The sequence below is a fragment of the Chanos chanos genome, chromosome 14, assembly GCF_902362185.1.
Source record: "Chanos chanos chromosome 14, fChaCha1.1, whole genome shotgun sequence".
NCBI classification, from domain to species: domain Eukaryota; kingdom Metazoa; phylum Chordata; class Actinopteri; order Gonorynchiformes; family Chanidae; genus Chanos; species Chanos chanos.
The window spans coordinates 3,922,799-3,994,168 of NC_044508.1; the positions used below are offsets into that span (position 1 = coordinate 3,922,799).

Consider the following 71,370-nt stretch of genomic DNA (forward strand, 5'->3'; position numbering starts at 1 on the left):
TGTTTATTGGTCCCGTTATGACTGCATTGTGTCAACGCATTAAAAAAAAGGCTATGTATTAACCCCTTCTTAGACTTTTATTTTCCTGAATCAAACAGATGACATCTGTGTCATCTCAAGGCAATTTTACAAACACATCTCTGCATATAATTATGCTAATGTGGGAACAAACACTATCTGGTGTACACCAAGGACAGAGAAGACAAGGTACCTGAGGAACCATAAGTCACAGTACGTCTTTGGACCGTGATACTCTAGAATCTTTTGGCTGTTACTTTGTCTGCTCTCTCTCTCTCTCTCGCTCTCTCTCTCTCTCTGTCTCTTAAGTCTGTAAATATACCGTTAAAATTTGCCATGGGTTTCCGAGACAGTGAGTAAAAATGTCATAAGAGGCACTCAGTGAAGATTTTGGGCTGAACTTATTCATCGTGAGATGAAAGTAACAGGGATTTTACAACTTGTAATACGATGAAAGAAACCACACACTTACTCATCTAAATCAACTTAAAATCCCTTTGAAAAAAAAGGGCCCTGCTTTACTACTGCAATTTATCAGCGGCTGGAGGTTGGTCTGAATCACCGGGCAGACCAGAACCACCAGGAAAATGAAATGCTTTGCTCTCTGGCGCAAGTAACACAAAAGGACATTGATTTTCTTCACATTTCTTTAACAATAGTGACCGACTTGCCTATCCCGTAATTAGATTTCTTCGCGAGTGAATGCGTTCAGTACAGAACAGTCTGAACTTCCCACATGGAAATCAGTAAATCGGCAGTCAACCCTTAATCACCGGTTTGTGGCAGATGGTAGTGAAAGGGAGGGCAAAAAAAACCAACAACATCAACATCAATGACAACAAAATAAAAAACGCTTAGATATTCTTGAAGTTCATGTTATTGAAATGCAAAAAGACAAACACAGAGGAGTACACATAGTCATAAATGAGATTAATATTTGATCGAGCAGTTATAAAGTAATGATCATGGGCCCTTCTCCCATCTCTCTCTCTCTCTCTCTCTCTCTCTCTCTCTGTCTGTCTCTCTCTGTCTCTCTCTCGTGAGACATGGCAGGTATATGAGTGGCACTCTGAACATTCCATCACGTCAGAGAAGGCTCACAGGGACCCCTGGGAGACCTCAGAGCAATTTCATTTCTGACAGCTTAGACAAAGCTCCCTGCAATCATATAGCACCCCCCCCCCCCTCAAAAAAAAGAGAAAAAAACCCCACAAGGGTACAGAAGAAATCCTAATGCTGCTAGAGCAAATGTTAAGTGAGAGATTGCAGTTTAGAGGTTGAAAAATAAAAAAAAAATCAGAGCATTTGAATGCACTTCGGTACGGTAGGTGTAACACGGTCGGCTCTTCCAATTAAGATGGCATCGAGGAGAATGTTCTGCTCGAACGCGTCCTAACACCTTTTTTGGATGGCTGAGAGACCGGATTGGATATGAACGGACACGGGCGTTCCCAATAAACCCTTGCCGCGTCCCCGGAGTGATTTGACGGCTTGATCCTCTCTCAATTTCAGGAAAAATGGCTTCGTCTAACAGACTGGTTTTAACGAGTCAGCCCTGAAAAGCAGAGAGAGACAGAGTTTACTAAGAGTGTATTTACGCAAAGCCTCACCAATCTGTAACGTGACTCAGTCTGGTTTTCGAGAACATTGTCCTTCCCCTCCTCCACCCCCCTCCTGCCCTCCTCACTGTGCTACTTCACCTTTTATTTTTATTTCTTTATTTCTTTATTGTGTGAACATTGCAGAAAGACAGCGAATGGATGTTGAGATATAAATCTGCAGTGGTATAAACTGAATTGATAAAGACCGCAGCCATGCCGCACGTTCATAAGACATTTGGCTTCTCTGGATCTTTGGCTCAGAGATGCCTCTGTATTCCGTCAGTGTGCGCGAGGTGATGGGGCGAGCGAGAACGGATTCTCCACCCTGCGAGGTTGACCAAACCCTGCGGTTTAGCCTTGGGTACATTGAAGAGAAGTGGATGAAGAGCACTGGGAAGTTGGAGGACTGGACCTGCCTGTTAAACGGGGGGGGGGGGGGGGGGGGGGGGGGGGGGACAGGGGAGAGTCTGCGAGTCAGTAACAGAAAAGGTGATTTTACCCTCCCTGCAGTTCTCCTTTTTCTTTCTTTTATTTTATAGTGAGATATAATCCCAGAAATGTCTGACTCCTTCAGTCACGTGACCCTTGACCTTTTCTCATGTCTCAGCAAGCTAGCGCCCTCGGAATGACCGGACCGGGCTGTGCCGCAGTTTAACGACCGACGGGTCGGGCCACTGGGAAATATCATTCAGTTTGACCTGTTAGCCACCGTCAGATATCTCAGGTGATGACGCCCTGAAAGTTTAATTTCACCTGTCAAGAGGTATCGGCTCCACTCACCTACAACACCTGTCAAAGGGTTGCTTAGCGATGGAATTCAACATGTTTAAACATTCGTTACATAGAGGACCACAAAAGGAAGGAATAATGCTATTGAACTGGCTTGACTGAATGTTATTAAATCCTTTCAAAACTCTCGGCATCGTATTTCATCAAATAATATGCTCTTGTACATAAAATTTATGGAAATTCAAACATTGCTTTTGGGTTAAGCCCAGAAACTTTTGTGTAGAAGACTGATTATCCGCAATGCTACGGTGATTTTCTGTACGGGAGAAATATCAAATCATTATTTTTCATTCTTTATTTTCATACCGAAGTCACTCCAACACTCGACCACTTTTGTCACGTGTTTGTCATTTGTAATTTGTTTCCTTACGAGAGCATCACTTCCTGGTCACATGACAACATACTCCATACCTAGTTACAGTGACCTTTTGAACCGTATGACTTAGGTTCACTCCATTCCACAGCCAGATAAATACTGTATTAGTTGAGTCTGGGTTGTTTGGAGTTGGATGGGGAAGAAAACTTCAAACTTAATTTCTTGCAAAAGTTACTGAAATATGAAACAGCCTGTCAGCTTAACACATATAGCTGTTGTTTTGTGCCATGTTCTTTTTTTGTATACATATATATATATATATAAATTTGTTTAATGACATCATCCAAAATGCCACCGAGCTGAGTTGCGAGTGTTTGTGAATTATTGACGCGAGGTTTTTTTTTTTTTTTTTGTCTCATTAGTCTTCAATTATTTAAAGTGCCATGAATTTTTATGAAGACTCAGAGACACGGAGTGTCATGTTTCAGATGTCTGCTGTTATTCGGTGCCTCATTTTCATGCTGTGCACGGTTAAGGAGCCCAAGCCAAATTCAGCCAATCAATCTTGACGTGTCCAGCTCCTTCCTTTAATTGAATACAAACTGCACGAAACTCCAGGAGGTCTGCAGCCTTTCCCCTGTACGTTTGGGAATGCTAATTGGACAAAGTGGTGATAACGACCCACCATCATTTTATGGTTCAAATCAATGCCAATATGTGAAACTGCCGTATTAAAATGTATGTTTTTTTTTTTTTTTTTACGACCCTATAGTAATAATCTTTCAGAGTCAACTGAGAGAATATTTTCTCGACTTTGGAAGACTTCATGTTGTGAAATATTGATTGAAAATGTGCATGGTTACATAAATCTGTCAAACGCATACACGTGCGTGAACACGTATACGGACGGACAGACAGACACACACACGCACACACACACACACTACACGTCAACTGTACAATCTCATTTCATTAATATTAAAAAGCAGTTTGTTTAATCTTGGATCCCTGGAGCCAGTAGGGCAGAAATGCCAGATCAGTAGTTTGGAAGACATGTGTTTGTGCTGCATCAGAGATGGTTTATCTGCCTGACTAAACGGATTAGGTCATACGGAAGTGTCTCAACCTTGTGGACTCCCATGTCACCCAGCAGATGGTTTACAACAAGACAGTGTGCTTTTGCTTTCATTGACTCACATAACTTCATTTGAGGAATGTATGGATGGGAGAATGGATGGATGGATGGATGGATAGATGAATAGAGGAAGGCTAGATTAAAGGCTAGATGAATGCATGGATGGATGGATGAATGAATAATTGATGATGGATAGATGGAGAGATGACTGGAGGGATGAATGGATGGACGGATGGATGGATGGATGGATGAACAGCTTGACAGACAGAACCATGACTGAGAGGCGCATGCATTTCCTCAGCACTGGGATGTTGTAAGCAAGGCTGTATACACACTGGGACCAGTTACTGTGCATGGTGTGCTCATTTGTTTGTATATGACATTAGGACTGGAAGATTAAATGGGTATGTACGCACCAGGAGCGATAATTAGAGGTGGAATTACAAACTCCTACTTCGAATGAGCCATTCATTTCATATTGTTACAGCAGCTTACAGGGGTATGAACAAATGCCTTACCATGTATGAAAGATTTTGTCTGCACTGCAAATGGGTCATAAATATAACAGCTTATTCATCCACCTCAGATATGTTTTAATGACTCCGTTCTCAGATGCATTAATGTGGGAATATCTGATGTTCTGCTTCATTTTCTTACCAAGAGCTTTTTGGCATATTTTCAGCGTATTTTTAGCCCGTGCCCTATTTTCACCCAAAAAACCCCCCCAAAAAAACCTGACATTAAATGCAAAGATACTCGGCATAATTTCAGCGTCTCAGTAACGCAAACACAAACATGTCTCGGGGTAAGCGCAGGGAACATACTCACGCACTCGGGAAAACTTCTAACGCGTCGGCATCGGAAGGAAGTGTAAACACTCAAAGACAAAAAAAAAACAAAACACAAAAGAACCCCCCAAAAACACATCGCCGGTATCTAGCTTAAAGGGTGAATATATTTAAAGATGACGCACTGCCAGAGAGTCATCATACAGGGGTGGAATATTTGGTAAGGCAAAATCTCAGAGCTCAAAGATAACATGAAGGATTCACAACCCTCCTCTGTGAATGTTCGGCTTTTCCGATAAAAAAAAAATCAAACTCTGACTATCCGTATAACACAAAACGATCCAAATCGTTTTGTGTTACTGACACCACTTTAAGTTGATCTCTTTACAGTGAAACAAACGGACACACAATGGATAATGTATCTGTCTTAAAACATTACAAGGTTTCAAAGAACGGATAAAGGTTTCTGTACCGTCCTGTTCACGGATCATAGTTAATTATGTCTTTATCTGCTACTCTGGAGCAGCTGTGCACATGTACAACATATTCATAAGTTTCTAACCGAATATGACAGTATGTGATGAAAGGTCTTGGAAGCATAGCAACTTTGACCTTTAAACAGAGTGTTTCCGTATTATTCCGGGTGTTCTCTACTGACTGTCACTAGATAATACTACTTTCTCTTTGGAATATCATAGCACCCCCAAGACACACCTCCCGGCTCCCAAACTGACTTGCCCCTAATTTCATTAAACGAGTTTTATGAGCATGCTCCTCACAGTTTTATCCAAACCAAGTGCCACGTGTCAGCAGGAGAGTACTGCCTACCTCTGGCATTGGAGGCAAGTGTGGGCTATTACAGCCGCCGAATGATAAAGGGGCTCAAAGCCAAGATATTAACGGTGGCTCTTGCTCTCTAACAAGCTAAGCGTGTGCCTTATCGCTGCTGAGATTAATGGTTAAAGAGAGACCTCTGTGAAGCAATAGACGGTGAAATAAAGGGCGTGGATTTATGCCAGTGAGTCACAGCCAATGGCGCCATTTCGACGCTTCCTGGGCATAAATGATCTGACAAATTGAAAATGTGATTTTCACAATTGGGGGCCAGTCAGTCAAAACAAAAGCACAGGTGGAACTTTAAAAACTGAATTTAAATTCGCTCTCTCCCTTAACTGAATGAGCGCTGTTAGCTCGAGGGGGTGAGGATTCATTCACGTCCATTATACAGACAGAAGGGAAATATACCCCCATGTGCATTTGACAACGCATCATCCTTGTTTGATTGACAAGTCACTTACCAATATATTTTCCTCTGTATTTTTTTTTATGAAGCAGTCCCTGCAAAATGTTGATGATTCAACAGGAATGAACAACCTAAGGCTCGATTCAGTGGAAGTGCTATCGATTTGAAGGAGCCAAACAGAAGTACTTACATCTCTGTAAAATCAGCAATGTTTTCTCATCAAACAGCATTTTTTTTTTTTTTTGATGACAAAATTTAATGGGTTTTAATTCTCCTTAACGTATTTTGTTTGAGGCTGTGGCATGCTAAACACTCTGACTTTGCTATCTGAGGTTTTTTTTTTTTGTTTTTTGTTTTTATTGCTGCATGCTGGCATAGTTTTACACTTTGAACATTACAGTTTCTCTTTTTTTTCTCTCTTTTCACCATATTTTTGTACATCCAGTTCCGTGTATTATTGTAAATTCCCCTTTTAATATTGTAAATCTCTGCACCAATCCAGGGAGGTGAGGGCCAGGTCATGTGCCCTCTGATATGTACAAAGCTGTCTGGACGATACACGACCGTTATCCCGTACCATCACACCTCGTTCAACTCATCGCAGAACGCGATGATTCATGGACAAATCAGATTAGATTCATCAGTGCCACCAAGCAGATCTTTAAAAAGTCCAAAACTCAAACATACAGAGATATTTAGTATGTATCACCCAAACAGCCAGTGTCTCCAATCACCATGTACATCTTAGCAGAGACTTTAATCCAACAATAAGCGATGAACTTGAAACCCCAGACAGAGATGATCATTTTTTTTATCCCCTCAGCTGTTGATGAAGACTGTAGATGTCATCTTTCAGAATGCTTGGGATCAGGTCTCTAAGAGGAAAACCCATTTAAAAGGTGGGAACACGTAATGAAACCGTCCAGTCAAAACGCTGCCTATCAATCTCTTTCCCATTAACCTGGGATAGGTCTTATTTTACAAATACCATGTCAGAATGAAATGTGAAATCCGAATGCTTAGGTCAGCCCCCCTCTCCCAACTCTCCTCTGGCCCCCACAAAGAGCACAAAACTACTTCAATCCCCCATAGTCCTCTGCTCTCTCTCACATACAGACCCCTGATCTTTCATTTCATTTTCTCGCATCGTCTGTACAAGTGTTAATATGTTCGAAGAGAAAAGACCACGCTTTTTCACCATCATGATGGGCACAGGCTTCTGTGAAAGCCAAGCGCACGGCAGAGGCCAACATTAAGCCATAATGAACGTGGGCTGCCCGGAAGACAATGCTGGCTAATAAGAGTCCTTTTCCCTGTGTCACATTTGAGATTTAGTCCGCGGAGCATTAGGGTTTTTTTTTTGGCGTGCCTGTTAGGCTGAAGTGCTACATCAGTCTTGTTGTTGGAGAGCGTTTTTCGGAGAACACGGGGAAAGGGGGGGTAGGGGGTAGTGGTGATGTTGCTCTTGTTGGTGGTGTGGGGTGTGATGGAGAAAATTAGTTTTTTTTCTGTCATATGCTATGTAACTTTCAGATCAGAACGTTCTCTCTCTCTCTCTCTCGTTATCATCTCCGGCATTAGTGGCGTTCCGAGGACCGTATTCTTAGATTGCTTTAAAGGAGCACCAGAATTGTGATTAAAGACGATACATGTGCAGCTGAGCTCCACTCTTTGCAGTGTGTGTGTGTGCGCGCGTGCGCGTGTGTATGTGTGTGAGTGTGTGCGCGCGCGCGCGCATATTTCAGAAAAGAGGGAGGCAGAGGAACGAAGGAAACAATATGTTTGGCGAGATAGGACCGTTCTGTCCCTCGCTTCCGCAAAGCTATTATTCACTCTACTCCGTCGCTGAAAGGCAATTTGACGAAGCGGAACCTTAAGGACCAAATCTCTAACGTGCCCCAAATCTCTAGAGGGTATTTCTCTTTCTTTTTCCTTCCCTATTCTTCTCTTCCCTTTCGTACCATCTATCTCCCCTTTCCAGTGACGGAGTTCGAACGTATTAAAAGCTGTTTTTGAGAGGTCTCGAGGTATCCAGGCGATGTCTCATTCCATAATAAAGTAATGCACCCGAGACGCCTTCAGCCCCACCAGAGTCGAGACAAGTTAAGTGAATTTGAACACGATACTAGAATTGGATTTCTTCTTCTTCTTCTCCTTTTTTTTTATTTTGCAGGTGATGGTAACACATTTTATAGCAGATATTGGCAATAAGTGTTTAGTTACGTAATGTTTCTAACCCTTGCAGAAACAGTAGACTACGCGAGATTAAATGCTGCACCGTTGCGTTTCTGTGATGCTTTAAAAAAGTTGTGTTGTTAAGTGTTAGAACTCACACTAAGTAACGGTTAACATAGTTCACGTTCAGTATCAGTCCACCCACTGGCTATAGCGTATTGACGTAAATCGATTGTATTTCACTGTTTAGTTTTGCTCAGTCTGCCCTCTGATTGGTCAAGGCTGTTTCAGTTTCTGAAATAAATAAATAAATGAAATAATAATGATCACTGTTTTTAGTGTTTGCTACGGAACATTCGAGTTACATTACTCTTGAAGAACTTGTTTATGTCACGGAACTGTGATTATTAGCACACTAGTTACAACACTGGTTACATAACTGGTTACGCTGTTAAGTTTGACTTAATATGAGTATTCAGTGATAGTAAAAGGATATTTCCATGCCAAAGAAAACTATATTAAACAACAGCAGTCATTGCAATGGTCCATATTAAACCAATCTCGGGTTTTTAACCCAGTAACCAATCCTTTTCTGTTTCATATCTCACATTCACAAATGGTTTGACAGCATAAACCAAGTTTTCAAAGTTATTCAGTGTACTTAGAAGTTTTAAACATGAGCTACCAAAAAAAGAAAAAGAAAAAAAAAAGCTCAGTCTGGTATTGGTCGACACATTATCTCTCTCTCTCTCTCTCTCTCTCTCTCTCTTTTTCTCTCTCTCTCTCTCTCTGTCTGTCTCTCTCTCTCTCTCTCTCTTTCTTTCTTTCTTTCTCTATCTATCTATCTATCTATCTATCTATCTATCTATCTATCTATCTATCTATCTATCTGTCTGTTTGTTTGTTTGTTTATTATTTTACCTTTTCTGTTTGTACTATGTCATGCGATTTTGAGAATGCCGAGAACGCCTAAATGTCTTTTTCTGCACTTCTGTGGGCGAGAATCACTCCTAATGGCATGAAATGTCTTAATAGTGCCATAAAACTTTTGGAAACGACACAGAGTGATCATTAAGTGCTGTTCTGGTACCATAACCTGAGGCTTTTTGAGTTTCACTGCTGTGGATTGATTTCACGTTGTCCAGAAGAGGGAATTCTGTTCTTCTCCATTACTGCAAAAACCAGTTATCTCCTCAATTGGACAAATTACTAGCAAGTGGCAGAGTTTTACAACATAACAATGTTCATTGAAGGGCTGGCTACAGTGTTTCAACAGTTTTCTAGAGAAAAAAAAAGGTTCAGCACAAAGTTCCATCCATAAAACCAGTATGTGAACCAGAGTTTTTTGCAAGTGCCTTTTTTTTTTTGTTTTAATGCTAATTTATAATCTCAACGGGTAAAAAAAAAAATGGAAATGGACATGGAAATGGAAGCAAAAGAGCTTTCCACAGGGAATGAAATTCTGGTCCAGGCAGATCATTTCACTATTTTCTGGACATCAGCTGTCTTTAGAAGCGAGAAAAAAAAAACCCCAAAACAAGACTGAATCGGTAGAGAAGAGGTGCATGACTCCAGAAAAAAAAAAAAAAAGTGTGAGGTCAATTATCTGTCTCTCATTCTGAAACTTCTTGTGCTTCTTGAAATATTATACTTAATGCAAATGTAGTAGAGTAATTCTCTGGAGCTCCCTCCTCTCAGATCCTGTTCACTTTACTTGGCCGAAAAAGACAGCGTCGAAGGACCTATGTTAATGCGCAAACATCTACATTAAATTACCATAAAAAATATCCCTACTGAACACACCGTTGTGACTCTTCACTGCCAATAAAATGCCCAGGTCTGTTTGCAAAACAGGTGACGCAAACCCAAATAATAACCAGGTCGGCAAGAGACCTCAGTTCTAAACTAGATAAGAGACAAAACTTTACATTCTGTTCCTCATTTTATTGGAGAAAATGCAACCAACTTTTTTGGCACTCTGTCCAGAGTTTTCTTGTGTGTGTGTGTGTGTGTGTGTGTGTGTGTATCCTCTCTACTGTATATGTGATAGTTTCAAAAAGGGAAAGGAAGACTGTGAAATAGAAATTCTTTTTTTTTTAGGAGCAGATAAATTCCTATCAGACATGACAGTTTTCTCCAGCACACACAACTGTAGCAATCATTCCCTTTGTGCATATAGATCTCAGTGCATCCACAAATGGCTCAGTGCATTTTCCATTGACCTGCAACAAGCCGCTGATCTCAGGTCAGTGGCTCATCGCTTTGGAGTGTATCTGACTGCTGCATGAGGCTTAATACAGGCTGAGTCACTTCTGGAATCCTCTTCTGCAGCGTCCCGAGCTAAGCACTGCAATGGGCTTACAGCGCCACCTTGTGGGAGGGTGAGTAAGTTTGTCAACACTGGGAATCTCTGTCTTTTCCACCCTTTATATGTTACAATCTGTTGTTCTGCTATGTTTAATTAGAAGAAGATACTAATAGTACCACTAAAACATTCCTCAGTTTAGCCTGTACTAAACTTATAAACAGCTGCATTCATGCATTTGTATCTATCTGTATATATCTATCCACCTGCCTATTGATGTAGGGGAATTAGCTCAAATGGTAGAGCGCTCGCTTAGCATGTGAGAGGTAGCGGGATCGATGCCCGCATTCTCCAGAGGTGTTCCTTTTGGGATGTTAGGATGGGTTAAATGCAGAGGCTGCATTTCACTACTCAGCGCGTGCGTGAAAAATAAAGCACTTCTTCTATCCATCCGTCTGTCCGTCTGTACAGATTCAAATCTAGATAGACAGACAGGTGGAGAACCATCCTCTCAGACATCCAAGTCTTTGTCACTGATGCTGGATGTTCCTAGCTGGAGGCATGGGCAGAACGCTTCTCCCATACTGAAGTGCAAAGAGTGGGACGGGATCCCAGGCATGCAGGTTCTCCACCTCCCTGAACTGGCGGAGGTGAAACTGCAGGACCAGTTTGCGACTCATGGTGCGCAGAGCAGAGAAGGAGGCCAGCACTTCGCCCAGGAGAAAGACGAGATAAATGGAATGGACGGCACGCTCCAGAGGAAGGATGACAAGGCCCTCATCCGTGAGGAAGAACAGAATGATGGGCAGCTGGAAGAGGAAAGAGAGAAGCCAGAAGCCTGCGAGTTCTGGGACCTGATAAGGGCGCAGGAGAGGGGGGCGGGCAGAAGAGATGAAGTGTTTATTTATTTATTTATTTTTTCAGTGGCCAAAAAATCATCAAGACACATCACACACAAACAAAAGTGTCTGGAAGCACACACGGTTATATACAGACAGACAGAAAGACAGATAGACAGACAGACACACACACACACACACACACACACACAAATAGAAGCATCCATAAGCATCGATGCAGGCACTTACTATAATGCACACATACATACAGACATTAACAGTCAGAGTACATACCAGCTCACACACTCACAGGCAACCTTACTGAAACATTCAAACAGTACTATTACATAAACACATATGTAACACAAACACGTATGTGTCTGTGCATGTGCATGTGTCATGCATACATAAACAGACAGACAGACACACACACATACACACACACACACACACACACATACATGCCTGTGCATGTGCGTGTGTCATGCATGCAAACACAGACAGACATACATACAGACAGACAGGCAGACAGACAGACACACACACACACACACACACACACCAACAATGATAATATGAAAATTCAACACCACCACCAATAAATCATTCATAAAGTTTTTTTTTTCTTGTACCTTCTCTTTGAGGTTGCCAACAAAGCCCAGATAGACTCTCAACACTTCAAAAACAGTCAGGAGCACCATCCCCGTCACCAGCAGGCACTGATAGTATCCTGGCAATACAGAGAACTGGGGGAAACAGAAACAGATGGCTTCAGGAAATAAACAACAGGGCTTTTTTTGTGCTTTTGAAGAATTCAGTCTTGTGTGTTATGTCCCTTACTCAAAACTGAAAAGTGTGTTTTCTGTAGGAAACAATGCCATTGTTCTCTCAGTATTCATCCCACTGAAGAGAATGGGAGTTCAATTAGTGACACGCTGATGAAGAGATGTAATAACTGAGTGTAAAAAAAACAATTCTCTTTTATTGATGCTGACTGTCCTCTTGACCCTGCTCTCTTAACTAACGGGGTAAATAATGATGTTTTTTATGAAGAATCTGCAAAGCATTCGACTGTGATGTTCATTTGTTTGCTAGAAACTGTCTGTAGTAGAGGAGGACATGAGGTAAAGTGGGAGAAATGGGACAAGGCCCAGGCAGTTTCAGATGCTTATTTGAGCCAGGTCTTTCTCAGCGGCACCGGTAGTAATGAGGATGAAGAAACACAAGCAGGCCTTTCAAACACAACATACCTCACGTGCCTTACGGTACAGAACAGGCTACCGAGTACTCGAATCATGTCACAACACATTTAAATATCGTTCTCCCGCACTGCAGTTGAGCTGTCTTTGGACCCTGAATAGCTGCATGGAATTATAAATTACACTCTCTCAAATACGTGACTTCACAAGCGTGTAATACAAGACAGCCTTTGCGCATGAGACGTTAACGCTACCAAGTATCACCTGTTGAATGTAGGTTACGACAACAATAGAATATTAATTTGATTACATTTTGTCGGTTGAATAATAACCTACCTTCAAGTCCAACATGACGACCTCAGAAATCCACCAGAAAGGGAAATAAAACATATTGAAATACAGAAGCATCTGTAGGGGTAGATGAGAGACCACCTCGTGCACTGAAAAGCACAAGAGGACCTAATCAACTGAACGAGTCCTCGCTGGTGTAGTTTACACATGGTGTATTTTACGACATGAATATATTTCCTTTTTATATATTTCTTTGTATTATCTTATCTGTTCTTTCTATTATTACCTACTCTTCCTTTACATTGTGCAAGTTGAGCTTGCCCCGAGCACAAGAATTTCATTACTGATAGTGATGTCCACATTGTTATCTCGTAAATGACAATACAACTTGAAAACTTACCAGTGCTGATTTGCTTGTCTCACTCGTTAATTACATGTTGAGATCACTAGTTAGTTACACGTTGGTTACATATTTAAACGTTTTGTAGGAAAAGATAATGGTTTATATTCAGAAATCATTAAGCTTGGATTAATCCTCTTGAAAGATTTGCGTATTCGAAGTATATTGCGGTTACCTGCATTGTCATGGCGCTCTCTAAGGTCGGCGCTATCTCGTGTCCTGTTGTTGGCAAAGACAGAACCACTTACATGGGCTAGACCTACCCTTAAATTCTGGGGTATAGGAGTGTAAAACACTGGCATTGTTTTCCCTCAGAACCATGCTGTGGTTTGCTTCTTTGAAGACGCGCAGGCCGCGTCTGCTGAGATTAGCCGCGCGCAGCTAAACTAAACAGATTAAATCGAAGGAGGCAGTTTGACAGTGGATTAGACAGAACCTGGCATCTGCTTCGATGTTTGCGGAGACTCATTTGGATTTTAATCAGCGTGGACCGCAATCTGACGAGCGTTTAACAGTCATGAGTGGATTTTCCGACAGCAGACAATATGAACTCTTTGTGAGGATAAAATACACCTCAATTAGTTTCGTCATGTAGGCAGACAGTGTCTCCGGTTTGTCAGGCAGTATAACGTCCTGGGTACTGTTGAGTGTGAATCGAGGCAATTACTTTCTAGGAGAATCAGGACAGCTTACGGTATTTCTTCATTAGGTACCACAGATATCAGTCTTAACATATTTGCGCCAGAGCTTTGTACGCGCTGGGCTGGTATAAAACCAAACACGTCTAATGACAGCTACATAGAACTGGTGCAATATTACGCAGTTTAATAATGCTTTACGTGGGTTACACGTACTGACTGTTTTCATACACATGCATGTGTATGTATTTAGAAGTGAAACCACGCACGGCACAAGTAGCCAGTTTAACATTTCAAAAGTTTATTGATAATTTCGTCAAGTGTGACACTGGTTTACCGTGCTCATATGCACTGAGCCAGGGTCTTCAGATCAGGACCTGGCAATGTGTTCGCCTTTGGGTCCAGAACGTCATTTTTGGCTGCGTGCAATTACGGCTTTTGGCCACCAGGGGTCGTCAGAGCTCATCTCGCGGCGCTTTTAGAGGGAAATTCTGGAACTCTTCAGGGACCTCTTCTCCTTTAGCCGACCTCCGGTAGAAACCCAGAGAATCTAGCAAACTACTGATCTCGTCTGCTGTCAGCTTTTTCACTCGAACAGTCTGGCAAAAGAGCCGTTTGAGGTCAAGGGAGAAGGAAATACAAGCAGTAATTTTCTCGAGATTATATCTTGTACGTCAGCACAACTACCAAATGCTGGCGACTGCAAGTTTGATCAAATTTCCCTCTCTTTTTCCTGGTGATCTTTACTCATGAATCATAAGTGACTCATTTTTCTAAGATAGAAACTGTCTCCATCTCGGATTAACCGAGCTGCGGTGTTTCAGGTTCAGGAAAGTATAATTATTGCGCGTGGGCTACAGAATGTTATATTATTACTAATAATTTGCGTCCGTATTTACACATAATTAAAATTTAATGTGTGAAAAAAGGTTTACCTTGACCACCTCATCCTTGTCATTGTAGAAAACCAACCGAGGGCTCTTTTCCTCTGATGAATCATATTCAAGATTATGACTTTGAAACAGTAAAGGAAATTCTTCAAAGAGACAAGCACGGCCATCAAAACGAACATTAACGAGTTACGACGTGTAAATTCTCAATTCACATGACACCAGACGTATTCATTTTTCAACGAAGGCCACAGAAATCCAGCACCCGTTTCTATTTTGTCAGTAACGAACTCTAAAAGTGATCCAGTAAGGATACTACAATGCCCAGCGCTCCATCAGGAACTTGTAGAGCTCCGGCATCTTCTTTATGGCTCATCCGACCACGCTCGGCGCCTGAGGGGAGAATTAGAGATCCAGTCAGCGAGCAGAAGGGAACATGCCAAAATGTTTTAAGTCTCAAAATATCTAATACCGCTACTGTCAGCTCTCTTATCCCAAAGAATGACGGTCTGACAGCTTCATTGTCCTTAATGGGTCTTTTAATGAGACATTAGCAGTTAAGACCCGTACAAAGACACAAGGATTAAGGGACAGACCAACTCAAAGGCTGGATCTAAATGTGTAATATGTAATGCAGATAGGGCACATGGCTTGTCTCGCAGGTTATTGATTGCAGTGCTTATTACAGCCAAACCAGTCACCACTGCCTTCTAATTTACATTTCAAATGTGTAGCCCCTTCTCTCTGGCAAGTTTACATTGTCATTTAGTGGAAGATTCTCACAAAAGGCAGTTATTCTACAGTTTTTAAAACCAATTTGTTGCATTTTGTTAAAGAAAAGTTCAAAATGTTCAAAACTTAAATTTTTATATCAACCCTACTGAAGCATTGGGACAACTGGCCACGTGTGTGGTCAGTTGTCACAAACTGACAGTGTGTTTGATGGTTAGCCACTCTGTGTTGAAGGCCTCTGTGCAGGCAGGTAAAGTTGAAACCCATTTCTTCCCAAGAAGAAATTTTTTCCATTAATGTTGATTTGGGTCATGTAAGATGCACTCATGATACTCATGTTGACAAATACACACAAGACTGTGTATCAGGCGGCCCCTGTCTCACGAAGCAAAAAAATATTTTTCTGAACAGGCCTTGGATACACTGCGGGTAAGTAAATAAATAAGAAGCATCTAGACATCTTCAGACTCACCAGCAGTTTTCCTTTGGCTATAACTAGATCCTTCTCATCAGCTGTCTCTGTAGCGTTTTTGGCCCCTTGCGCTGTGGCAGAGAGCGCCAGCAGGGCCAGCAGAACTGCCAACATGTCTCCGGCTGGATGCTAACAGCTCCAGGTAATGCAGCAGATCAAGGTCCCTGTTTGAAATGAGGGTCAATGCTGTTGATAAAGGTGAGTCCATGATCCGAACGGCGTTGGCATGTGGCGTCGTGTGATTGGTCGGTTTGGGACTCAGGGCTCCTACTAATGGGAGAGTGTCAGGAGTCAGGTAATATTTGAAGTAACAGTTGGACGTTCTTTTTTCAAGGATCAGGGGCCTGTTTTTTTTTTTTTTTTTCTCCCTTTCATACCGATGTGAGATTATAGATGAACTGTCTCATATTTTGTGTGAAGTGTAAGCATTTTCTTTTCTTTAATCTGTCAAGTGTCTGAAGGCAGCTGCAGTTTTATCAATTTTTCCCAGGACTAAGTATTGAGCAACCAACAGAAATGCTGGGAGAACATTGAACTACTGCTGTATACATGCAGAAGAAAAGCTTGCAATTTTCGTTTAAACAGAATATCACAAAATATGTTATTTTACAAGAAACAAGCTAAGAATAGGAATATGTTGTTTTACCAAGAGAAGTTTTCCAAAGAGAATTATTTACAAAACTGGAACATGATTACTACTTACAGCATAAGATTTAAGGTGATTTTTTTAACCATTTGATAAAATATTGCCTTTGATAGTTCATGTATCATACAGTCAAATCGTGGACTGTAAAGTATCATAACATCCAAGAGATCAACAGCTGGACGTGATCACACACACACAAACACACACACACACACACACACACACACACACACACACACACAGAAAACACAAGGGGCACTGCAGATGTGCAGTAAGATTTCATCTTCTCTTCTGAGTAGTAGTAAAGAGAAGCTGACTGATAGAATGAATTACCTATTGTCACTATCAGTCATGGCATGTTTTTGAGGGCAGTGGGGGTGGTTGGTTTTGCAGGATGAAAAAGGCTGTATTTACCTCAAGTCACCAACAGGGGGCACTAATGTCATCATCTACACTTCCTGCCAGCAAAGCGGGTTAAATGTACCTTCAAACTCTAGCCACAGACAATTATGCTTCCAACAAAAATAAAGCATTCTCGAGAGGAATGCAGCAGAGAAACCATCACGTTCTATCTTTTCCAAACTGAACCGGGGCCCGCGACTCAGAATGTTTGGACAACGTGAACGAGAGATCATGTGGAGAATGACAAAGGAGTCTCCATTTAAAACAGGCCCATATTTCCTCTCTGCGACAACCTCAGTAAATCTGCACAAGAAAGGTCGAGGCAAAGACAGCAAGGATTTTCAGGTTCTTTTTGGAAAATACAGTTTGCATCATAAAGTTCCTTATGATCTCATTTTGCTGATACATTACATTGGTCAAGGACATGTGTGTATACGTGTGTGTGTGTGTGTGTGTGTGCGCGCGTACGAGTGTGTGTGTGTGAGTGTGTGTGTGTGTGTATGTGTGTGTGTGCGTGCGAGTATACGTGTGTGTGTGTGTGCGTGCGTGCGTGCAAGTGTGTGTGTGTGTGAGTGTGTGTATGTGTGTGCGTACGTGTGTGTATATGTGTGTGTGTGTATGTATGTGTGCGTGTGTGTGCTCTTGTGTTCGTGCGCTTCTTCTCCATATGTCAGTTTGTTTCTTACGTGTGAAAGCTAGTTTTCAAATAACTACCTTAAGTTATCTTTCCAGTTCGTCAATAAGTCCCACAACCATTTTTTCAAAGAGCAGAGTCATTGTTTTGATTCATACACAAAACTACCTTCGTGTCTCACAATTAATCTAAAACTACAGGAACACATCCAGACATACATATATACATACATACATACATACATACATACATAACAGCGTACAGCATAAAGCCTATTCTTTTCAAAGAGATCATCACCACTGATCTGGAATCAGATCAAACGTCGACATCATCACATCCTTTCCCCCTTTGGCCCCATTGCTGTGTGCAGTGCCACCGCTGACTCCCAGCGTGCCGTCTGCATGCGTAATTAAAAGGAGCCAAAGTCGCCCTCTTTTCCTCCACCGCTGCCGGAGCGGCCGTCCTGATCCTCCCCTGGATTTTCTCCCCACTCAGCAGTTTACAAAGGCACCTCCCCCTTTTCCTCTAACGCCGCTACTTCCCAAACAAGCCCTGTTTGTTTGATCTCATCTGCCATCTAGGGCCTCACAGCCTTAGGGTGTGTGTGCGTCTGTGTGTGTGTGTGTGTCTGTGTGTAAAGATGTATGTGTGTGTGTGTGCGTCTGTGTGTGTGTGTGTCTGTGTCTGTGTCTATGTGTGTAAAGATGTATGTGTCTGTGCGTCTGAATGTGTGTGTGCGTCTGTGTGTGTGTGTGTATGTATGTTTTGGGGACTTGGGGGATGGGTGCCCTGATTCTGTTTGCTCTTGCTACTTTATGAAAACACAGTTCACACACTGGAGAGATTGTTCTGTGAAACTTAATTACAGTATTGCGTGATGCTAAGCTTGTCTGCAGCAGTCGGCCCTACAAGGGCAAAAAAAAAAAAAAAACCAAAACAAAACAAAAAACGACCCCAGTTATGTGTGCTCTTGAACGACTTAACAGACGTAAACTGTTATGACTAATGACATAAACGGAAGAAATGCTGCAGATTTCCATGGGATTGAGTTACATTAAGCATAGTTGTAGTTGTAGTTTTATGTGTACTTTGAATCCAAAAAACACAACGTAATCACAGTAATGTTTCTTTCCTAGAGAAAAGCAGTTTCTTCTGATGTTCATAACAATTTCAAACGGACCTTTCTGCAGGACTACTCAATGGAGAATGAGTCTGTATTTTAGCCAACTGCAACAAAAGCCTGCAAAGAGTACTGTAGTAACCTCTGAAAGAGGGGGGGGGGGTGTCGAAAGGTCTTTTTGTCAGACTAATGTTTACATATTTAGATTTAAATCAAAAAAAAAAAAAAAAGAAAAGAGAAGGAAAAAAGAGAAGAATTAGGGCACGGTGACATCACGCCGGATGCAGAGACGTCGAACGCCTGATGTCCAGGATCCTGACCACATCAGAGCGCAAAGGGGCGGGGGGTGGGGGGGGGTGAACAGTCAGCCACCACTGTTCCCCTTTTCTAATCTGCTGTGCTAATGGGAAACACATGGGCAGACTGCTGCAGTCTGGTGCCTGGGCCTCTCGGTTCAACACGCCAATGACACGCCGTTCTCTGCAGAGGCTGACTGTAGTAGCCCAGTTTAACGCCGGAATCTCAGTCACGTCAAAACTAACGCAGGGCCGTTTGAGAACGCTCCGGTAAACAAGGGAGAGATAGAATTATTGAGGTGGTCCTTGTATGTTTTGATGCATACCCAAACTTTTGTTTTTTTGGGTCAAAGGGCTGGCTCTGTGGTTGTGTTTATGTTTAGGTCTAAGCCCGGGTGGATGCTTCCCTTCTTTTTATACTTTTTTTTTTTTCGTGTATGTTTGGAAGTCGTATGTTTGCTTGTGTAATTCTGTGGAAATAAGCGATCCCCCAACATTTTTTTTTCTCCCTGCAGCATTTTTGCATTTCGAAAAAGGAAATGAGTCCTCAGAACTATTTTCCATCTTGGTTGAAACTTTCTGAGAAGAAATAGTTACAGAAGCAGTTATAATCCCTCAAATTTGAATTGAAAAAAGAGAGAGAGAGAGAGAGAGAGAGAGAGAGAGAGAATGAAGGAAAGAATGAGAGAAAGAAAGAAAGAAAGAAAGAAAGAAAGAAAGAAAGAAGAAAAAACTCTTGAGTCTGCCTTCTGAGTATGTGAAAGCTGAAACCTGGAACCTACCACACTGCCTTTCACTCCAGAATGAGATTGAGAGAGAGAGAGAGAGAGAAAGTCTGTTTTCCATTAGAGCCTGCTCCTCTTTAGTAAACTCACCACAGAATTATGCTGACAAAGGGGGAAAAAAGAGAGAAAAAAGGTGCAGTTTAGAGGTACAGAGGATGGTTCGTCTATATGTGCCGTAACAGGGGAAGAGGGATTAATTATAGAGACTATGGGGAAAAGCCTCGTCTCATGATTTAAAAAAAAAATAGAGTTATATTATATTGAGGTTTGCTTCTGAAGAACTAATTGATTAGGCAATTAAAGCAGCATTGTTAATTTACATATCAGTGTGATTACTAAGGAAAAATTGGTTGCAGTATTGGCCACAAACAAACAAACAAACAAACAAACAAACAAACAAACAACAACAACAAAAAAAGAAAACAGCCACAAACACTCCTGTATTAACACAGTGTATAATTACGCCTGTCATCAAAAGAGACATGAGCTATGCTTCTTCTATGGTATTAACATTTATAATCTATTGGATTATGTACTGATAGGACTTTCCAACTGCCGGTTCTCCAGGGCTTGAGGTATTTTGGAAAATCCTTTAATCAAAAAGTCAAAAGGTGGTAGTGTAAGAGCCCAGATGCGTCTGTTATTGGAGGGCCGTTAATTTGCACACAGAGTCCCAACAAAGCACATACAGTATCCGTAATCTTTCTATTCAATGTCATTTTTAGAATAGTTGTGTTTTTAGGAGTTTCACAGTTTTAACTGTCAACAGCTGCACCACGTCCGTATCAAGGCCCAGTGGCCGAGGCCCGAACGAACCGGCTGTCCTGATGTGACGCGTTGACACCGTTGATGCCGACAATTCAGCGACCGTGCCCGGTCTGTTACTCTTCGCTTTCCAGTCACGTCAACTTCCACCGGTCTCCATCATCAAAGGAGCTGATTCTGACCACAGGACCACTGCTGGCTGGATGCATTTTGGATGGCAGGCCACGTTTCAGCGTACAGGTGACTCTGTTGTGTGTAAAAAGCCTGTTAATGGCTGTTTAAGAAGCGCATATTGCCAGAGTGTTTCCGCGCCCGCTGCCACGCACAAAGTCACTCGGTGCCAAATTCCAAAAAGTCACTCTGTTCTTTTGACTCGCCCATTCTCCCTCTGATGTGTGTGATGCACTTGTTGCCTGATCAGTGGGGTTCATGGAAAGCGGAGATGGATCTAATGAAGCGTGCTTATCGAACCCAAAGTTCCTTAAATGATTACCATTGGGACAGGCCATGGCAGGGCAATAAATGTTAGATTCATGGTCAGATATACGGACACGATAGCCATTTCGTCGGACATTTCATCTGATCCAGATGACAGCTTTAAAGATACTTCACAGCCAGAGTCTTGAACTCAAATGTCAACATAAAAATCATAAACAAATAAGAAATATGGCAGGAAATTAAAATTCTTGGGCAGTTTGAGTTTTCAGGAATCTATAATTGCTGAGGTATTCTTATTGACGAGTCATGCTGAGGTATTCTTATTGACGAGTCATGCTTGCCAGTACTTCCCTGGGTGCGCTTTATTGTTTGGCCTAGCCACTGAACAAGTAGATATCGAGCAAACTGTGGAACTAACGAGAACTTAAAATGACACACACTAACACACACACACACACGAACGGCGCATTCGGGAAAACTCGGGAAAAGCGGTCAATTTTAAATCAAGGTGGCGAACGCTGTAGATGTTGCCTAAAATCATATATTACGCACACGCATATGTGGTCTGAGCTCTATTTCCTGAGGGCTAGAAGCTCATCTCAGCATTCGGCGGTTTTCGAACACTGAACGAAAGCCAAACACGTTTCCAGTAATCGTCGTCTCTTGGAAAAGGCATAGAGAGTGCTACTGTGTTTGATTTACACATTAGATAATACAGACCAGGGAATGTGGTAAAACAATGAAAAAGTGACACACTTGCCAAAGGTAGACACACACCCTCAAGAACGGATCGAAAAGGACGAATAACCCCAAATAACATACGATGAGACTGTTTTCACTCAGTAAGGTTAAAGACGAAGTAACCGGCTAACACGGGGAGTACCCGAATATTCTTAAATCTCTCTTTGAAGCGAGGTTAAAACTAAAACCAAAAGACTCCGAAAGTAAAAAAAAAAACAAAAAAACAAACAAAAAAAACATAGCCTAGTTCTTGCTCCAACAACAGACGGCTAAAGTAATCTTTTACAAGACGGGAGTGTGGAAGAACGATTTATTGTTCGTCATCACAGCACCCTGTGAGATAGGGCTGTGACCTACGGAATTTGCGCAGGGTCTTCTGAAGATCTCATGAGGTTCTCACATAACTCTGGGTCATATAAACAGGATAGTCCTGTAGCTATGTCAGCGTACAAGTGAACATGTTAAACATTACAGTCTTATCGTATAACCATAACTCACACACAGGAAAATCAACTGCTGCTTTCTCCATACTCGGTGGAAAAAAAGAAAGTCACAAAAAAAAGAAGAGGGGAAAGAAAAACAACAACAACAACCAAAAAAAACAATCAGCTCCTTTCAAGTTGTAACTTCACCCCCGGCTTCTTTCTGCTTTGCATTGCAGAAAATATTTGTCTTTTTTTCTCCCTCGCTCATAAATTTCTCTCTTCCCCTAACTTTTTTTTTATTTTTTTTTTCTCTCTCAGGGTTGAAATAGCAACCAGATGTGGATGCAATCTGGTTCCTGTTGCCATAGCAACCCAGAAACTCTCAATGGGTTTTCTGAGCTTACTGGGCCGTCGGCCTGTTTTACAACGGTTCGGTCTCGGGGTCCGGTCCGGTTGTTTTCGGAAGACTTGGCACTTTCGCTTGCGGGCCAAGTTTTCGAGATCTGTTTAGACGGGCAGCTGATATGTTGGTTCACCCTTCCGTCTCTCAGTATCTCTCCAACCCACACTCTCTACCAACGACTTCTGCCGTATCTGGAATTGATCCTGCCTATTCATGTTTGACTGTCCCATTCTAGTTTTAATCCAACCTGGCATAAAATATCTTTTACTCTTGATGGGGAATGTCTTGTATTAAAAACTGAACTGAACTCAGACATTGAGTTATATTTTAAAAGTATGTGTTCAGAGACTGATCCTGTGTGACATAACAGTACATAGTTTATTCTAATATACAATGTAAACCAGATTCAGTGTTAGGTGAACAAATGAACGTAAGAGTATTTTTCGTTTGTTTGTTTGTTTTCAATTTTTCAAATGTCCTGTGTATCTCAGAAATGATTATCTTGATTCTGTGTGATTTGAAAATTCACGTGCTTAACTGGACGAGAAGACATCGGCATCTGTCAGGACAGGGGAGGAGAATAATAGAAGAGAGAACCCGGGCTACTGTTTTGGAGTCATGCCTGCACTCTACCTGATCTGTTTTGACCCCCCTTGCAGACGAAGGTCAAGCCAAGGTCAGCACCATTGCTGACCTCAGAATCGCGCCTCTACTGCGGCTTTGGTTACAACTACTCATGGCAGTGCAGACTTTGTTTAGTCTATGCTACCCTCCCAATAAAGAGGGAGACAGAGAGAAAGAAAGAAAGAAAGAAAGAAAGAAAGAAGGAAAGAAGGAAAGAAAGAAAAGAGAGAGAGAGAGAGAGAGAGAGAGAGAGACTGTATGTAAGTGGGACGCCATGTCAGCAGAGCGAAGCCCGTGCCTGGAGCCCTAACGCTGACTCTCTCTGGATTCAATTAAAGATCACATGATCTTCTTGAGTTTTCACTGCTTTGCCACTGATGGCTAGGCCCCCCCTTCAAATCCCTCCCCCCTCTCCAAAGAAAAAAAAAAAGTACAGACACACTGTGTATGATGCATTAACATCAGACTCCACAGTACAGAGTTCCAACTGTTCTGCTATGAAAGGGCTTGTTGTGGTACATGGTAGTGGGTCCGTTGGCCCTTATGCCTTTGATGAACCCCGTGTGACCAGAGCAGAATATTGCCCCCCCCCTACCCCCTTTTCTGTGACTTGTCAAGCCAGCCAGAAGTGAGGGAGAAAGCGTAAACTATCAAATACTCTATCACGGGCGGAATGCCTGCCTGACTGGGCAGAGTGTGTGTGTGTGTGTGTGTGTGTGTTTGCAGCGACAGTAACTGTTCTTTTTTTCTTTTTTCGAACGGAGTGAAATTTAGGTGGCAAGTAGTGTCAAGATATATGTCTTGTTTTGGAAATAACAGACCCAAATGTGTGTGTACTGCACAAAGCCCACAGTAAAGTTTATGTTTGTGTACGAGTTTTATATAGATACTGAGGATGTTTATGAAGATGTTTATTAGCTACAGATTTCATTTTTATTTTGAAAAGGTAACTTAACAACCACATGTTTACAACACAAACAGAAATGTAACCAAACAAAAAATAATAACAACGTTATGAACTGATTAATGAAAAAAAAAAATCTTGATATTGTTTTTTTTTTCTTTCTTTCTTTTTTTTTTTTTGAGGCCCTGTATTTCTGCAGCCTGTGGTAGCAAAATTAGAGCCAGTCCAGACTAGAAATGGTTCTGACAAATTTCTTAAACCTTTATAACCACACACTATTTTATACTGATCTCTTAACATTTGAGACAATGTGCAAAGAAATGACGATATGTTCTTTGACATAAAGTTATGATGAAGAGAATGGAAAAACAAAACAAAACAACATCAACAATAACAACAACAACAACAACAAAATATATAGGCCACAGATTACATAAGGATAGACACAGATGCCTTGTCTTTCACCTCTGCTTCATGCTGTTTACTGTTAGAAAAACAATAATATCCACAGAGAAATACGAAAAACAAAACAAAACAAAACAAGACAAAGCAAAAATAGTAAACAATAAACTATTCATACATAAGAATTTGTACCTGATACTTGAATGTAATAATAACAATAACAATTAAAAATAATAATTATAATAATAATAAAAACTATCAAATTTGAAAGCCAGTTCATTTGACATGAAAATTAAAAGGAAGAGCAAGAGGTCATATAAGCACAGCTTACAAACACAGGTGATACTCTTATAGTAAAATATCTTAACTTGTAGAAAAATATTCATTATTAAAAAAACAAAAAACAAAATGGGGGGTAGGGGGGATATTGTATTGTACCATAGGAAGAAAACGGCAAACTTAAAACAAAAAAAGCCTTACTATACATCGGAACCATAAACAGAGTATATATATTTAAAAAACAACAACAAAACAAACAAACAAACAAACCCCCACATACCTGGCTGCGCACCAAAACACATTAGTTCCACTCTGTTAGGCTGTGTTGCAACCTTACCTAATATCTAAGACTGCTCCAGTTACACCTCTGTTTTGACTCAGCCATCTATTTTACAATGTGGCTATTCTTGGTCTAAGAATAACCTGGAATAACACTTTAAACATGTACAGACCATAATAGTTTACTGTGAAATAGCTTTGCAAATCAATCATTTATATTTATGAGGCTTGACCGAGAGGACCAAGGGTTTAAGCTTAATTTAAAAAAAAAAAAGTTTAATTTAAAGAAAGAGTCTTTTATAAACCTGATAAGTATAGGGGGACTGAGAGAGAGACTGAATTTCTTCACAAAATATTAAGATTATTAATCCATATCTACTAATAAATCTGAGACAACTTTAAAAAGGGTAAGAGTCATAAACTGTTAAGGCATTATAATCATAGTTGGCACAGAGTCATTTTAATCTTTCTGTGGTGCTCATCAACAGCATGAGGAAGTATAAGAAAGATTTCTCTTTCTTTGCATTCTTGGATGACTTGAATATGCTGGGAACAAAAGCAAGGACTGAGAAAGCTCCAGGCACATAAACACACACACACACACACAGAACAATTCTGGGTTCACCAGAGGAGGAGACACACACCAGCTTTTTATAACATTCTGAAGTTTTTTTCTTTGTCTTCCATAACAGGAGTAGCAGAGCTGTTTGGAAGACTGTAACATGACACTATCTGACACAATGGTTCTGCGTACACTTGGCCCATTCAACACATGTTCTGGTCTCAGGCAAGGTGAGCGATGGGACACACTAGTCTCTATATGTCTCTCCTCTATTTTTAGCTCCCTTACGCACAGAATCTCTTTTTTTTTCTTTCTTTCTTTTTTTTTTTGCTGAAATGCAATTACTTGCATGGAGGCCATGTGAACTAAAACCAGAACTACATTTAAACAAAAAAGTGATGTCCTAATGCCCAGTAATGGAGAAAACCCACTGAGATGTGAAATTAGTAAATATAGTAAATCTAGCTTTGGCTGTTCAAAACAAAAGGTGTCCTGTTATATTGAGATTATTTCAGAATACAATAGCTAATACAACCATTTGAACACATGCAGACTACATCTTTGGTAGTTTGCACTATTATGGTCTGATACTATTGGTTTTTGACAACTTGTCATTTAGCAGAAGAAGTGTTTTTTCTTTAATTCATTTTATTCCTTACATCGATGTGCATTTATGTAGATATATAGCTCTGGGAGCATCAGTCAGACATTTAAAATCCTATTACATCCTTAAAAAGAGTTAAAGCTTAAATCTTGTTACTTTAATACTAAATTCTCTGGGTTTTAGAAAGTACTTCCTGATTAATCTGATAGGACGTTACTGTCGTAGGAGAAGTCTTTATAGAAGGCTTGAAGACTTTGAACTTTACAGAAGCCAGAAAAAATGTAGTTAACCTGACTAAACAGCGTGACAAATCTGGGTTCCAAAAGGTAGCAAGCAGTTGGCCTATGTATTAGTGTACAATGAAATATGCATAGAATGTTTAGATGTTACAAAAGTATAACTTTCAACCATCGAGTTGAGTAACAAATATGAATGGAGTGTGTAAAATATGAAGTAAAAGAAGTCAACAGAATTGTTGTCGTTGCATTTTTTTTTTTGAAGATATTGAAGTACCTTTGTGAGGATATTGCCTTCTCTGGTTACCATACATTTGCTGTGCTCAGTAGAACAGTTAGTCTGAAAACAACTCCAATAATATTTTTTTGTTTGTTTGTTTTTCATGTACGTTGAACACAAACCCATACCAAAGAGCTTAGTATTAAATAGTGAAGCTGAAATAAAAAATAAAAACAGAAGGAGGAACGTAGGACAACTGCATTGGTCAACTATTCACACACACACAGCAACTTGTAATAACAAGATGAACTGATAACAGGCGATAGAGAACGCATATAAAGACAAGCTTATAACATTACCATGATTCAATTAATACTATATGTTACTAAATTCCTCTTAATGCCATACATGAGAACACTGCATTAAAGGCCATTCTCCTTAATGATCCTGAATTTAAAAAAAAAAAGGAAAAATCTGATTGGCCATTCCTCAGTCCAAAGAGGATCACCAAAAATGCTTTGTTGTCTCTGACGAAAAGCAAAAGCCTGTTGTAGATCTTTGAAACCATGTCATAATAAAAGTCTGAGCAACACCACAGATGGGTCTACTTGACGATCTGAGGTGGCATAATGGCAGTCTTTGGAGTGGTCTTAATTTCAGTTTCCGCCGTGCCTTCCTTGCATTTCTTTCTAGGTGGCTTTTTGATAGGTGTTTTTTTGGGCGTTGGTTCCCCTCCATCTACACTCTTCGAACCGTTTATCTCCTGCCGCTCTGGGCTCTTGAGCTCAGTGGACAGGTTGTCCGTAACCGGAGCAACCATTTTCTGCAAGTTGCTTGAGGTGGGCAACAAAGGTTTATTAGAACCCTGGTGGATCCCTGCCACGGACCTTTTGGCCTTTTGAGGTGGGGTGGGTTTTTCTCGGCTGGCTTGAGGGGTGGAGAGGCCGTTGGGTTTCATCCCAGACCCATCGTTCCTGTTGAGACTTTGGGTCTTCTCCTTCAGCTGTGCTGCCAGGAGAGTGGCTGCCTCCGAGTTCATGTGCGGGTGCATGATCTTCGGGCTTTTAGGAGGCTCTTTGGGCGTGTCACTCCCTTTCTTCTCGGAGTGGAAGTTCCCGATCTTCTTCAAGGCGTTCTGCACTGCTCCGTTGATATGTTCTATGGGGTCCTCTCTGAGTTTGCGGGGCTTGTGCTTACTCGGAGAGTCGTTTGAATCCTCTTTCTTACCATCCTGGTTCTTCTGATCTCGGTTCTTGCCAGATTTGTCCTTTGTTCTCTGCTTCTCCTCACCTTTTCCAGAACCTTCCACGGAAGTCCTCTTTTTCTCCTTAGGAGGCGTTGGAGCCTGGCCCTTCTCTGATTGGTTCGCTCCAGCTGTACCATGGATCCATGATACCTTAGGCTTGGTAGATGGATCTGGTGGGCGTGGCTTGGTCCTCTCCAGAGATGGGGCTTTGCCGTTAGCTTTCATCTCGCTAGCCCCTGAGTCCTCCTCTTCTTTGGAATGCTTCGAGATGCGGGCAATGCGGGCGTAGAGAGACTCAGAGCCACTGGTGGAACCGTCGCTATCGGAAGACTTCAGTAGAGGTTGGTCACTTCCATCCACAGATGGTTTGGTGGCCCGGGTGTCTTTGAGCGATGTGTATTCTCCAGCATCATTCTCTCCAGGCGCTGCTGTCTCCTCTGAAACTGTATTATTATGGCCCTCTCCAACATTTTTTTCATTGGTCTCTCCCACTGTGTCTAAGGAAAAGACAGAAAAGCAAGACACTACATGAGAAAAAAGGCACTTGAGTGGAGGCAGTAGCTTTACAACATCTCAAATACAGGCATTTTAGGTCTGTTTTCCAAATACCATCTGTAGCTGTACATCTACATTTCAACCAATTACTCTTCATTCACAATAGCAGTGTCTTAATATGTGGTAATATGCGGTAGGTTTCCATGGAAACTCTGTGGAATTGAATGTCAGCTTTTATATTCACTTAATATCATGTTCCAGAATGTTTCTACAAACAGCCCTTTCAAAGTCATATATATTTTTAAAACCTTTGTAGGAACTCAAATTGAGCTACCAAGAGCAAGAGCCCCCCGCCCCCCTCCCCCTCTGCAAAATAATTTACACAAGAAATGAGTCACTTATTTGGCAGTATTCCATGTACTAACTTTACAATTTGTGCCACTTCCTGTTTGTGTTTTCACATGAAAAGAGTGCACATGTTGGAAGGGAAGGCATATCAAAAGCTGAGGCTGTCTCTGTAATCGTTTTTCAACCAAACCAGGTCACCACAAAGTCATTAAAAATCTCCAAACTCCCCCAGTCTCCTCTTTCTTTTTTTTTTTTTTTTTTTTTTGGGCTTCTGAGAAACAAATGACTTATCTGTTCTGGTTTCTCCTGCTGACTCACCTTCAGTGGGCACGCAGTAAACGGGGCCTTCTTCGCTTGCTTCGAAAGAGGAGAAGGACTCCTGCGAGGACCAGGATGGGGAGGGCTGCTCCACTGCAGACGGGGGTTCGATGAAACTGCAGTTAAAGGTGTTTTCGGGGTCGTGGTGGGCCACTGAACATTCAAAACAAAACAAACAGAGGCAGAGAGGTCAGGTTAAAAAGGGCACTGGTGGTCACGCTCCCTGTTCTCTCAGACAGACAAAGGTTCCTTTACTTTCGACCCTCAAAAGATTTCATGGTTGTTGTTGTTTTTTTTTTTGTTTTTTTTTTTATCCCCGTCTTATCAAAGGGTAAGTGCTACGTTAGTCAGTCAATGAAAAAAAAAATAAAATTCAAACAAACCTCTTATCTAGCGATCTACAAAATAGATTATGAGTAAATGGAAAAAAACCCCCCAGTGCAGAGCCCTTTGTAAGTTCTGACTGGAAAGCAGGCTGTTTAGGGGAGTTTGTGAGTTTGTGAGTTTGTGACGAATGTAGGTCAGGGCATTTTCTAAGGCCAAGATGTTTCCCTCCACATGTTTAATGGTGGTGTTTTCAGCTGTGGGATGCCTGTGGTTTTGTTCTTCACATCTGGTCTCTGACAGACTGAAGTGGACACTGACCGCGCTAGACTGGGCTCATTTTCAAGGCACTGACATGTGATTCTGGCATATTACCCTCCCTTATCTACACTATACAAGGACGCTCTTCTCATATCTGAATGCAGATCCTATCTCTACTTTCTCCCCGAGGAATGCTAATTAGGCACTGATGTTTACAAATTAACATTTGCGTTGTAACAAAGGAGAGCTGAGTCATGACCTACATGTTTTGACATTACAGACCTTCAACAAACAAACGAACAAACAAACAAACGAACAAAAAAAAATAGGTCTTTTCCAAACTCTTGTTTTCAGCTACACCTATGAACTGAATTACCATGGTTATTTAGATCATATGGTGTCCATAAGTTAGGCACAATATGATGGTCGTTAAAGAAGAAGAATGTAATGCCCAAAAAGGTTTTCTCCTTCTGTAGCAGTTATACTGATATACCAGGCTACTACTAATTCAGACGAATCATGCTAACCCATCTCCCCAGTGGGAAACTATTACACCATGAAAAAAAATGGCTTTACGAAAGTTTCAGAGAGAGAGAGAGACAGAGAGAGAGAAAGAGTGTGAGAGAGAGAGAAAGAGAGAGATAAGTAGAAACAAACAGGGAGGCTTTGTTCCTGTGCATGGAAAGACAGCGAACAACTGCTGTCCCTGGACGGTGACCCAGACAGACTGTGGTGTGCTAGTTCTGGACTGGACGCCACTGGGAACCCAAACTCCACAGTGGGCCAGGGACAAAAGTACATTCCTGGAGGGCTCCAGCTGCACAGACCTCCACAGCTGTGTTTGGGCCTGGCCTGTTACAGCAGGTGGTCTCACTCTATGGCACTTTTTTCAGGGGCGCGTCCAGGACACACAAGGTGGTGGGAACAGTGGGTCTGAGGATTGGGTGGAACTTTCTAGAGCGCAACTGCAATGCTAACTCAGCCGGAGTGGCAATGTGCGATGATGTAGCAAAGAGACAAGAAGCAGGAGTGAACATTTTCTGTTCTCCCTTTTCAACCTTTTTTTTTTTGCCTAAAACATCTGCAAAGATCAACCACATCATAACGGATACAACGCCAGCTCTCACTTTGACCGGAGTTAATTCAGCCACTTCCTGTTTAAAATCACCCTGCTTCCCAACCCCCATTCTCTCTGAATGCTCAGGACTTTGAGGGTAAGGTTACCAAAAAAAGAGAAAGAAAGAAAAGAGACCTCACTCCTGTGGGCGGCCAATGAGGATAGCAGAGCCGTCGACTCCGGACAGGAAGGGGGGGGGGGGGGGCAGGTATTTTCGTCCAGCTCCATCTACAGAGAGAGGGGTTCGGGGGAGGAAGCCGGAATTACATGTACATATGGCTCTCCTCTCAAATCTCCCTTCCATAGTCCCCCCCCCCTCTTTTTTTCCCCCCAATTGTTTCGTTCTGCTCTGTACTTATCCAAGTGAAACTGTTCAGCAGAAATTCGACATTGTTTTGGGTGTTGAATTTTGCTTTATCCTGTTTTGTTTTTACTCTCCTGATTTGCCAGATTTGAAATGCTGACATTTTTAAGATTTAACTGGCTCGACAGTAATGTGATAGAGCTCGTTTTGTTTGAGGGAACAGGCTGGTGGTCACACTTATAATAAAATGTGCCTCTTTTATTCCTCCCAGCTTCTTGTTTGTTTTCTTTCTTTTCTTCTTCTTCTTCTTCTTCTTTGCTTTATCGCTTAAGGAGTTTATCGAAACATTCTTTCACGAAACAGCAATGCCTTTTTTTTCCCGGTTGTTTTGTGTCTCTTACACTGATATTTTCCTCTATGTAATCAGTAAAATTAACATAGAAACAGATGCCTCTCAGCAGCCAGTGTGAGTCTGAACGCGACTCTCCACACAACAAGTCTTTAAAGAGAGTGGTACTGTATAAACTCTTTAAGTTAAACATCTGCACGTTTAGGTGCGTTGACAGTGTTTATGACTGCCTCTTGTTTCAGAAACACTACGTGCTTTGTTCAGTGTCTTTACATGCGGTTTGAGAACCATGACGAAACCATGCATTTGACCTGCCAAAAACATAAGCTGTTAAGAATTAGATATCACGTGAAGCACAGAGGAAGAATCCATCCATAGTGACCTGGAAGTCAAGTCTTTTCAAAAACCACCTGAGATTCATCCATAATGTTCTCCTCATGCTGAGTAATCAAGTGAGGATGTGTCCAGTGTCTATACAGAGAATCCATGACCACCATTCAGTTTTCAAGCGAAAATGTAATTTCAGATATTTCAGATATCCTTACATTGCTACCGAGTTACATACCAGAGATCCATACAGCTAGCTTAAGAATTCAGTTCGATAGAGCTGGCTGTACAATTGTTGGGTTAGAGCCAAGGACAATCAGTAGAGTCAGTGTAATGTTTGAGATGCCAGTGCTGGCCTGTAATCAGAGAGGAGCGTGCTTGAGGCCCTCTACACAACCGTGCATGCGACAAAACATTTTGTCGTTTACGTTAACGCCATTTAAATAATGGCCTTCTAAGGACTTCTTGACACTGTGTTAGCTACAACAGGAAAAATGGTTTACATTCTATTTAGAGTTTCAGGGTTCAAGATTAAGCAGCAGCCAATCTTAACACTATAACGCACACAGCATTCCAGCGCACGAATGCTATCTTAAAATATGCAAGCTGAGGACATCTGAAGGTCACAGCTAAGACTGGTGTTTTGTCGCAGGCTATTTAGCTAGACAAATGTATAACTAAGTAATAGAGACATTACATGATGTGAAAACTATAATATGAAATAATTGTGTGTGTGTGTGTGTGTGTGTGTCTGTGTGTGTGTGTGCTTGTATGTGTGGGTATATAACCCTAACACAAGTGTCTTTTTTTTTCTCAGTGCAGAGAAAATCAAAACCACAAAATTCCACAGTAACTGATTGACCCTTGCAGAGAGGGAGGATCCTCTTTCTGACTGCTGCTTTTCATGCTAATTTGACACACTTGCTAGCCATTAGCTGGTCAGCCACATAACATATTAACCACCAAAAAAACAAAACAAAAAAAAAAACATGGTAAAATGAGACACAACAGTAATAACATGAAAAAGCAGTGCATCTCTCCATAGAGATTAGGTACAATAAAAATAAATAAATAAATAAATACATGTAAACACATCTTCAGGGATTTCCAACCGATGCTTTTGGATTCTTGAAAGCTATCTCTCAATGTACTTACTTCACAGTGTACTTACTGAGACCACTAGCATAGCCACATAAGGTCTCTGTGGACTGGTATAAAAAAAACCCAAAACAGTAGTCTCTTTGATAGGGACCGAGTCAGCATGTCATCCCTGAATTACTGATGTTTTCAATAAGCAGTGAAGTGATGGGTTAGGAAATGAGAACAAAGGCTCCAGTTTGGTCTCAGGCTATCGTGACCACATGGTGTTGTGACGGAGCCAAAAGCAGTAAGAACTACACCTGGAACATTTCTTCGGCAGGAAAGCCGTGGAGAATGATTTTGTAACCCCAGCTTCGGACATAACCACCAATATCTGAAATGGTCTCTGCTCAACAGATGTCAAGTTTCGTTAAAGAACATCACACCTTGGTTTTGACCAGACTACAACATTAACATTCCCTGTTCTGAACAATGCATGTATATCATAAGCAACAGTAACAACAGCTGTAAAACAACCCCCCCCCCCCCCCCCCCCCGACACAGACAGACATTGGCTCAATCTCCTTGTCTTCTGTACTTCTCTAAGATGGAGACTCACCAACAACTTTGGGAAGTTTCTGTCTCCTGAGAGGAATACGAGGCAGTTTGGTGCTAATTCTGCTGAATCGCCCACACAAGATTCTCTTGGCTTTTTTGCGGTTGGTGGCATTATCGTGGTCCGGGCTGTGAACAGAAAGGTTGGATATGAATCATGTAACTTTATCTAAATATTATTACAGTGTCTTTGAGACCTCCAGTGGAATGACCTCAAATTACTGGCGTAGTCCTGATGTAATATGTTGTGCACTCTGCTCCAACAAAAACGTAATCGCAGAAAAGGCATATGGTACCACAAAATACACTCCTTACACTAAATATACTACACTCCTTATACTAATATATTAACCTGATGCCTAAGAAATGCTTAGGACAGAACTGTGAAACATATATGAAAGTTTAACATACACCTTGTGGTGAAATGAAAACAGTCCAGAACTGGACATAGCAGACAGCAGTTTAGACAATGTTCAGCAAAGACAGGACAGGATACAGCATTTACGTGACAGAAAGGAGAAGTGCGCCCTGGGAAGACTGTTGCGACAAGCCTGAAGGATTACTCACTTGTTTTCGTCTTTGCCGTGGCAAAAGCTGCAGCAGCAGAGCAGGAAAAGGAGCAGGAGAAGCAGGAATGACACCAGGGTCCCCGCCGCAATGACTCCCACTCGCTGATTGGGTTCTGGGAAAGCCGAAAAAGAAAAAAGCCCAGTTCCTATGGGACTCCCAAATATCAGAGCCACCCCACCCTGTCCCCCAGCCTTTCAAACGCCGTCTCCCCAGCACAGGTTTACTTAGCTGTCCCCTCTGTGTCTCAGATGCCGTCCTTCTGCCATGAGACGACTAAAATCATTACCAAATGATACTTTTACTGTCAAAGATGAGTGGTTGCAAAATATAGTTTTGAAATAAAGGAGGTTCAGATGAATTCAGTATGACTTGTTATCACTCACATGGAACATATTGTAGATCAGTGATTATATGGGAAAGTTATAGACCTGGGTTTGGGTTGTCACCGAACGTTAACACTTCATTTTCATACAAAAGACTTAAGTAAGCATATTAATGTGTATATACAGGTAAAAATCACGTTAAAATCTGAGCTGGGTGTTAGCATCCTGTTTGAATTTCCTGAATTGGCCGATGCTTATTGAAATGTAGTTGTATTTGTTGAAACTGAGTCGAATTGACAAGATGCCTGAGAATCTGTTTCTTTAAGTCTGTTAACAATAGCTTAAGTAGACAGTGATGAAAGTAAAATAATAATAATAAAAAACTTTTTAAAGACTCTGGTCTGAATTCCTTTGCATCTCTTTTCTTCCTCTGCAGTCTGATGGAGAGGGAACGTTCCACATGCGTTAAAAAAAAAAAAAAAAAAAAATTGCTACGCTCAGCAAAATGACTGGTTTTAACTATCTGATAAGTGCTCTAAACGCCGTGTCTCTGATTAACCCGATAAGCGTGGGCGTGGGCACCCCAGCATCCTCAGTCTGCACAGCTGTGCAGAGGAAAGGGCTTAGTAGTGACATCATTACCTCCCGAACACTCAGTGCTGCCAGAGAACTCCGGTAACGTGCCCCCCCCCCCACCCCCACCCCACCCCACCCCACCCCTCCCCCTTTATTCCTGTGTTCAGCCCTTCAAACAGAACAATTTTTATCCTTTTCTACCTCTCCGGCCAGCCAGGACTGGAGCCAACAAACACAGCAGTAAAATATGACACCACTCTGGAAACACTATCAAGGTCACAGTGTTAACTGATGCTTGTGTCTGCTACACATTCACCTACATAGTAGGGACTTCACACACACACACACACACACACACACACACACACACACACACACACGCATGCATACATACATACATATACAGAAAAGATACTTCTAACAACCCGTAGTACCAGTAACAACTCTCCAGCCTGCAAACTAGTAGAAAATGCTAGGTCTGGACTGGAGCCACTTTAAGTGAATGTCAGTCTATGACGGATTGTGTGCAGTTTTTGACAGAATCTGTGCAGTGAGATTGCTCAACAAATCGGTAAGATTTGATAACTTGTGATATAAGCCAGTTAGTCATATGTTTATGCTTATATCAAACCAGCCAACATTCAAGATAAAAAATAGTTTTACATTTGTACGATTTGTAAACAGCGACTGTGAAACTGAAAGACTCAACATAAGCATCAATGAATTTTCACTGGATTGAACTAAGGAATTCGGCCTCATTTAAGCACTCTGTCCACAGCCTTTCACTTCAACCAGAGGGACGTAGCCTACTACAAAACAGGATTTGCCAATACTCTGGATAACATTAAGCCAAAAGTCAAGACTGCCTCTACTGAATGCATCTGCCTCCTGTCCTACTAGACGGTCTTTTTGTTTGACTCAAGGATTCCAACAAACTGACAAATCCCACTTCGAAGTATACTGCGCTCTGGGAGAGTGAAGATGTCAGTTTCACGACCTGAACAACTTTTGTGTTTAAAAGAAAATGACACCATAAAATCCACACAGTACGGCAGCATAAATGTTTACAGAAACTGTAAAGATATCTTCACCAGACAGAGGTCATAGGTGAAGCAACTACATTTATTCAGTGTTTACACTATTACTGAACCATGTTGTATTACTTTTCCCATATTTTATCATTGCAGTTTTGGGTGTCTGCTCCAATGTTAGAAGTGCCAAAGTACATGTCGGGAAATTATGTCAGATTTCGATCAATCTCTAAACAGACTAATTTTTAGGGTTGGACAGAACCGGCCGAGAGGAAACAAAAATAATTTGAGTCCTCTGACTCAGATATGCATCTCTTCCTTCCTTTTTTTCAAGGCAATGGAAAAAATTAAGCAAACGCAAAGGCAACAAAATGGCTGACACATAACCCTATGATTAAGTCTTAAAAAAGAAGAACTTTTGAAAAGTGGTTGTGCTTTCTTGGTCTCCATAACATTGGTGTAACATTGTACAGCACATTCTGCTTTTCTTCTTCTTCATACTCAAAAAAACCCCCCCAAAAAACAAACGTAATGGTTACTTACGTAAGTGACAGGCTCCAGAAACTGGGTCACAGTTCAGGTCGTGGCATGGACATGTCTGGGCACAGTTCACCCCAAACTGACCAAATTCACAGGTAAGATTACAACTGTAACAGTCAGACAAAAAAAACAAACAAACCCAAAAACATTAAAGGCTCGTTCAAGTTATTCTGTCACTTTCTAAGAGTTCTATTGACACAGTAATCATTAGTCATTGTTTGATTTTCTACTTTTGAAAATATCTGTGTCCCACTGGGGCACAACCTACACTGTGGAACTGATGAACACTGGGAGGGAGGGGGAGAGAGCGAGAGAGAGAGAGAGAGAGAGAGAGAGAGAGAGAGAGAGAGAGAAAGATCTCCTTTTGATCTTTATGAAAAGTATGAATTAAGAGGTATTAAAATAAATTTATAATTTTTTTTTTTTACTCTCGAGTGAAGACAGACAAAGAATTGCCCAAGTGAGTTTCCCTTGTGATTTGCACTAAAGTCTTTTTACTTCCTGAGGTGAATGTAAAGCTGAAAATATCAATATTTATCAAAGTAACGACTCAACACCAATAATATCGACTTCAAAGGAAAAAATCACTTGAGAGCTGCCGTGAGCTCAGGAAGTATCTCTCGAATCGTGAAGCAGAGGAAATGAAGGAAACTAGACCAGAAGACTGTGAGAGCCCTGCAGAATACTGCCTTTGTGTTGCTTTTCTAAACCAAAAGAGCTGCTGCTTGATGGAACAGTAGCAGGACAAAAAAAAAAAAAAAAAAAAAAGATCTAATGGTTTCAAAAGGTTAGAATATCATCGTTATTACTGTTAGAACTGTTCCACTGGAAGAAGACGTTCTGCCTTAACACAAGGTCACGGCTCTTTTCAAATCATGCCGAAGAAACCTGAAAAAGCCAGTCCCACCATGTGTGCAGCAGGATGATCGTCATTGCCTGTTCATAGTTAATCATAAGCCACTCAGAATTCCTGCTGATGGTTCCGTGTGACTGTTTGGGACTGTGGCATGTCTGGAATCTCCCCTGATTCCTATTTCCATTAATAGCCATTTTACGACAACTCCCAAAAAAATATTCAACTTTCCCATCTTTCCCCCAAAAGATTCTAGTCGAGTTAACAGTTTGCTTGCTTGAAGCTTGACATCTCTGGACAACATGTTAATTCTTCATTTATGCCACATCATTTAAAACTGTGTATGTCGGGTTAAAAATATTAGAATTTGCACTCTAGTGCGTTACATCCAATGTGTGACAACATTCAAGGTCTAGTTAAGTCGACAGAAAAGATAGGAAAAGGCCGGGATGGGCTTGAATTAGGGAATCGCGGACTTACTAGGTGCCGTAAAATCCAGGGTCACACAAACACTCTCCAGTCACGAAGTGACAGTTGCCGTTTAAACAGTGGCTGCAGTTGTTGTCACAGTTCTCTCCATACGTGCCGTTGGGACAGCGCATCTCGCAGCTACGAACGGTCCAGAAAACATCAAACCAACATCTCAATCACTCAAAACACTCACGATCATGTTACTCAAATCTAAATTTTTTTTTTTTTTTTTTCCGCAAACACATCGGTTAAGAGGGGATTAGAATGCTTATAGTAAACCAGTTTAGGGCAATGAGAATTTCCTGTTTTTGTTTTGGGGTTTTTTTTGTCCTTTGTCTGAGGAGAATGAGATGGGGTCTCATCTACACGCATAATGTTTTGATAGCTGAACCAGTTTCATTACTTTGTCAGATTGCTCAAAATGAAATTTTGCGAGAGGATGGATTATCTGTGGATCTTGGACCTGCACTGAGCCAAGTCAGTGACTTACTTTGAGCCTCGGAAAACTAGACTCTAAAAACACTTTTTGCCTGGACACATTACCTAATGATTACTGGATCTCGGTCAGTTTCGACAGCTCACGCGCACATGGCGAATTACAAGCCAAAGAAATCCTAGGTCACATTGTTGGGAATTTCTCATTGCCCTAAAACACGGTCAACTAAACCAAGGCCGTTGATCACTGGGAGGAAATTGCGTACTGATCTCCGATCCAGCCGGGATTGCAGTGACTGCATCTTCCATCCGTATGATTGCAAGGGTGTCCGTCTTTACATGGCGGACATTGCTCTTGGCAGTTCTCCCCAAAGAAGCCTGGGTCACAAATCTTGTCGCACTTTGTACCGTTCCAGCCTCTTTCGCAGGTCACGCAGCGACCCTCAGTGACCTTACAGGGCTGCTGACCTTTACAATGTCCACACCTGTAATTAAATGTCAAATCATTTGACAAAACATTTTTAGGGTGGGGTGGGGGGGGGGGTTGTTTCCATCAAGTATATTTTATATCTTCTCTTAGAAAATCATCTCTCAGAAAAAAAGTCTAATAAATGTTATAAATTAGTTTTATTAAATTACTTAGCAATGAAATACTATTTTTTGTGTTGTTGTTGTTTTGCTTTTTTTTATGTTGGTATATCCTAACAAAAAGTCGGCGTGTTTCATGATGTTCTGCACGTTGGTGCTCAGTGTTCTCTTACTTCCTCCTGCAGTTCTGTCCGTAGAACCCAGCCGGACACGGTTCCCTGCAGAACTTGCCCCGGTAACCGGGGAAGCAGGTGCAAGACCCGTTGGCCTGGTTGCATTTCCCGTGACTGCACTGGCACTGTCCCTCACACCGCTGGCCCCAACGCCCGTTACGACACTGGCATCGCCCCGAAAACTGCTCGCAGGGCGAGTTGTTGCAGGAGCACTGCATCCCGCAGCTGCGGCCGTACCAGCCCGGGTTGCAGATGCAGCGTCCCGTGGTCTGGTCGCAGACGGAGTTGATGGTGCAGTAGCAGGCGGTGGCGCACTGAGGGCCCCAGTAACCCGGGTGGCACGCGCATTTGCCCGTCTCCTGGTCGCATTTGCCGTGCTGGCAGGTGCACGGCCTCTCGCAGTTCTCCCCCCAGCGGTTGGGGTTGCACGTGCACTTGCCCGTCACGTCATCGCATCGGCCGTTGGGAAAACACGTGCACTTCCCTTTGCAGTCCGGGCCCCAGAACTGGGTGGGGCACTCTGGAAGCGAGACAGCGAAGATTGACATAGTTTTACATCAGCTGTCTAACTACGCCGGGGAGACAGTTTTCAAATAGCTCTGTGTGTGTTGGCATTAATGACAATTAAACAATGTATTAAAATGTTCCTTTTCGCCACGGGTGTCGCGTTTGCCGTACCCTTTACAGTCGGTGGCATGCTCGAATTGAAGATTATAAGCGAAACAAACTTCATCTCAAGATCTATTTCTTTACAAAAGTGTGCTGTCTTTTTTTTTCTCTTTTCCTAAACAAGAAGTTATATTATGGGTACTCCCCAGGGCAACCAAAGGAAGTTGGCTTAGAAATTCACAGAAGGCCATTTCAAGTCTCCCGAGCCAACGAACCAGACGAGAGCTCTAGCTTTAAGAGAGGCCCCGCAACACGAACAACTTTCACAAGAAAAAAAAATTACTGATGTGAAAAACAAAAACGAACAAACATTTAAACGGACAAAAACGATGAAAACGGAAGCTTACTGGTGTCACAGCTGGCCCCAAAGTATCCATGGCGACAGCGGCATTCGTTCGGTCGGACGCACACCTCATTTTCTTTACAGGTGAAATTACCCTCACACAGTGCTGAGAACAGACAAATGTCAGGTGTTTATCTTGTCCGCCAGACCAGCAAAACAAATAAAAGTTGGGGAAAAAAAAAACTGAATGAAGAACATAGATACATACGTGTTAAACACTCTTCTCCTAGCTGTCCCCATCCGTTACAGCAAACCAACTCTGAGGACCTGGATACAGACGTGTACAGATAAAAAGGGTTTTAACAAGTTTGTAATTGACTGAGAATTATGGAATCGATTCTCATCTTGCATATGGCAAGCTGACAGTGAGTGCCGGGTCATAATTATTTATGGGGGGGAATTAAATTGATTTGCATTGATTTAAATGTAATTCCTGTAATTCACATGTCAAATTGCTGTGGGGTGTCTCTGATTCATTTCCAATTTAAACTGAATTGAGCTGGGAGTCAAACTCTTAAGTTTGTGTATTGAACACAATCTTGTTACACAGGAAATAAGCCAGGAGGGTGTAGACAGCTGATGCTAGCAAAGAAATGCTGAACGCAAATTCATGTCACACCCACAGGCATTACTCCTCTCTCTCTGTGCCCCCTGCCTGATCCAAGCATTCATTTCAGCCATGCCGTTCACATGGAGAATTTTAAATGTCTGTGTGCCATCTGTGTTCTGTTCTCTCTCTCTCTCTCTCCCTCAAACACACACAAACACACACACACACACACACACGCATTCGTCGTTGCCTCTCTTCCCTCATTCTTGGGCTTTGACATGCAAACCAAACTTGCCCTTTGAAAAGCTGACCTTGGATAATCATGCGACATGCAAAAACAATGTGTGGATAGTTGAGGGTTAGGGCACGCGCAGGCGTGATTTGTGATGCTATGTCTTATGCTTGTGGCTGCAGGGGGAGGGTGATTATGAGGAGACACAGAGAGAGAGAGAGAGAGAGAGAGAGAGAGAGAGAGAGAGAGAAAGAAGGAGTGAATGGGTGAATGACTGTAATGTAAGATACAGTGGCCTACTTAATCCTGAGTGGGTTTCGAGCACACCATGGAGTGCAATAACATTTAGCAAAATTGTGCTGCTGTTATGTTGTGACTTGCATGATTATTTTTTGTTCAGATCAATGTGGCCAGTGTAAGTGTGCCCAGAGAGAGAGAGAGAGAGAGAGAGAGACAGAGAGACAGAGAGACAGAGAGAGGGAAGCAGATTCCTTTGCTAAAAATTGTTAGGGAGATACAGAACACATGCTTCTCCTTATCCTCTGACTCTTTGTGTGACCTCTTGGAAGCCACATCCACACTTTTGCTTCCTCTAAAGCGTAGGAGTGATATTCTGGGTTCAGTCAGAACATTTGTTTCAGTCATTCGCTCTCTCTCTCTTTCTCTCTCTCTCTCTCTTTGTTTGGAACCACTAGACATGTGCCTCTCTCCCTCAACGTTCTCTGCTCCCTGTCAAACAGCACAAACCTCATTGAGGAAGCCTACACAAAGCTGAAGCTAATTTGGGAATCAGTGTTAAAAGAAACAAAAACTGAATATCAGTCATTGTCTAGAAATGTGACTTCATTTAACCACAACTGGGTGCACAGAGGAAATTCTGTGTATTCATGATAAATCCCCAAATGTTTCTGTTCTATTCTTTTTCCTCTGAATGACACCCATGATGAATGGGGTAAAAAAAAAAAACAGGCCTATGTCACAACTGAATATCTACCCAACAAAGCAGAGGGTTATGAAGCCAGTTAGAAAGCACTATTGGGTTTACTTTCAATGTATTTCATATCTCTAGCCATTTAGTGGATTGCATTGTTGTATTGTTTTTTAAAAACACTAAAAATCTATGTTTACGTATTTTTCCAAGATTCAAGTTTAGCACAAACAGACCTGGATAATGAGATAAGAATTCATAAGGTTGATGAATTTCATAGACATATCATGAATATGCATTTCCGGTATTAGAATGTCAGAAGAAAGGACACTTCATTTTCAACATGATGTATGTTTACTTCATGTTTAATGAGCAATGAAGCTCCATGACAATCCCCACAAACAACAAAGTCTTCCTTTGCCAAGTGTAAACAAACTATCCTGCAAAATGTCACCGGACACAAAGAAAACGCTTTTAATGTGTCAGACACATAAAAAGAGTCTGAAAGACAAACAAAGTTTTCATTTCAACCCCAAAAAATATCATAAGATTTGTTTTGTCCTCCTAAGTCAAGCTCAGTCTGCTGGTGGCCTTGTAACATGCTGATGCTGTGTTACTCTACACACAAGTTCACACCAGCTTACGGTTCCCTCTTCCGTTTACTTTTGAAAACTGGGCTCAGGGCTCAAACCTAAGCATCTCACTTAAAGTGTGCAGTATGTAGTACCCCAGTCACATACAGCATGCCTATGCATACACGACCTCTTTTACCATCAACCAGTCAGTGTATTCTTTCCATTTCATTAACTGGGGTAGACTTAATAGATGATAAAACGTGACGTAACCGCTGCCTCCTGCGTCCTTCTGTGTTTAAAACTTTAAACCATCAACAAAACTGTATTTGTCTGCTTAACTAAAAACAAACCAAAGCCTGTAAGAGTAACCTTCCAACATGAAATGGAGATTTTGGCATCTGCTTTGGAAAAAAGGTCGTGAACACTTTGTGTTCTGTTCTGTTCTGCTGTTCTCTTTCTCTCTTTAATTTGGAGAGAGAGAGAGAGAGAGAGAGAGAGAGAGAGAGAGAGAGAGAAGATGGGGAGAACATCTTCATTGTTTAGCAGTTACAAAATCTTCTGCTTTTCCACGAGAGAAATATGACTTAGAGTAATCAAACGTATGTCCCTTTTTCTTTTCTTTTCTTTTCTTTTCTTTTTTTTAAACACCTTTAAAAACTATTTGAGTATTTCTGAGCTCATGAGTGCCACGACTTCAGTCCTAACCTCATTAATTAGTGGCGCCCTCTACCGTTCATTTCTGCTCGCAGATGCTCCAGATGTTAACATCTGGACTGCGGCCATAGGTCGTCCTTGAATTACGAAGCGTATCGCTCACGAAAGACCTCTAAAGTAGGTTTTTAAGAGTAACATACTGTTGAGCGAATGCCAAGTACTGAGCGTAGACCTAAGCGTAAGAGAAAATGTGCAGACTTGAAATACTTAAAGGGAAAGTAAGACGCTGACTAATGATACCTCCAACATTCAAACCACATTTCTTTGCAGCGTTATTCATTTATTTATTTATTTATGTTAAGGAATATGAGCCCTGCGTAATTCATGTTGCGCAGATAAGCACTATTGAAAAACAACCGTGCTGATTAGAAAAGGAAAACCGTTAATCCTTAGAATATGACACCATAACTTACCCTGGTGCTTTGCATACGTTCCTGCCCTTTGGATTGAGTTTTTGGCTAAAAGTAGGACAAATAAATAGAACCAAAACAACAACTGCAAAAGTACTCTTTACTTCCATTGTACGAAAAGCAGCATCCTTCCAGGCGCTTTTAACGCTAGGCATTCCTTCCCTCGAAACACAAGAAGTTTAAAGTTTTTCCTTCTTGTGATAATCGGTTCCTCGGAGAATTTGCTTTGCTGTCGCAACCTTGTGACAAAATAAATAGCAATAGCTGTTGCTGTTGTTTTTTTTTTTTAATCCTGAAAATTCCAACTTCACTTTTTTTCTTTGTGAGGACCTGTAGGAATGACTGTCCACTGCGCCATTCACGAAAAGAGAGAGAGAGTGTGTGTAGCGACACCAATCTACGGAAAGGAGGGCGCTCAAAAGTTACAAAACCAAAAGTTTTACTCCCTGTGTGCTCCTTCGGCGGATAGGCTCTCGGTTGTTAATGTGTTATATTGTAAGTGGAGCATCGTAATAACTCGTATCGACCGTTAAAATCCGTTATAATCCAGAAGAAGACTGGTTTTCTTTAAATTCACTTTATCGACACAAGGAACGCCGGATTGTTCACTTTCGGACATATCAACGAAACGTTTTCATGTAAAGACCAAATTTTTTTTCATATGTTCCACAGTTTTTCAGAGCGGAAACGGGGGCCATAAAACAAACTGTGCCTTTATCATTTTCCTTTTCGATAATTTTCTGCGAAAATGGAAGAGGGGAGTTCCTAAGAAGTTCTCTTTCCCCTGGAATTGGCTTTGGAGAAGTAGGTAAACGTCCCCTTGGGTCGCAGAAGTTGATTTCTTAGTTTGACTGAAGCAGCGCAAGAAACCCCAACCAAGTGGGTGTGCCCACTGTCCAGTGGTGGAAGACTTTTCCAAAATGCTCCTAAAGCACCATCCCCCCTTCTCACTCCACACACACACTCACACACACACACGCACACAAACGTTAGCGACGCTAATGAGGAATGGCGAGGAAGATTAGGCGACGACATTATATGATCTTAAAAATGATGTGTTATTAGCTATACATGAAAGGTCGAATATGTAGCCAATACATCACATACATTTGCCTTCCCTTCACTTTGTCTGTCAGACAGGGATATACCGCAGCACAACGTCGCCCCCCTGTGTTCACGTGACGAAACATGCACAACAAACATCCGTCGTTACATCTTCCCTAGGGTATCACACTGTGTAAGTATGCTGTTTGAATATAATGGAATTGGCTAGTCCACGACTTGCAGCCAGAACATAGATCTCTCGGTTTTACGAAATCACGAATCTCAAAATTATTGCTATTTATAGTTATAAGCAAAAGTGCACACCAGTGGGGCTAACACAGCAAAACATTTGTTGGTGGTTATATCACAGAATCCATATCTCTATGGAAGGATTTGCCTAAGGGAAGATCTACTTATTGACGCCTCTTTTATGTATGCCTTTTTAAAACAAGCCATATGTCATGACACGTGCCTAATGTTTCCGTGAGGAGTCACGTCACAGATACTGGACCAACCAGCGCTTCTGAAATGTACCAGTTTACATGTGGGCGGGGTTTACAGGTAACGTACACAAATTGACAGGCCTTGGGAGGTGTGTCGGCAAACAGTGCAGCATCCCCACAAAAAGTCGCTTATGTGTGGTGTCAACTGCTGAAAATCAAGACAAATGTCTTTCCGCAGGAGAGTACCTGTTTTGGCGAGAGCAGGACTGGACGTGAGGTTTAAAAGACTGAACGTCTGTACCAGTGGCAAAACCCGGTCCACTTTCGCGTCAGCTCAGCGCGACCAACAAACGGTTGGACAGACTAGCCCTAACGGATCCAAAGATGACTTGTTCGACAGCCGGACCGATGTGTCTCCCGGGAACAGTGTCTCTGTCGACTTTGAGCAGACTCAAGAAGCCTACAAGAGCAAAGACACATTTGAGCTGCTCAGAAGTTTGCTGGTGTTGAAACTGTGCTCATTTGATATGTTGGTTGATAAGAATAAGGAGGTAGGTGTTAGTGATATCCTGATAAAACCTGAATTAGCTATTGTGAGAGAACAATAGAACCACTGGCAGGGATGAATACGTGTCAGAACACGTTCTTTATGCAAAACATTCCTTTTCAGTAATTGATAAACCATTTAAACTCGTATGCAAGTAGTTATTCTGTTCTTGAGCCTCGCAGTGTATATATAGTATCAGAATGCGTGCAAACACTGCTAATTCAGAAAACAGATAATGATCATTCATGATTGTCTCTGAATAAGTGTCATTCAGGTTTATGTCAGAAGCTACACTGCAACTGTAGAAGCTACACTGCAACTATGACTCGTCAAAGTGTAGCTGGCTAGGTCCTGCGAAGCCTGCACCCGCCATGTTTAGTGTAGGTTCAAATTGCATTTGGTTATTTAAAGTCTCGAATTTCACGGTCTAGAACCGGCCTTGGCTGGTCTTGCCAGTGTGATGTCATTGGTGTGGCATTACCACAGAGAAAAAGCATCGTGTGAAACGGAACAATGCTTATACAAATAAACAAACAAACAGCTCCAAACTGTCATGAACATGGCGACCTATTGGGTTGAATTCGCACGAGGACTCCGACGCCCTTAATCTAATGTTCAAAAAAGATTGGTAGAAAAGCACGTTCCTAATGCTTCGTTTTTAAGTGATCTGGAAAAGGCACTTTTGTTAATTGGCGCATGCTAGTTTTCCTCCTGTCTCAGTCACATCACGAATTACATATACTTTGATCAGTGACAGGGGTTGTTGCTCAGCTGTGTCGTAGCTAAATTTGCCGAATAAAGTGCTCACTAAATTAGGTACTAAAGGTCAAAAGGTGAATGGGCCCGTGTTTCCTTTCCATTCTGCCCCTTACTGATGCTGGCGAAGCCTTTATGACAGCCTCCCTGTTATCCCTAGTGGAAATTCCCATTGAAAACCAGTAGAAAATCCCAGTAGAAAACCAGTAGAAAACCAATTGAAAACCAGTAGAGAACCAATTGAAAACCAGTAGAAAACCAACTGAAAACCAGTAGAAAACCAACTGGTTTCTATTGATTTTTAGAGGGAAATTGAAACACATTCAACTGCTTTCACAACTGGTTTCTACTGGAATGCCCAGTAGAAAAACCAATAGAAATTTCTACTGGAATGTATTGGTCTGAACTGGTCCCAGATGGTTGAGAACACACACACCTTTGTATACTGCAGTCTATATATACACCTTGATAATAACAATTTACATCATCATTGTTGCTAATAATAAAGCATCATTGAATCAAGATGAAGTGTGATTCAAAATGTCTGGTAAACAAGCTTTGCAGTGCATTGACTACTGCCATTTATTTATTTCTTTAAGGATTCTGGTCTTCCTTGCTTCTGTCCCTGTTGTGCCCCCCCCCCCACCCCCACTCTCCCAATTCCTCCCAACAGATAATGGACATTAGCAGGAAACTTCTTGGTCAGAAGGCTTTTGAGCAGTTGATGAAAATGACTTTCTATGGCCAGTTTGTGGCTGGGGAGGACCATGAGTCCATCAAACCGCTGATCCAGAAAAACCAGGCCTACGGGGTCGGAGCTGTTCTCGACTACAGCGTGGAGGAGGATTTGACGCAGGAGGAAGCAGAAAGAAAAGAAATGGAGTGAGGGTTTTTTTTTTGCTTGTTTTTTTTTTTCTAATCTTGTCAACACTTCCAGAATACTCAGTACGCTTTAATATTCAGACACAAACAGACGTTGTTGTTAGTATAAGCAAACGGGAATATTCCATCAGTTTTCAGAGTGCGCGTTAAACAGTGTCAGTTGCTGACAGAGTTCATCTTGCTGGAATAAGAATCCCTGCTCGGGTGTATCAAGCTTGTTTTACATCAGTTTTTCTGCATCTTACTACCAGGGTGCTTGCCAAGGCTGTCCTTCAGTTCTTGTTCAAAGCAGTCGGAAATAGAGCATGATTTGATCCGCTCTCCCAGATGTAAACACTGTGCTGCTACCCTATTGGTCCATGCCGTCAAGGCCCATCATATCTGATTGGTTGGCACGGCGGCTATTAACGTGCTCAGTTCTCAGGAATTCTGTCACATGATTATCACAGGACAGATTGTCTTACGTATGACGTGTTACGGAAAATGTCCTAGAGCAAATGTTTATTCAAGAGCATGTTAAAGAGAAAGTGACAAAGCGACGTTAACCTTTTTTTTTGTTTGATTGTTTGTTTGTTTTTGGGTTTTTTTTTTTTTTTTTGCGTTCATTTTCAGTGTCGTGAAATGTATTTGGCTGCCCCTAACTGTGTTTTTGAGACTGTGTGTGGCGTTTTCTAGTCACACTCTGCATGTTAATTTCCGACCGTTTCCCTCTTTCCCTGCCTTTCCCAGGGCTGAAAGAGCTATATTACCATACCGTCTTCCTTATGACATGTTATGACAGCGTAATGATGCTCTTATATCATCCCAATGACAGCCTTATTCACATAAAGTACCATCATTTATTCTTGTGTCTGACATTTCACATCCAACGCCGACCCAAAAGCGCCTCACAAGGTTGTCTAGTGAATATATAAATGAAATGCACTTAGAGGAGGGCACAGAAAAACTCGGGGGAAACTCCGAGTCAGAGTCGCGTTGAAACGAGAGACGGGGATATAAAACGTGATACAGGAAATGGGCCTTTTTTTCTGTCTCTCTCTCTTTTCTTTTTTCTTTTTTCTTTTTTTTTTTTTGGACGCCTCATCACTGCTTTCAGAGTTGATGCAGCTGTTGAAGCTTCGTGCCATTTTCTCAAAAGGCCCCCCCCCCCCCCCAATGCTGAGGTTATGTTAGGCCAACGTGTACTGCTGCTGCTGCTGCCGCACATCCGAGAGGACACTGTGCATTTTAAAACTGTCTGGCTTATCACTGAAGAGGGAGCCATACCTCTTTTTGTGTGTGGGCTCAGTGCAGAGGGGGAAAAAAAAAAGAAAGATGGGGAATGTGAAAAGGGAAAGGGGAGGTTGCGTGGAACAGGCCATTTATTGGAAATGCACTTTATGGCCACAGAGAAACGCAGCTCGTACATCAGCTAATAAAAACTAATTTACGGTCATGGTTTGGAGGGTTCTGATGCCATCAATATTGTATTACATTCTTTACCCCAATGGGTAGGGTAATAACATTGCACAGCGCAGAGTGCTCTGTCTGGGTTTTCTGCATTGTCTCAGGGCTTGGAGTAGAGTATTTAGCAGACAGAGCATCCAAATGGGGGTTTGAGCAACCACAAAGCTCTATCTAATGGTTAGATCTCTAATAGAGGTTTTCATACTGTGGCGTCTTGGTGTTCTTTGAGTGATTTACTAACTCAAGTAACTCAAGACTTTTCAGGATGCTTCATTTCTCCAGATGACTTACTCAGATCGAGACAAAACTCTCAAAATGGTTCTTTCCTTAAACCCATGCAGCGAGTAATTTGTTCACCTCAATGTGAAAAAAGTCAAAACCGAAAGACCTTTTTTTTTTATTTTTTTTATTTGTAATGCCGACATAGTGAGACCGCACTGTTAAGCAGCAGCAGTCAGCAGTGGCAAAGCCTCGTGGAGAGGATTCAAAGCATGGCACGGGCACGGACGTCGAACGCTTTTGCATCACTGACCTCGCAGGCATCCCAGTCAAAACACTTTCACCGTCAGAGGCGCTCTTGGCCTCGCGCAGCCTTTTTAAAGGTCGTTTCTCAGTTCCCCTCGCAAATGTGAGGCGAAGCTCCTGGGAGAAGAGAAATTGGATCCGCCGAGTCCCGCGTGGCAGTCTGCCCTTTTCCAAACGTCAGAATACTTCGAGAGACAGTCTGTTCTGCTCCTGTGTTTAACTGAAACTCGGGGACATAAGTCTGAAATCTGTTAGAGATGAATGACTATTTAACAACACTATTTATATTAATAGACCCCATCTCCAGTATATTTTGTATCTTTTATGTGCCCCTTAAACGCATGTGTATCCTCATAAATCTATATGGAGATGCACAGTCACTCCTGCACAGGTATGAGTTGTTAAGTTGTATTCCCATGTTACTTGTAATTCTGTAATGCTGAATGGGGAGTGGACTTATGGTGCAGCACAGCGTACTACTACTGGAGTTTAAATTCACAGCTCTATAGAGACACCTTATATGAAGAGAAACCATGGAATCCTGCAAAATGTAATTGCACCATTGAAGATTAGTTATTAAGGCTACATTTTATAGAATGATGCCTTGATGCCTCCCTCTCTCTTTCTCTCTCTCTCTCTCTCTCTCTCTCTCTCTCTCTCTGCCAGATCGTGTGTGTCTGCCTCAGAGAAAGAAAGTCCAGGTAAGTTTGTTTTAGCTCCTAACTACCGTGACCTGGTTTTGCTGTTTGTTGGGACGTAACTGTGGGATAACGATCGTGATTGCTCCATCAGGGATAGACCACAGAGAGAGGAAGTTTACAGCGCACAGGAAGTTCGGAGACCGCAGGGAAAAGGTGACCAGTGCTCGGACTTACTTTTACGCCGACGAGGCCAAATGTGATCAACACATGGAAACCTTTCTCAACTGTGTCAAAGCTTCAGGTTAGTGCTGACCAAAATACAGGTTTGAAGTTTTGCAATGACAGACCCCGACCCAATATCACCAGATGATCTCTTTACTTTTCTCCTTGTAACCTTGATCCCAAATGTAACTGCTGAAAGTATTGGCTTATATTATTTTGGGGCTTTGAATCAGTGACTCACTTTTGACAACTTTTGGCAAGAAAGTTAAGGACCCAAGGAGGAGAATGATGTAAGTGTACTGGAACACAGCACACCAAAAGTTTGAATGCGTCTGTACTATCCTGTACTTCAGTCATTTAATCCTTAGGGAGTCTGGTGTCATTTTGGCCATTCTGGGGTAGTTTTAATTTTGCGTTCGTTTAGAACATAAAGAACTGCCATTTCCCCTTATGCAAAGTATCGTTTTTCTTTTCAGTATATACGTCTGAAATCTGTTAGAGATGAAGTTTGACCCATCATTTTATCAAATATAAGACACGATGTAATTGTCAACAGCACCAAATATACAAAAATTTAAAACTCACCTTTAGAACTCCAGACGTCTTCACTGGAAAACACAGTTGTTGGTTTTTTTCTGCTTGTCTTTATCAAGTAAACATTTTATTCCCAGCAATAATGTTAACGTAAAATTCACGTTATAATAACTTTGCTTCTGGTTGGCCCAGCAACATAAAGAGGCACAGTTGGAAAGCCATAAGTCGGCACGTTCGACTAGTTCTTACTGCTAGTCGCCTCGTGCTTCCAGGGTGGAATGATTCCCTCATAATTATTATCGTTGCTTATCATTGTCGACGATGACATCGACTTCATAGGGTTAACCCTAAGGTCAGATCCAATGACCCTGCATGTGAAAACGTAGGCACTGTTCTCCTGCCTTGTTTGTTTGTTTGTTTGTTTGCTTGTTTGGTTTTTTTTTTTTCTCAGTTACAGAATCCGCCAGGTTGTTTTCCTGAAAGGACACTCGTACTGACCTCTGTATGCCTCATAAATTGGAGAATGGATTAAAATTTTATTGTTTGAGCAGCTTTTAGAACAAACGGCTTTGTTCACTCAGGTGGAAGCTCTGAAGATGGCTTTTCTGCTATTAAGATGACCGCTCTGGGTCGACCGCAGTTCCTGGTAAGATTGGTAGCGAATCAGGGTTCAGCCAGTTGGTTTATGTACGTGCACTTTGAAAAGATACTAGTAGCTCACTGACACGTGCTGTCCGTTTTAGAGAAACGCTCATAATGTGCTTTTATGTAACATGTTTAAATGCGGAAACCTTTTAAAACATACATGAACGTTTTTCAGCGTGCACTGAGTCGTTACTGATGTGATTTTTCAAAGCCCTGTCTTTGAACGTTGCAGCGAAACTTTGTGCAACAGGTGTAGTTGACGTCAGCTTTGCCTCCATGTTTTCCAAAAGCTCCAGTTCTCAGAGGTTCTGGTGAAATGGAAGCGTTTTTTCAGCTTCTTGGCGGAGAAGCAGGGGAAAGGAGGATTGGAGGTGCTTGAGCAGAAACTGGAGGTGGAGAAGCTGCAGGTATTGTTGGAACTGGTCAAACTGGGGTCAGAGACAGATACAGCTAAACGTTTTTAGTATGTTTAAAATATTGTGGCAAAGCTCCCACACCATCACTCATGGCAAAATAAGACTAGCCATAAGAGGACAGAACACATTATGTAAATGTAAATGTAAGGCTCCGTGATCGCACACACACACACACACACACACACACTGTGAACAGCGAGCAGTGAATTTGTCCTCTGCATTTAACCCATCCAACACCTTTGGTCACGAGCCCGGTTCTCCATCCTCTAGACCACAGCTGCCCTGTGTGTATTATGTTGTATATAAAGTTGTTGTATATCAGTACTTCTTTTATCTGTAGGAATGCTTGACAAAACTGGGTGCTAAGGGAGACATTCAGAGCTGGTTTGCTGGGGAGAAACTAGGCTCCTCGGGGTAAGATATAGAATGGTGAACTTCAATATTTTCGTTCTGTCTTTGCTTTCTGTATCATCTTGTATGCTGTGTCCGTACTTGACCATCAAAGTTATCATCAAAACTATCATCAAAACTGCGAAACTGCATATATAAAACCTCTGCTGGATATTGAATGAGATTTCACTGTGAAATGGAGGCAAAATTCTAACTGTGCTTTGCTCTCTCAGTACCATTGACATGTTGGACTGGAACAGCTTGATAGATGACAGAACGAAGGTATCTGATCTGCTCGTTGTTCCGAACATCGAGGTAAACACGATACCTGGAGAACTGGCAGACAGACAGATTTCTCGTGTTGGAAATAATTGAAGGGGATTATTGATTCGCGTGATCTAATTGGTTCTATAAAGACTGCCAGGCCCTATGGGTACTTTTTAATCGTTTTCAGTAATTAAATTTATGAGACTGGCCTTTAATTTCACCTAACAGGGCAAACATGTTGTAAACAAACTGAACCGAAATGGTCAACAGACTCCATATTTGCACTTATTAGTGCGTCCAGAGCGAGCGAGGTGGAAATTTGACTTTGTTCTCTCACAAAAAGGGGAAATGAAACTCGACCCTAAAGCTATGCAGTTATCCCTCCCAAAATATGACTTCCTAAATGCTTGTGTCACCACGTACCCTTATGCAAGCAGCATCAAACCTAGTGCATGCTACGTGTCTGCAATTTACTATCATTTTACAGAAATTTTGTAATGAACTCCGAAGCTTCTAGGGATTCAGTTGCAGAAAGTCTTTTTATAGACCCTCTGTTTAACCATTGATTCTTAAAAATATGGATAATTCTGTTTAGTTGGTCTTTATCATAGATGTATCTCGCGTTTGCGCCGGTAAATTTGTATGTTGTCAGACAGAGGGTTTGCTCACACCACTTTTGTTTTAGTCAGTTGTATTTTTTTTTTTTAAACAGACCGGTCAGTTGGAGCCTCTCCTAAGTAAATTCACAGAAGAAGAGGAAAAACAAATGAAGAGAATGCTTCAGAGGGTGGACGTCCTGGCCAAGGTGAGTTCAAGGCCGACACCCGCGCGCGAAACCTGCGTCGGCTCCAGACGCTCCCGGTTTACTTTGATGTCCTACACCATGCATGTTTAATGTCACAGGTCATGGCTCTGACATTTATCCATGGGAGAGAAACACGAATGAGAGAGAAGGCTTGTTTTTTTTTTTTTTTCTCAGCTAAAGCTATGTCCACCGTAGTGTAGGTCATTGTAAGGACATGTTTTCCGCCCTGTTAGTTTGAACACACAGAACACACATGAAACCGATGTTGTGATGAAGCAGCGGGGGGGGTTCACTGCGGGGACTTAATGTGTGCATCACTAAACACAGTGTTTCTTTCCCACCGGTCCAGCATGCCGTGGAAAACCGAGTCCGGCTGATGGTGGACGCTGAGCAAACCTACTTCCAACCTGCCATCAGCAGACTCACCCTGGAGATGCAGAGGATCTTCAACAAGGAGAAACCTGTCATCTTTAACACGTACCAGTGCTACCTGAAGGTCAGATTCCACTGTGTGGAAACCAGAAGTGTGTGTGTGTATCGGCATGACTTAGCCCTGGGACTCTTTACGATGACTGACTTAAACTCTTAAAGTATATCTGAGTAGGTTTGCTGTAGAAACATTAGCTTCAAACCAGATGACGTAATGCTTTGTCAGCCAATCATGAAACATCGTTAGGCTTGCTATAAGCAAAAACGAGGCCCTTGTAGTGTCCCGGAGGAAACCTATGATGATATTGGGTCATCGTAAAGATATTGCTGAAAAATGCTGAAATGCGCTCCATCTGCATCTGCATGTGTTTAACATATGTAACAGGGTAAATGGCAAGCATCACTGACCAGGTTAAAGACCGATTAAAACAGCCAGACAGACAGTGCCGAGCAGGTGAAAAGTAGTGGTTCCTTTTTTCCTTAATTGAACATAAAAATGGACTGACCGTAAAGTCCCACCATGAGGCTTAATAGAAACACGAGCCCGGAAGCTATTGCTTTATCACCAAGTTCTCTCTCAAGTCATTTAAGAAGCTCTCCTTTTAATGTTTCCACTGATAAAGTTACCCAACAATCTACTTCCTGCAGCTCCACGGTCCATTGGAAAATGGGCTGCCTTATCCAACTCCTCGACCAGTTACTATTACAGTGACTATTAAGCTTCACTCAATAATTCTCTTATAATGAGCACCTGGGCTGCAGACTCTTCAAAATGAAATGATATGGACCTGCAGACATAAGATAAAAGAAAAAACTGGGACTAAAAAAAGAGGATCTTCAGACAGGACAGCATGGTGGCGCAGTGGGTAGCGCTGTCGCCTCACAGCAAGCCGGTCCTGTGTTTGAGTCCCAACTGGGCAGCCAGGGTCCTTTCTGTGTGTATTTTACACGTTGTCTGTGTGGGTTTCCTCCAGGAGCTCCGGTTTCTGGCAAATTGGAGATAACTAAAATTGCCCCTAGGTGTGAATGTGTGCATGAATGTGTTTGTCTGTGTGTCTGCCCTGCGATGGACTGGCGACCTGTCCAGGGTGTTTCCCTGCCTTTCGCCCAGCGAATGCAGGGATAGGCTCCAGTACCCTCCAGGACCCTAATTAGGCTTAGAATGGATTCTCAAGCATAATGTTTTTGCCAGTTTTTTTTTTTTTTTTTTTGGAAAAGAAGCACCATTACTGGATAAATCTTTGGTTGAAAATGTTTTTTGTTTTTTTGTTTTGGTGTAGATTTAGATTTTTGTTTCAAAAGAGTTTGTACATGGCTGTTCTGCATTTTTTGTTTAATCCAACTGTCTCATCCTGTAACAGGAGGCTTTTGATAACGTTTCCATGGATGTCGAGCTGTCGAAGAGAGAGGGCTGGTTCTTCGGTGCGAAGCTGGTCCGTGGAGCATACATGCACCAGGAGAGGGCCAGGGCAGAAGAGATCGGATACGAGGACCCGATAAACCCAAACTACGAGTCCACAAACCAGATGTACCACAAGTAAGACCCAAATTCCCACTCTGGCCTGTGTGTGGTTCAGTCAGAAACCTCGCCCGAAACCTGAACTGCCGTCCAAATCAATTGACCGCTGCACAAATGAAGAAAGTTGGTTTTGTTCTTGCTCGTCAGAGGTGGGAGAAGTGTGCAGTGGCACGTCTGCACGTTGCGGTGAAGGGGACAGCTATTTCAATCACACACACACACACACACACACACACACACACACACACACACACACACACACGGCCTCAGTGGCAGTTTGATTGAATTTCACCCCGAGAATGATTCCTCTTCATTTCCCCTCAATTTAATTTGGCATTGAGCGAACCAGCGTCAAACACGCACGTGGATCCACGCACTACACAGCGATAGTGCCAGAATGAAACAAATCGAATTACTAAGTTATTTCTGTCGGATCTTAGATGACCGAGAAACTTAGTGTGTGTGTGTGTGTGTGTGTGTGTGTGTGTTGGTGTTTGCGTATACCCCACAAGGTGCATTGACTATGTGCTGGAGGAGATTGGTCAGAACAGAAAAGCTAATGTCATGGTGGCATCCCACAATGTGGACACAGTGAAATTCACCCTGAGGAGGTAAGGCTTATCACAGACCAGCATGCAGAATGACAGTGAGATTTGTTTGAGCAAGGGCACAAAGCTGAAATCACTCACACACACAGGGCACAGCAGCTGCATCAAACCCTTAGACTAAAATTATATCAGACTCATTTCAGTTGCAGTAGTGGAAATTTCTATTTTGAGGTCAATGAATATTGGTGGCTTTTATACAATGGCTATAAAAGGCACTTGTGACAGAAGACTCAGAATGTAGTTGCTGAATTTTACCTTTAATGTGGTCATAATGAATTATCACTGATACTTATTCATGTCACAAAAACACTTGTCACAAGGAGTTATGAATCAGTAGTTTCTGTGACCGTCTGCTTTGTGACGTCACTGATGGAACACGTTGCATAGCAACCACTGTTCTCTTTGTCACAATGTCCGGTGTTCTCACCTTTGTTTGATGACAAAGATGCCATTCTGTGTTACTGTGGGCACAGGAATATCATATCACGTCTTATGACCCGTGTCGTACATTGTCAGGGCTAAGTGAGGTGCTGTTCAGTTTAAACCTTGTCTTATTTTGTTTTGGTTTTTTTGTTTTTGTTTTGTTTTGTGTTTGTTTGTGTGTGTGTGTGTGTGATGTGTGTGTGTGTGTGTGTGTTGTTTGTTCTCGTGTAGGATGAGTGAGTTGGGCCTCGAGCCCTCCGATAAGATGGTCTACTTTGGGCAGCTGCTGGGGATGTGTGATCAGATCAGCTTCCCACTCGGTGAGTCTGGAACTGGAAGATAGCATCACAGTCTCTCTGACACTGCATGTTCTCTGTGGGTGATGTACTTAAGCCCAGAGCAACCCTTTGGCTACCCTCCCATCGTACTGTATTCCAGCTTGTGTTCTGACTCGACCCGAACGGGCCTACGAGCTTATCGGTGCTCTGATAAGAAGAGATAACTGTAAGATTAGAGCTTAAAGAAAAAAAAAAAAAAAAAAGCTCCTCTTGTGGAAATAAATCAGACTTAAGAGGAAATTAGAAACACAGATAAAGCTATTGCTGTATGCAAAACAGTTTATGATTCCCGATTTCCATTTTGCCTTATAACTCCTCACAGCTATTACTGAAATTATTGTCATGTCAAACTTTGTCCAGTTTTCGTTGACACTTTACTCTTATTAAGTGGAGATAAAAAAAAGAAAAAACCCTCAGAGGTTGTTGTTTATTGCGAGAACATTCTCTGATTGTCTTCTTGTATGTTATTGGTTTTACTGTGTCCGTCTACAGGCCAAGCGGGTTTCCCGGTGTACAAGTACGTTCCGTACGGTCCGGTAAACGAGGTGATTCCGTACCTGTCCCGCCGGGCCCAGGAGAACCGGGGTTTTATGAAGGGAGCTCAGATGGAGAGTGACTTACTGTGGAAAGAGCTGATCCGTAGACTCAACAGTGGAGAAGTGTTCTACAGGCCAGTTCTATAAAAACCCCATGTCATTCTCTCTCTCTCTGTCACACACAGGTACATACAGTCCCATGTGCCCATGCATGCTTGCAGGTACACACGCACATACTGTCACACATCCTCTCTTGCCTTGTCTCCCTCTGTCCTACTGTCTCCATGTAACACTCATATGCACGCACACAATCTCTCTTTCCTCCCTCCCTCCCTCTCTCTCTCTCTCTTTCTCTCCCCCTCTCAGCATTCCTGTTTATATGTGACTGCTTGTCCAGATTCTCCTATATATATATCACACGGGCATGTTTACTGCTCCAAAAGGGCCCCTGAAAATGTCAGACAGCCTAAGTCGGCCCATGTTTTTTACAAGGCTGTTTGTCTTCAAGTAGGACAATAGCAGTAAAAATAAATAAATAAATAAGTATGATTTAAATGGGACATAAACAGCTGCATCAGTATCACTCTCTTGTTATTGATAGTTTGAATTCAAGGATAACAATACCTAGCGTTTAAGAAGTATATTTTTTCATTTATGTGTGAAATGTTTATTCTTCATTTTGTGGAAACACTTACGAGTAGATACTGTCAATACGTCAAGAGTGCTTGACTCTGATCTCTCCTCTGCCTTGAGTTAGATTGTATAAAGTCAGTGAAATGCAGCTTATATGACCAGTGAAATATGTCTCTGACTCAGTAGTACTTACTGTATTGTTTGCACTGTTGGTCCAAACACAGATAAGAGATAGCATTGGACTTTGTAATTAACATAACACCACACAACAATGACCACTACAAATAACGAACCTTCTTTTCTCTGTAAATATGTCCAGCTGGAGATTATTAAAGTCTTGCTGGAATGGAACTCGATTTTGGGAGTGTTCTCTGATTAATGTATAATTGCATTCTATACTGCCTGGCCAAAAAAGTCGCACTCTAATAATTTTGTTGGACCACCTTTAGCTTTGATTACGGGGCGCATTCACCGTGGCATTGTTTCGACAACCTTATGCAATGTCACAACATTTATTTCTGTCCAGATTTACATTATTTTTCGGCTGAGATCTTGTTGACGATGGGAGAGTCTAACCACTCCGTAAAGTCTTCTCCAGCACATCCCAAAGACTGTCAGTGGGGTTAAGGTCAGGACTCTGTGGTGGCCAATTCATGTGTGAAACTGAGGAAAGAAAAAAATCATTGAAAAACCATTGATGGTATGACCTGGTCATTCAGTACAATCAGGTACTCAGCCGACTTCATTTTATTGCCACATAACGTTGCTTTAACGAGACCTGACCAGTTGAAGCAACCCCAGATCCTAACACTGCCTCCAGAGGCACCAAATCGAAATGGCAACTTTTATTTTTGGTCAGGCAGTGTATTTGGGTTTTAGATCAACTTTTTTTTTAATTATTATTATTATTATTATTATTTATTTTGCTGGCAGTCTTGCAGGTGTGCTGGTTGGACTGAGCTGAATCGGCTATTATGAGTGCTGTTTAATTAAGGTGACATGGTGATATGTGATATAAGATCAGAGTAATTGGTCCCTTTCACCCGTTTGCCTGTCTGCGTGAATGAATGGTGAACTGCTGTTCTCGTTTGGGTGCCGAAAGCTCATTAATTAAAACAAAAAAAAGAAAAGACATAAAGAATGTGGGCTTGCTAATCTTAATTGATATGAATACATTGCATCAGAGCTGTGGCTGGGTTTGTCGTAATAAATAAATAAATTAATTAATGAATGAATGGAACCAAGAAACTGACATGGCCTCTCATCATTTAGTAGAGGACTAGCGATTAAAAGAAAATGCCCCAGTTCTCTCAGTTCATTAACTTTTAATTAGACAAAAAGACAAAACTTTTTTTTTTTTTTTTTTTTTATCATACACAAAAACATGGTTTTCTCCTTTTGTGATTAAACGGATCCACTTTGGGATGTTTGTTGTTTGTTTGTTAACTACGTTACCCAAAGGTAGCCTCTCTGTACAGCACTGAAGTGGCACGAATCCTGAAAATCATACACTGGGTGATTTGTTCTGATTATTACGCAAGACGTGGTACTGAAGTTACGTAACCGCCTAAATCTCGCCTCGCCGGGAGAGGGGGAAAAAGGCGCATGGTAGCCTACCTTACACCAGCAATGTTTGTTTTTCCCGACGTTTACCGTATTAATGGAAGCCAGACGCTAATTAAAACAAGCTACGTCCCTCTCCCTCGAAGAGAAGGGAGCATTTTCTCACACAGAAGACAAAAACTGCTGACTTTTTAGTTGAAACGACAGCACAGATGAAGGCTGAGGCGCATTTGCGAACCTCTGTATCACGGCGTGGTTTGACAACATGAAAGCTAGCGTAAGCTAGGAGGAAACCAATTTCCAGAACGGCTCATACGGATCCTCCGTCAGTTTTGGCACTTAACATTTGGTGCTTTCAAGTCTGAATATGTGAATATTGCCTAGTAGGTGTTTTTTTTGTCTTTTGAGGAAAAGCAGTTGTGTCATTATAAGCTTAATGTGAGCCTACATCCCAACGTGCGCTTTATTTTTTTTGTATCTTTATCGAAGGAATACAGTAGAACACACTAGAAATCCCATGCGTTTAATGATATCACTACACACATATGATGGTTGAAAAACAGACTTCTGCATATTTACGTATGTAAACCTAACGTAATAGGCTATGTAATCATCGCTCATACTCTCTCGCAGTCCCTGTCAATCAAATTTATTGTAGCTAGCCTACAGTCTCATTCACCTCTCACGCGGGCCTTGACATTTGTAGGCCCTATTTGTTCATTGTTAGAAAGATGCTTATCAGTGGTTTCGATTATCGCTAGTTTTTTTTGTGTAAGGGCTGCGAGAATAGACAGGTTTCACTGGAGCTCAATAACCCACGGAGCTGACTATCAGCTTCCAAATCTCCTCCGGTCAGCACGACGCTCTGTGAGACCGAGGTAAACAATTGCGACATAAAAGCAACAGATGTCTCCCGCAGTAAATAATCTCACTGGTCTATTGAGTGCGATATCACAGAAAATAGAATCAAAATGCTGAGAACAAAGCGATGCGTCGTTCCTGCCGCACCCGCTGTTAATGGACAAATCACGTTTGATTGGCAAAAAGATTTTTTGCCACCCGTGCCCATGTATCAGAGACAAACAGCTCAAGCAGGACACGGATGCTTCAAAGCGCCGGGTAACACGTCGCGCGCTCCAGACCTCTCACGAATTAATTACCTTTTTTTCTTTTATGCTTCAACCGCGGCTTGAAGTTTTATTTTTTTTATTATTTGATTTCTTTTCGGTGGTGAGTGAAACCATCCTGATTGGAATACTAAAACAAATCGGTGGGGAAAATGAATGGCCTCTTCACAAAGTCATCTTAAATTGAAGAAGCCAGTCTTTTCTTTATATTCCTGCTTACAATCGCCCCCCCCCCCCCATATTTTTATTCCCTCTGCTTCTCTCTCTCTCTCTCTCTCTCTCTCTCTTTCCCTATCTCTCTTTCTATTCTGTCTTAAGGTGTGCATGTATAATACATCATTAGAGCTTTCATCTACATAACTTTGATAGGTGTCCTATTTTGCTTTGAAATTGATAGATCCAAAGAGAAGTCACAAGCTAGGCTACTGATGAAAGAGAGAGACAAAAAGAGAGATAGAGAGAGAGAGAGAGAGAGGGGAATGGGGGAGGAAAAGGAGGTGGTGGTGGTGGTGGTGGGGGGTGTGTTAATGGAGAGACTTCGCTGCCTCGAGACAGACCGTCTATTGAAAACGTGCCCAGGGGTTTGCCTGGGAGTGTTAGGAGGAAAACAACACGTTTTAAAACTCATTTCAAAGCCTTGATTTTCTCCAGCCAGTTATCAGTCAGTTGGTAGGAGAGAAATTAATTGGAATCAAAGAAGGGGAGGGTTGGGTCCAGATTGTTAGTTCCAGCGCCGTCCGTTAAGTGGAGAAAATGGGCCGTGTGTGTTCTGACTACCCGTTTCATTATTTAGAGTCTCCGAAGCAGTTATTTGGACCTTGCTAAGTTCTCATGACTGATTAAGAACACCAAGGACAAGAGAACTTGTCGAATCTCGACTATATTATCGCTTAATTTTCAAAATGTTCATTACGATTCAGCTCAAAAACAGCAGACGGAGCTCCTTTTATGGCGGTAATGAGAAACTTCAGGACGAGGTAAGATTTAGACAATCAGTGGTCTGATACATCTCACTTGCCATTCCAGTTTAACTGGCTTACGGTCAAATCTACATTCAAATTAGAATTTAAATCTTAAAATAGTGAAAGATGAGCATGCCACTAAATAGCTGCAACTTTTTGTTGTTGTTGTTTTTCATATTTCCTCAGGGAAAGGAATGAATCAATGCCTTCTCACTGTCTTTAACCGAAAGCTTAAAGGAAATCTATTATAGAGAGAAGAAATGAAGCCTGCCATCTCAGTTTTTATAACATCTTCCTTGATTTTTTCCTCTCTCTTTCTCACAGCAAGGCACAGTGCTTTGTGCGTGCGTGCGTGCGTGCGTGCGTGTGTGCGTGCGTGCGCGCGCGTACGCGTGGTTTCACGGCAAAAGCAGCAAATGTCTACTCACACCTTCTCACTGTACACTGCCCACCCACGCCTGAGCTCAGGGGAATGATTCATATCTCGAAGCCCATACATCCCCCCAACTCTAGCACAAAACAGGGCTGAAACCATAGGGAATGCAGCTGTTTCAATAAACTGCCACTGGGGGGCAGTAGTGGCTTTCCCGTCCCTGAATACTAAACAGCAGCAGCAGCAGTGGCAGCTGCTGCTGTTCACAGATCCAACCTACAACCTTGGCTGTGTGGTGTTTTTTTTTTTGTAAACTCGACGAGTTCGTCGGCTCAGCAGTGTTTGAGATAAGCGGTAATCAAAATCAAAGTGACACCTGGTGTTACCACACGTTTTGTAAACAATCTCCTGTAAATGACAGTGTGATCAGATAACCAACAAATCAACGTCTGCATGATCCGCATGCTTAATGTGTCCTTTATTCGAACAACAGCAATGGCAGCGACTATATTAAAAAAAAAAAAAAAAAAAAAAAGGATGTGATTTTTGGTTTTGGTTGTTGTTGTCGTTGTTGCTGCTGCTGCTGTATTAAGCGTTCTGTAATCCACAAACACATTATCAGCGTCTCTGCCGCAGCACTTCCGACTGAAAATGGTCAGTGTATTGAGAGTGAGCTGAAAGATTTTTACGCCCACATGGGTGGGTGCTTGGCTCGTTCTCTCAGCTTGCAATAAAGCTTTCTCAGAAATTAATATCACTTCATGACAGCAAGCAAACCCCCCCACCCCCTCCCCTCCACCTCCATATTTGTAAGTTAGATATAAACCTGGTTAATCCCTCTTAGTTTTATTCTTATCTTTTTCTTTTTGGTTTTGTGCATAAATAATCCAGGAGAAGAGGTAGAAACGTCAGTGCATTTATTCTGAGAGACAGTGACACGGATATGCTTGCTGGTGAAGTCCTGAGTCATTTTCTCAGTCTCCCTGGACCCAGAAAATACTTACAGCCAGGCGTGAGAGAGAGAGAGAGAGAGAGAGAGAGAAATCAGGGACAGGAGGGAACTTTTCCGGATGTGCCCCCCTCCTCCCCACCTTTGGAGGAGATGGATTTAGAGCTCATTCAAAGGGACAGATAGACGACACATGGGAGCATGCTTTTCCTCTCAGTTGTCTTTGGAAAAGAAACACTGAAACGCACACACATTTACACACACACACACACACACACAGGCACACACACGCACACATACACACGCTCTTCAGCTGCTTGTTCTCACTTCTCTCCACCCTCTTTCCCTCCCTTTCTCTCTCTCTCTCTCTCTCTCTCTCTCTCTCTGTCTTTTTCTCTTTTTTCGGCTCGGTCTTTTTTTCTTTCAGCTCTCTCCTGAAGTCTTCAAGATATTGTCGCAGATACACGGCAGATATTCCTTTTGCTGCATCAGAAAAGGCTGCATTGGCCCAGCCTCATATCCTAGGTGTGTTGGTAACTGATCAGTTCTTACCTCAGCCTCAGATAAGCAGTTAATAGTTGGGAAAAGCCGTAATATCAGTGAAACGCGTCGGGCTTTGGAGGTAAGATGAAGACTTTTGATTTCCTGCTAGAAAACAGGGGCTGAAGATAAACCAAGTGAAAAACGAGTGTGTGTGTGTGTGTGTGTGCGCGCCTGCCTGCACCATTCCTGGGATTATACGCTTCTTATTATCACCCGGTGAAGGGATGATCTCTCGCCCTCTCTGTCTGTTTGCTATTCGCCCGACAACCTGTCAATCAACTTCTGAAAAGGCCATACACTCGTATGGTAACTTGAGGGATAGTTCTCATTTACCTCAGATCTCACCTTCCTTATCGGAATTGCGTCGGATACCATTAATAGAAAGGGGCAGAATAATCATGGGCAGTTTCTAAAACGAGATAGGATTTAGGACACTCCAGCTGTTGCTTTTCCTAGTCGACCTTGAATGCGTCATGGGGACGTTGACTGACTGTCCAAGCGAGCGAGAGCACCACGGGCGGTCTGCCACATTGCTAATCACATCAGTACAGCCTCACCTACATGTCCTCTCTTCAAAACAACATCAACAACAACAGCAACAACAACAACACCCCCTCTCATATCACCAGCGTTCTCTCACTGGAGGAAATGACAGTGATTGACAGAGCAGGAGAGATGGTTGTACAGCAAAAGCAGATCGGTCAGGACGGACCTCGAAGGTCAACCATCCCCGTTTTATGAACGCGGCGCAGAACGAGCGAAGTGGTTTAGCTTTAATCGAGCGATACAGAGGTCGGATTAACGAAGCCCCCCCCCCCCCCCCCCCCCCCCCCCCCCCCCTCCAGACCACGGAGACTGGCCAGAGAGGAACTGGGAGGGGAAGGGGTCAAACCATTTCATCACAGATCACGGTATGGATTAAAAACAGATGCTGCTTAGGCATGGTGTGAATCAGCTGCTAATGCTAGAGAAAAGCCAGGTTGTGATGAAGCAGGTTGCATAAGAAGCTCAGAGAAACAGATCGACGCTCTTTGACGCGAGATCCTCTGTCCTTGAAGTAAAGTTCATTGGCTCTGACTCTTTACTGAACGTACAATCTCATTCAAATGTACTCACTCAATCAAGTCACCCCACACACACACACACACACACAACTCAGGAAAATGACGGAAGTTCAGAGAGTTCTTCTGTTCAAACAGCTCTGTCTGTCGCTATGGTGTTACTGAAAATGAACCATCAAACCAGCCGCTTGCTTTATATCTGCTCTTGAAGAGAAAAAAAAAAAAAAAGCTAGTGATCTGTGTGGGAAGCATTGTAACACAGTCAGCCATAAGGTACAATAATCTTATGCGCTGTGAATGCAGCCTTTACTTAGGCTGTAGATGGATGTAATGGCTTTTCTGAGACACAGAGACAGACAGACGTCTTCTTGTGGGTGATCTTAAGAGGAGTAGAGCATAAAAGCGCTTTTGGGACATGTTGCCAAGGACGTGAGCAGCTCGATACAAAAGCCACGGCGTAACAATCACCTGGGAAATCTCCCCGCGTTGGACTTACACGTTTTTAATAACTTAGTCTCAGTCGACGAAATCAATGTCTGGAAACATCATAGCAAGAGGCGTTTGTGTGACGCGGCAATTGACTTGGCGATTTCCCTCGCCCATTGGAATATCGAAAGTTGCAAATGGAATTCCGCTGGAGGAATATAGACATATTGAGGAGTTGTGCATCTTCTGATTGACAAACACGCCCCTGGCTCATGAGAGCGGACAGGAGATCAATAACGAGGAAACCTGACTGAGAAATGGAAAGGACCACGAGGACCTCATAATTATCACAGACTGTGCACAGATGACAGAGGCTAACCTTTGGAGGCTAGTCTTCATGCAGTGATAGCAGAATGGGCATTCTTTGACAAGTGATGGCCTTTGATTACATTTGCAAAACAGTCAAAGCCTGGGCCAGTGTCCCTCACAAGTGACAGATAAACATAATGACCAAAGCTTGGGCTAGCACCTTTGATAATTGACAGGTGTTCAAGAATCATAAAATGGCAAAGACTTGTTGCCAGCATCTTTAACAAGCAATAGTCTTTAACATTAACAAGTTGGCAGAACATTTAGTTTTTGACTCATACTTATTTGCGTTCTGTTCTAATGTTCTACATTGTATGCACACATAAAAAACAAATTAGCAGTATACTGAATGTTTATTTATAATCATGAGGCGCTTTCCAGGGATCATTTGCAGTTAAACTGCCACTTTCATCTAGCGGCGTGGCATTAGCTGAAATTCATGCTGAACGTGTCCGGTAATGAAGTCATAAACCTGACAGTTTGCTGAAGATGTTTTGAAACTTTTAACTCCTTTGATCAGCGCTTGATTTGCGCTCATATAACTCACATGGCATTGGAGTCTGGGGGGGAATTTTCTTTTCACGTTAACATCTAAGCCGCATTTCCCACAGACAGCGTGGATGCAAGTGATCCCTTTCCAAAAGTTTTAAAGATTAAAAACTAGAAGAATCACCTCCTCTCTCTCTCTCTCTCTCTCTCTCTCTCTGTCTCTCTGTCTTTCTCTCTCTTTCCCTTTCATACTTTTGTTCCTTAGATCACTTTTGAAGAACGTCAGGCAACTGCAAAGGCTCCAAGTCACACGAGGCCACTTTGCCTGCTGGAGGTGTCTACTTTTTTGGGATGACTTTTTTTCCTCTTCCATTTTGTAGCAGGAGAAATGAGAAGGAAGGCAAACAGCCTAAGACAAAAAAAAGAGAGAGAGAGAAAGGGAAGAGAGGGACAGACAAGTTGCAGAGGAATTGTGAAAAATCGACGAATCTCTTGCTCTGTGTTAATAATCATATTTCACAGCACAAGAAGGAGTGTGTATGAGGTTTACAGATGGAGGGAAAGCACGTAGTTTTCTTCAGTGCGTGTGGGGAAGAGGCAAGAGAGGGCCCTATTGATTTTTAAGACCGCATATCAACTTCAAAATAATCTTCTAATGCACTCAACAGTGCTGTCGTGTCTGTGTGTGTGTGTGTGTGTGTGTGTGTGTGTGTGTGGGCTCTTCCCAAGCCAGAACTGAGTTAGAGTGGGAATGTGCCGGAAATCAACAACAGCCCAAGCTGGCAAAATAACACTGGAATCCATCTGTCAGCACAAAGTGGAGAAAACCAGATTCACACACACACACACATACAGTCTTTGCCAAATGCATTCTACATTCTTGTCCTGAACTGTGGATGGGCAGGGGAAAGAAAAATGCAACGTTTAAATGATTTGCATTTCCTGCTCATTGTTTATTCTTAACCTCACACACACTTTTCGTACCATTTAAAACTACGAGGGTGCTCTGAACGGGATGGAACTTTCCAGAGGCATCTCATGTTTGTAGATGATATTCAAATGTCTTCTCCAGTTCACAAAATGTTTTGAAAATTTTTTGCAGTTTTATTTCTGCGAACACAATAGCGCAGCTTTGGAAGGGAGCTTCGTACTGAGTGTACGTCATTGGACAACACACAAAACAAATCCTTCAATGCTTCGCGCACAGGCTCTTGGGAAGAGATTCTGTTTAGTAGGGATGGAAGAGTGTCACAGATGTGTTTCACATTTAAGCTCCGATGATCAAAGAAATCCAAAAAAAATGCAACCACTATAGGATAGGGCTGTCACCATGAATAAGGCATTCACAAGGCCCCACCTCATACCTTCCACCTAGTGAAGTACACAGCAAATGCACCACAAATGTGGTAGCTATATGCAATCTCTGGTACTTCACGCCTTAATGGGAGCAATAGTTATGAGCCGGCTGCTGCGGATTTGCATGAGATGTCTGCCGTGAAGACAGAGGCTGCCGTGGAGCGTATGCAAAAACACACAGGTCTGCGTGTTCAAGTCTAGAAAATTCATGAGTGCACTGTTGACTGAGGGCCAAACCGTGCCGTTGATTTCCGTGTGCCGGGCGAGTTGTTTTTTTGTTTTTTTTTGACAGTGAGTGGCTGTTGAGACTTGGGTGGGGGCAGGCACTCGGCATTGCGAACACGCTGCTCTCGGGCTGAAAGAGTAGAGACAGGGGATGGACTTTTCAGGGTCCAGGAAGTGAAGACAGACTGCTGGGATGATGATTAATGGCATTTAGATTATTACATGTCGCCAAAGCGCTCTCCGTCGTATCCGTGTAAAAGTGAAGAGGGGGGAGTTAGGGATGGTTTAACCTCTGCCCCCCTCCTTGAATTATTCAAATACGCTATGGGAGGCTGATTAAGGTGAAAGAGAGAGAGATGCATGAATCATGCTTTAGTAAACGTTAATTCCTTCATTTATTTTGGCATGTCAAAAGGTGTTTACTTTTTTTTTCCTCCTCACTCTCTCTATCTCTCTCTCTTTCTCTCTCTCTCTCTCTCTCTCTCTCTCTCTCTCTCTCTCTGTCTCTCTCTTTCTCTCACACTGAGAGGTGTGCCAATTAGCTGCTTATCTTGCGACGTACAAACCACTAAAGGTGATGGAGCTAAGGCTATAAATAAATGGGCTAACAGAGGAGGGCGGCTGTCTAGGCAATTAAACAACATTGCAAGCGCAGCGTTTTCCTCATCAGTTCATTCTCAATAAGCATTGATGAAGCCAGATCATTATTCCTACACGCTATTCCCATGTCCTTAATTTACGATCCGGGGGCCCGACGACTACCTGCCAGAAAGGAGTACGCCAACTGCACCTGAAGACGCGTTGACCCCCACGGAGGCTAATTAAAACGCTGAGAAGTTGACTCTCGGCGGGATGTGTGCAAACAGATGTTTGTGAGAATGCTGTTGTCATAGAAGGCTGTCGTTGGCACGGTGCGCGTGGAGGAATGTTTGGGGCCTTTGGCCTCACGGCACCGACCCGAGAACAGTTAAGGGGGACCGCGCAACTGGGAAAATGCTCATTATGAACGTGACGAACCATAGCGGTTTCATTTGCATACGTTTTTGAATACATTAATTAACGCCAGAACAGAGGACATTTGATTCCCTTTTTTTTCTGAAAAGCATATACCTGATGGCCCGAGTCTGTGGTCGATCTGCTTCCCATAATGCAACACTGTGCAGTTATTTATTTTTATTTTTTTTGTTTGTTTTTCTGCACAGCCTGTAAGAGCAGTTGTTACATCCTTGGACGTATATTCTTCCCCGTTTGGGTGTTTCTCTCTCTTTCTCTCTCTCTCTCTCCTGCTGTCTCCCCCCTCTCACCCCCCACCCCATTTTCCTGTTCAGATTGCTGGCGGGTTGCGATTGGCTGGAAAACGGGCGAGGGAGTTTTTAAAAGATGACGGCTGTGCAGGGCACGTCTGGACTGGTGCTCTTGCAGAACCCTTGCCTACACGATGACCTTTAAAGAGAAGTCTTTGATGAGACGATGTGGACTCGTGTGTCCACACTGAGTGCAATTTGTAAATAGTCATGTTGTCTTGTTGATTTCTTTTCTGTCTGTTTGTTAGTCAGCACTCGTAAGGGGTGGAGGCCATTTTGGTTTGTTCCTGTTTTCTTTGTATTTCTTTTCATTTTCATTTTGATGAGGCTAAGTTGTTTCCCTTTTCCCTTCACGAGACATGTTTTGTTTATTATTTTGGCCTAGCCCATCTCTGAAGTCTATTGTGTTTCATTTACTATGATAATAATAGCAATAATTAATAATAATAATTAAAAAAAAGCTGACAAGCAATACTCGACATATGAGTGTTGGTTGCTCTGGCGGCAGGGGAGGGAGGTCGTCCCAAATGTTTACGTTTACCGCACCCTAGACGGGGTCGTAACAGGGGTTGAGAATGGATTCAATTTTTTTCTAAACAGCTGCAAAACCACTGCGTGGACTTGCACAATATTACACCATCACACTCGTAATGCTGTTCTGTGTCTGGTGTCTTCCCACGTCACCCTAATAAAACACCCTGGACCCCCCCGGAATGCAGGCGTTTAGCCAAAGGTGATCACACTTTCTCTGTCAAAGCTTTTAGATACAGACCCAATCCTCCTGTTGACATTAGAAGTGCTGTATTTCTAAATGTCTTCATAGCCTTTCTGTAGATGTTTTTTTAACAAGCTTGTTTTCATAAGTGTTTTAAAATGCATGTTTTATTGTCTCGTGTGTGTGAAATCATGAGCCCCCCCCCCATCCATTCTTTGTCCCTCCATAGAACATCATCGTCCTGTAAAACACCTTATTGTTTTACACTTTTACACTTTCTGTGATCTAGTGGTTCGTGGTAACCCTGCTAGAAATGCTGCCATCAGGTAGGTGACCCTCAAATTCACTCACCAGCACATTGGCTAGCCCCCTCTCCCACCCCCCCCTTTTGTGCAATAACAGAAACCATCAGTCACTCCACATGTGGTGATCATCTGCCCCAACACCCTTTTGGGTACAATGCCTCAGAGAAACAGGGCGTACTGTGCTAACTTTACTTTGAGATGTTGTTCAGAGTCAGGAGAACAGAGACAGAGGTTGGATTCAGTAGACAAATATCAGACTTGCACAGTTAAGACAACTGTCAGAAACAAGGGGAATGGTCCATGGTCAGTACCACGGAGCCGGGCCCGTATGGTCAGAACTAACAAGACTCCGCGAACCCAAGGGAATGGGAGACTTGGCAAGAAACAGAAAGAAACAAAGGAGTATGTGTTCTAGAGTCTTAATGAGCGGCACGAAGAGGGAACAGGTGTACGTGATAATTAGTCCATGAACTGGATGAGCTGATGGTTAGTAACCTGTAGAGACAGAAACGGATGTGTCATACTTGCATTTGGCCAGTTTTTCGTGTTCGTTTTTTTCCGTTGTTAACTTTATAGTTAAATGTAGCAAATTCAACTTTCTTTTTTTCTTTATTTTTTTTTTCTTTCGGGGTTTCGGGGAGTTCGGGGTTTCTTTTTTTTTTGGTTCTGTTTTTTTTTTTTCAAATCCTCTGGAAACTCAGTCGACCTTAACCTTGATAATGACTGGCAAATGGGATTTCCTGTGTTTGCTCTCTCTTTGAACCCCTTCCATATTCCTGAAGAGCACATCTGAAGAATAGTGTCTTTTGAATGCTTGTAATGATCTTCTCAAACCTCAAAGCTTGTTTTCCTTCTCAACCAAATTTGAGAGGGTTTTAAAAATTTTCACAAACATGCTGTTTGTTTTCTGTGGGTGGGGATTTGGGGGGTAACTGGTTGATAAGGAAACAAAAACAGGACGCTCACATTACCACTGAGAAGTAATATCTTTCTAGGGTGTACGAAGTGAAGAAAGAAAGATCACAGTAATAATGTCATTTAATAATTGACAGAATGTATTTATATTCATCAGGACTGTGACTAAATCTTGCAGCTCCTGAACTCCAGAAGGAGAAAGTAAGGCAGATACATAGTGTGAACTTTTGACTGTGCAAGAAGAGAGAAACTCCCTCCCTCTCTCTCTCTCTCTCTCTTTCACCTGGGTGGTTTCAATAAATAAAGAGGCTCTGTGAGCCCTGGTGGGGTGTGTGTGTGTGTGGTGTGTGTGTGTGTGTGTGTGTGTACGTGGGAGACGTGCTGTTGTCACTCATGTAACACATAGAAAGCACATGCACATATGGAGGTCGTATGAACTCCTGAGCACGCTCTGAGATGCAAGCCCACCGCTGCTGCACGATCACGAATCTTTTAATAAAAAATATGAGCCTCGCACAGGTAAGAAAAAAAACAAACAAAACAAAAAAGACGGAGGCAGCGTGTTCCATATTGAAACATTTTTATTTGATTTAAGAGGAAAGATATGTCAGCGGATAACAAAACATCACACGGTAGAGCCGATATTTTACGAACTTGACCCCAATACATCTGCCATAACTACCATCATCATATATAAAGGTTTTTTTTTTATGATCTTCAGGGTCTACAGAATTGTTGGAATGCTTGGTTTTTGTTCTGCTTTCTTTTTCAAGTTTTCAGATCTGTTATCGCTCTCGTTCCCAGTTAAAACTGGGAATCCTTATCCGTAAGTGTATTGACAAGCACAACTTTTGATGTAGAACCTTTTTATAGAGACCTCCAGTGTCCAAGTGAAAGATAAAAAGCAAGTGGGAGTTTGAAACAGGTGCTGAAGTCTACAGTACTTAGATCTACCTTAGATCAGCAGTTATCGACACACTTCTGGACTTTGCTTCTACCAGCCTTCTTTGCCAGCACTTCTTCTGTTGTGATACTGATTTATTCTGATAGGAGATGGGACCTGTCAATCACATCCCTATCTGTCATAAACCTGTGGGTGGGTTGGTCATTCCTCTTGTCCCCATTTTTTGCACTTAGAACAGTGTTCCTCAACTCCAGTCCTGGGGGTCCGCTGTCCTGCATGTCTTTGTTTTATCTCAGGACTGTCACGTCTGATTACCCTGATCAATTAATCATCAAGTCCTTGATTAACTCAATTAATTGTGATAATGAAGAGTT

General features: G+C 42.2%; 4 protein-coding genes and 1 non-coding gene across 5 annotated transcripts; 2 read left to right on the forward strand and 3 right to left on the reverse strand.

Moving 5' to 3' along the window:
* Positions 1 to 10,651: 10,651 nt before the first annotated feature.
* trnaa-agc (transfer RNA alanine (anticodon AGC)) lies at positions 10,652 to 10,724 on the forward strand. Its single transcript has one exon. It is a non-coding gene; the product is annotated as a tRNA-Ala (tRNA).
* Positions 10,725 to 10,900: 176 nt separating this feature from the next.
* On the reverse strand, positions 10,901 to 13,401 carry LOC115827833 (transmembrane protein 17A). Its single transcript, XM_030791739.1, has 4 exons — positions 13,275 to 13,401; positions 12,745 to 12,848; positions 11,842 to 11,955; positions 10,901 to 11,224 (listed from the first exon to the last, which is right to left on the reverse strand). Exons 1-4 carry the CDS (start codon positions 13,399 to 13,401, stop codon positions 10,901 to 10,903), a joined length of 669 nt encoding a protein of 222 aa, XP_030647599.1.
* A 791-nt stretch (positions 13,402 to 14,192) lies between these two features.
* On the reverse strand, positions 14,193 to 15,945 carry selenoe (selenoprotein e). Its single transcript, XM_030792010.1, has 4 exons — positions 15,832 to 15,945; positions 14,944 to 15,020; positions 14,673 to 14,751; positions 14,193 to 14,336 (listed from the first exon to the last, which is right to left on the reverse strand). Exons 1-4 carry the CDS (start codon positions 15,943 to 15,945, stop codon positions 14,193 to 14,195), a joined length of 414 nt encoding a protein of 137 aa, XP_030647870.1.
* Positions 15,946 to 27,200: 11,255 nt separating this feature from the next.
* Positions 27,201 to 43,583, reverse strand: scarf2 (scavenger receptor class F, member 2). The gene is made up of 11 exons (XM_030791957.1): positions 43,365 to 43,583; positions 40,161 to 40,219; positions 39,957 to 40,058; positions 38,941 to 39,460; positions 38,446 to 38,664; positions 37,754 to 37,882; positions 36,424 to 36,527; positions 33,948 to 34,062; positions 33,385 to 33,509; positions 29,004 to 29,156; positions 27,201 to 28,339 (listed from the first exon to the last, which is right to left on the reverse strand). The coding sequence occupies exons 1-11, from the start codon at positions 43,514 to 43,516 to the stop codon at positions 27,201 to 27,203; spliced, it is 2,817 nt and encodes a 938-aa protein (XP_030647817.1). The 5' UTR covers positions 43,517 to 43,583.
* Positions 43,584 to 45,072: 1,489 nt separating this feature from the next.
* Positions 45,073 to 56,924, forward strand: prodhb (proline dehydrogenase (oxidase) 1b). The gene is made up of 15 exons (XM_030791958.1): positions 45,073 to 45,141; positions 45,187 to 45,399; positions 46,825 to 47,033; positions 49,671 to 49,705; positions 49,797 to 49,946; positions 50,983 to 51,047; positions 51,337 to 51,453; positions 51,803 to 51,876; positions 52,086 to 52,167; positions 52,832 to 52,924; positions 53,274 to 53,420; positions 54,715 to 54,890; positions 55,385 to 55,483; positions 56,135 to 56,223; positions 56,734 to 56,924. Exons 1-15 carry the CDS (start codon positions 45,073 to 45,075, stop codon positions 56,922 to 56,924), a joined length of 1,809 nt encoding a protein of 602 aa, XP_030647818.1.
* Positions 56,925 to 71,370: the final 14,446 nt, after the last annotated feature.

Excerpts from the sequence above, each read along its gene's own strand:
- LOC115827833 (XM_030791739.1), bottom strand. The coding sequence starts at position 13,401 with ATGCCAGTGTTTTACACTCCTATACCCCAGAATTTAAGGGTAGGTCTA. Across the intron at positions 11,956-12,744 it reads TCGTCATGTTGGACTTGAAG|TTCTCTGTATTGCCAGGATA; the intron begins GTAGGTTATTAT and ends TGTTTCCCCCAG. Across the intron at positions 11,225-11,841 it reads TTGGCAACCTCAAAGAGAAG|GTCCCAGAACTCGCAGGCTT; the intron begins GTACAAGAAAAA and ends CGCCCTTATCAG.
- scarf2 (XM_030791957.1), bottom strand. The coding sequence starts at position 43,516 with ATGCCTAGCGTTAAAAGCGCCTGGAAGGATGCTGCTTTTCGTACAATG. Across the intron at positions 40,220-43,364 it reads AACGTATGCAAAGCACCAGG|GTCCTCAGAGTTGGTTTGCT; the intron begins GTAAGTTATGGT and ends GTCTGTATCCAG. Across the intron at positions 40,059-40,160 it reads AGGAGAAGAGTGTTTAACAC|CACTGTGTGAGGGTAATTTC; the intron begins GTATGTATCTAT and ends GTCTGTTCTCAG.
- prodhb (XM_030791958.1), top strand. The coding sequence starts at position 45,073 with ATGTCTTTCCGCAGGAGAGTACCTGTTTTGGCGAGAGCAGGACTGGAC. Across the intron at positions 52,168-52,831 it reads TCGTTGTTCCGAACATCGAG|ACCGGTCAGTTGGAGCCTCT; the intron begins GTAAACACGATA and ends TTTTTTAAACAG. Across the intron at positions 53,421-54,714 it reads CGTACCAGTGCTACCTGAAG|GAGGCTTTTGATAACGTTTC; the intron begins GTCAGATTCCAC and ends ATCCTGTAACAG.